Source organism: Cyclopterus lumpus, chromosome 20 (genome assembly GCF_009769545.1).
Source record: "Cyclopterus lumpus isolate fCycLum1 chromosome 20, fCycLum1.pri, whole genome shotgun sequence".
NCBI lineage: Eukaryota > Metazoa > Chordata > Actinopteri > Perciformes > Cyclopteridae > Cyclopterus > Cyclopterus lumpus.
Genome location: NC_046985.1, coordinates 1,781,230 through 1,851,277, shown reverse-complemented (window position 1 = coordinate 1,851,277; position 70,048 = coordinate 1,781,230). Strand labels below are relative to the sequence as shown.

At 44.8% G+C, this 70,048-nt stretch overlaps 4 protein-coding genes and 2 long non-coding RNA genes across 12 annotated transcripts; 4 read left to right on the top strand and 2 right to left on the bottom strand.

The window, feature by feature from the left end:
• The first annotated feature begins 2,634 nt into the window (after positions 1-2,634).
• LOC117749531 lies at positions 2,635-3,331 on the top strand. Its single transcript, XR_004611720.1, has 3 exons — positions 2,635-2,745; positions 2,823-2,869; positions 2,938-3,331. It is a non-coding gene; the product is annotated as an uncharacterized LOC117749531 (long non-coding RNA).
• A 9,835-nt stretch (positions 3,332-13,166) lies between these two features.
• On the top strand, positions 13,167-13,580 carry LOC117749533. Its single transcript, XR_004611722.1, has 3 exons — positions 13,167-13,303; positions 13,388-13,434; positions 13,503-13,580. It is a non-coding gene; the product is annotated as an uncharacterized LOC117749533 (long non-coding RNA).
• A 5,586-nt stretch (positions 13,581-19,166) lies between these two features.
• Positions 19,167-31,093, top strand: emc9 (ER membrane protein complex subunit 9). The gene is made up of 5 exons (XM_034560138.1): positions 19,167-19,620; positions 27,790-27,866; positions 27,942-28,011; positions 30,136-30,230; positions 30,352-31,093. The coding sequence occupies exons 1-5, from the start codon at positions 19,426-19,428 to the stop codon at positions 30,530-30,532; spliced, it is 618 nt and encodes a 205-aa protein (XP_034416029.1). The 5' UTR covers positions 19,167-19,425; the 3' UTR covers positions 30,533-31,093.
• irf9 (interferon regulatory factor 9) lies at positions 30,804-43,647 on the bottom strand. 6 transcript variants are annotated; one of them, XM_034560121.1, is made up of 10 exons: positions 43,496-43,647; positions 43,107-43,168; positions 42,196-42,318; positions 41,927-42,107; positions 37,179-37,333; positions 35,751-35,850; positions 35,461-35,517; positions 33,191-33,580; positions 32,848-32,963; positions 30,804-32,098 (listed from the first exon to the last, which is right to left on the bottom strand). In XM_034560121.1, exons 2-10 carry the CDS (start codon positions 43,161-43,163, stop codon positions 31,928-31,930), a joined length of 1,350 nt encoding a protein of 449 aa, XP_034416012.1. In that variant the 5' UTR covers positions 43,164-43,168; positions 43,496-43,647; the 3' UTR covers positions 30,804-31,927. The 6 variants fall into 6 exon arrangements, 4 of the variants coding, with proteins under 4 accessions (XP_034416012.1, XP_034416009.1, XP_034416011.1 ...); XM_034560118.1 differs by having other exon boundaries at positions 30,836-32,098; positions 32,842-32,963; positions 35,745-35,850; positions 43,496-43,643; XM_034560120.1 differs by having other exon boundaries at positions 30,836-32,098; positions 35,745-35,850; positions 43,496-43,643.
• Positions 43,648-45,386: 1,739 nt separating this feature from the next.
• On the bottom strand, positions 45,387-61,091 carry LOC117749502 (E3 ubiquitin-protein ligase RNF31-like). Of its 2 annotated transcripts, none has more exons than XM_034560092.1 (24): positions 61,017-61,091; positions 59,733-59,935; positions 58,728-58,874; positions 58,444-58,599; positions 58,296-58,352; positions 57,558-57,648; positions 56,942-57,094; positions 56,714-56,864; positions 55,893-56,038; positions 55,633-55,775; positions 54,747-54,974; positions 53,944-54,249; positions 52,833-53,018; positions 52,312-52,518; positions 51,352-51,525; positions 50,430-50,528; positions 49,669-49,758; positions 48,657-48,771; positions 47,993-48,105; positions 47,682-47,795; positions 47,527-47,575; positions 47,318-47,414; positions 45,933-46,101; positions 45,387-45,631 (listed from the first exon to the last, which is right to left on the bottom strand). In XM_034560092.1, the coding sequence occupies exons 2-24, from the start codon at positions 59,931-59,933 to the stop codon at positions 45,584-45,586; spliced, it is 3,240 nt and encodes a 1,079-aa protein (XP_034415983.1). In that variant the 5' UTR covers positions 59,934-59,935; positions 61,017-61,091; the 3' UTR covers positions 45,387-45,583. The 2 variants fall into 2 exon arrangements, with proteins under 2 accessions (XP_034415983.1, XP_034415980.1); XM_034560089.1 differs by having other exon boundaries at positions 45,405-45,631; positions 60,890-61,083.
• A 620-nt stretch (positions 61,092-61,711) lies between these two features.
• Positions 61,712-65,552, top strand: psme2 (proteasome activator subunit 2). The gene is made up of 11 exons (XM_034560137.1): positions 61,712-61,970; positions 62,127-62,159; positions 62,583-62,645; positions 62,758-62,844; positions 63,120-63,171; positions 63,254-63,351; positions 63,430-63,498; positions 63,572-63,639; positions 63,768-63,822; positions 65,107-65,193; positions 65,277-65,552. The coding sequence occupies exons 1-11, from the start codon at positions 61,923-61,925 to the stop codon at positions 65,355-65,357; spliced, it is 741 nt and encodes a 246-aa protein (XP_034416028.1). The 5' UTR covers positions 61,712-61,922; the 3' UTR covers positions 65,358-65,552.
• The last annotated feature ends 4,496 nt before the right edge of the window (positions 65,553-70,048 follow it).

Below are 70,048 nucleotides of genomic sequence, written 5' to 3'. Positions count from 1 at the left end.
GCAGTTTCCCCAGCAACTTGGCTATCCTGCTCAGCAGCAGTGGCAGTTTCCCCAGCAACTTGGCTATCCTGCCCAGCAGCAGCAGCAGCAGCAGCAGCAGCAGCAACTTGGCTATCCTGCCCAGCAGCAGCAGCAGCAGCAGCAGCTTCCCCGGCAACTTAGTTATCTTGCCCAGCAGCAGCAGCTTCCACAGCAACTTAGCAATCTTGCGCAGCAGCAGCCGCCGCCCAAGGTCCCCCAGCAGCCTAGCTATCCTGCCCAGCAGCAGCAGGTGCCCCAGCAGCCTAGCTATCCTGCCCAGCAGCAGCAGGTGCCCCAGCAGCAGCAGCAGGTGCCCCAGCAGCCTAGCTATCCTGCCCAGCAGCAGCAGGTGCCCCAGCAGCCTAGCTATCCTGCCAAGCAGCAGCAGGTGGCCCAGCAGCCTAGCTATCCTGCCAAGCAGCAGCAGGTGGCCCAGCAGCCTAGCTATCCTGCCCAGCAGCAGCAGGTGCCACAGCAGCCTAGCTATCCTGCCCAGCAGCAGCAGGTGCCCCAGCAGCAGCAGCAGGTGCCCCAGCAGCCTAGCTATCCTGCCCAGCAGCAGCAGGTGCCCCAGCAGCAGCAGCAGGTGCCCCAGCAGCCTAGCTATCCTGCCAAGCAGCAGCAGGTGGCCCAGCAGCCTAGCTATCCTGCCCAGCACCAGCAGGTGCCAAAGCAGCCTAGCTATCCTGCCCAGCAGCAGCAGGTGCCACAGCAGCCTAGCTATCCTGCCCAGCAGCAGCAGGTGCCACAGCAGCCTAGCTATCCTGCCCAGCAGCAGCAGGTGCCACAGCAGCCTAGCTATCCTGCCCAGCAGCAGCAGTTGCCTCAGCACAGAGCACAGAGAAAGCAGGTGCCACTCTATCCGCCAAAGCAGCCCCAATGGCCTTTCTACATGCCCCAGATGCCACGCAGGATTCCCCAGATGTCACGCTACCTGCCCAAGCAGCCCCAATGGCCTTCCTACATGCCCCAGATGCCACGCAGGATTCCCCAGATGCCACGCTACCTTTTCAAGCAACCTCATGTTTATCAGCAGCCATACTAAAGTAAATATCCAACTTTTGCCCCAGGCACTCCCCAAATGGATTCAAATAGGTAAGCTGTGATCATGTTGTAGTATTAGCAATATTTTCAGCATTGGTGAGTAATCTGGCTAAGTTAAAATTTCTTTCAGGTACTGCGCCACTGGCGGTCATGGTAACAACATTGGGTATGGATACGAACTTCAATCAAATCCAGCGCAGCAATGGGCAAGTTATACACAGCTAAGAGGCCCTGGTGTAGACGGAGAACAGATGTATCGTTTCTGGCCTGGGAAAGCCTCTGGTTTCCTCGGAAGAGCTGGAAAACGTTGCTGTGAAGATGGACGTCTGAAATACCGTCCTAAAATTGCTGCCCCCACGACCGCGGCCCTGGATAAGTGGAAAAGAATTGAGTGTCTGACGGCTTTAGCTACTACTTAGATGAGTTTTTCATTCCCTTCCTGTCCAGTGAAAACCAAGTATCTCAATATGTGTTCAATATTTATGATAAACTGAAGGATGAAGTGTTCCTTCGTGTGTTGACAACATCTTCCTACTTCAGCTAAATAAATCATTTCAAATGCCTCTTGGATCAGCTGGAAAATGCTTCGTCTTTTTACCGATGAGCAGTTCTCACAGGACAGTGATGTAAACATATTATGAAGTTATAGAATATATTCATTGCTGAACATTAAACTCAAAATGCTTTTTTCCACCTGTGTTTTTTTCAAATTTGTACAATTTACTCAGAACGCATCACAGGTAGCATCCTCCCCACTAGTGGGCACCGTGCTGGACATAATGAGCATTACACAACAGCTGATGAATTAAATTGACACCTTGTTGCCCCAATTTGATTGCAAAGATCAATGTCTTGGCCAATCAGATGAATACCAGAAGCTTTTTTCTTTTTATTAGCTGTGAAGTGAAACAGCTCTAGAGAAACTTTAAAAACGTTGAAGACTTAAATTATCCAATTTATTTGAAAGTATGTGTTTGAGTTCCCCTTAATAATTTGTATTATCGTTTACATTTTCAGGAAGTTTGTTTTAAATACATTTCACATTAATTATTTTCTAAACTTATAACAGTAATTGTTCATCCCTCCTCTGTTTGATTCCTCATATGTCCACCAAATATAACCAAGAATGTCTGTATGAATCCAATTTAAAGACATATTCCAAGTAATAAAAGCCAGACATGTAGTTGTCTGAATTATTACGCATGTGTGGAAAATACTTTAATTTAGTTGAGCAGAAAACCTTATTTTAGTGTTTGATCTAACTTTTTTCTGTCATTTTACTGAAACAAATGTTTTGACTCATGATGTATGGCTGAATTAATACAGCGATGAAGCTGACCAGATACTTTTACTCGTTCCTATCAAATATCTACTTTGGCTTTCATAATTTCATAGGAATTAAATGCAAAAAGCCTTTTAACCAGCATTTGCTAGTTAAAATAATGCATGGTTCCATCTTGTCAGGTAATTAGCCACACCTGCCTTCAACTGCTCTCACCTGTGTCCAGTTAATCAACGAAGTAAGATGGCTGAGCTTAAAAGTAGCTCCAGTGTGTCTTCCATCATTTTCTGTCTTCAGTCTGGTTCAGTCGTGTTGTTTGGTAGGAGCTGACAGAAGTGGCATAGTTTGCTGTTTCACTGGCCTGTGACTGTGGCTGAAGCCATGGGGTTTCTCTTGAGGTATGTTATAGATGTTATTCTGTTTACATCGTTCCACTCACTAGTAAAACACAATAACTCTGGGATGTTTTGTTTAGATGGTTTCTGTTGTCCTTGCTAGCTGTTGGAAGGCATCAAGCGAGTGGTAAGTTTAGTCAAGTTATGAAGCTACTGACTTGGTTGTGTTCATGCACTAACATGTCTGCTCTACAGGTTCTGGATCTGCTGAGAAGCATGAAGATAATGAAGTGCCAGTTGCAGTCTATCGACCATATTCAAGTGGCTTTAAAACTGGAGACGGGTCTTCATTGAGCACTAACCTTCTTGGTGGTGGTTCAACCTCAAAGGCAAAAGGCTACAACACACAACTAATTGCGGGTTACCAGTCTGAAGCTAAATCTCAGCAACCACATGATCAATCTGTGCCAGAAAACCAATATTCATCAAATGATCCTCAACAGCCACAGGTAGCAGAGTCTTGGTACCAGCGGCAGGTGCCCCAGGTTCCTCAAACGGCTAGAGATCCTCTCCAGCAGCCTCCGCAGACTAGCTATCTTCCCCAGCGGCTTGTGAAGGTTCCCCAGCGTGCCAGCCATCTTCCCCAGCAGCTTGCCATGGTTCCTCAGCGTGCCAGCCATCTTCCCCAGCAGCTTGCCATGGTTCCTCAGCGTGCCAGCCATCTTCCCCAGCGGCTTGCAAAGGTTCCCCAGCCTGCCAGCCATCTTCCCCAGCGTGCCAGCCATCTTCCCCAGCGGCTTGCGAAGGTTCCCCAGCGTGCCAGCCATCTTCCCCAGCGGCTTGCGAAGGTTCCCCAGCGTGCCAGCCATCTTCCCCAGCGGCTTGCGAAGGTTCCCCAGCGTGCCAGCCATCTTCCCCAGCAGCTTGTGAAGGTTCCCCAGCGTGCCAGCCATCTTCCCCAGCAGCTTGCGAAGGTTCCCCAGCGTGCCAGCCATCTTCCCCAGCAGCTTGCGAAGGTTCCCCAGCGTGCCAGCCATCTTCCCCAGCAGCTTGCGAAGGTTCCCCAGGGTGCCAGCCGTCTTCCCCAGCGTGCAAGCATTTTTACCCAGCGGGCTCCCCAGAAAACCAGCCATCTTCCCCAGTTGAAGGTGCTGCAGCCTTCGCCGACTATATCCCTGCATGCCAGCCATCTTCCCCAGACGACCAGCCATCTTCCCAAACAGAAGCTGCTGCAGCCTTCGTCGCCGATATCCCAGCGTGCCCAGATGGTTCCCCAGAAGACAAGCCATCTTCCCCAGCAGAAGCTGCTGCAGCCTTTGCTGCCGCCTCCGACGGTTCCCCAGGAGGCTAGCCAACTTCCCCAGCAGAACCTGCCACAGGTGCTTCCTCCAAAGGTTCAGCAGCAGGCTAGCTTTCCTCCCCAGCAACAGGTGCTGCCTTCAAAGGTCCAGCAGCAGGCTAGCTTTCCTCCCCAGCAACAGGTGCTGCCTCCAAAGGTCCAGCAGCAGGCTAGCTTTCCTTCCGAGCAACAGGCGCTGCCTCCAAAGGTCCAGCAGCAGGCTAGCTTTCCTCCCCAGCAACAGGTGCTGCCTCCAAAGGTCCAGCAGCAGGCTAGCTTTCCTCCCCAGCAACAGGTGCTGCCTCCAAAGGTCCAGCAGCAGGCTAGCTTTCCTCCCGAGCAACAGGCGCTGCCTCCAAAGGTCCAGCACCAGGCTAGCTTTCCTCCCCAGCAACAGGCGCTGCCTCCAAAAGTTCAGCAGCAGGTTCATTTTCCTTCCCAGCAACAGGCGCTGCCTCCAAAAGTTCAGCAGCAGGTTCATTTTCCTTCCCAGCAACAGGTGCTGCCTCTAAAAGTTCAGCCGCAGGCTAGCGTTCCTTCCCAGCAACAGGCGCTGCCTCCAAAGGTCCAGCAGCAGGCCAGCTCTCATCCCCAGCAACAGGTGCTGCCTCCAAAGGTTCAGCAGCAGGCTAGCTTTCCTTCCCAGCAGCAGGCTAACGTTCCTCCCCGCTTTCCTCTGCAGCAGCAGGCTAACGTTCCTCCCCGCTATCCTTTTCAGCAGCAGGCTAGCTTTCCTCCCCGCTATCCTTTTCAGCAGCAGGCTAGTATTCCTCCCCGCTATCCTTTTCAGCAGCAGGCTAGTATTCCTCCCCGCTATCCTTTTCAGCAGCAGGCTAGCTTTCCTCCCCGCTATCCTTTTCAGCAGCAGGCTAGCTTTCCTCCCCGCTATCCTCTGCTGCAGCAGCAGTCTAGCTTTCCTCCCCGCTATCCTCTTCAGCAGCAGGCTAGCTTTCCTCCCCGCTATCCTCTTCAGCAGCAGCAGCAGGCTAGCTTTCCTTCCCGCTATCCTCTTCAGCAGCAGCAGGCTAGCTTTCCTTCCCGCTATCCTCTTCAGCAGCAGGCTAGCTTTCCTCCCCACTATCTTCAGCAGCAGGCTAGCTTTCCTCCCCGCTATCCTCTTCAGCAGCAGGCTAGCTTTCCTTCCCGCTATCCTCTTCAGCAGCAGCAGGCTAGCTTTCCTCCCCGCTATCCTCTTCAGCAGCAGCAGGCTAGCTTTCCTCCCCGCTATCCTCTTCAGCAGCAGCAGGCTAGCTTTCCTTCCCGTTATCTTCTTCAGCAGCAGCATGCTAGCTTGCCTCCCCGTTATCCTCAGCAGCCGCAGGCTAGCTTTCCTCCCCCCTATCCTCTTCAGCAGCAGCAGCATGCTAGCTTGCCTCCCCGTTATCCTCAGCAGCCGCAGGCTAGCTTTCCTCCCCCCTATCCTCTTCAGCAGCAGCAGCATGCTAGCTTGCCTCCCCGTTATCCTCAGCAGCCGCAGGCTAGCTTTCCTCCCCCCTATCCTCTTCAGCAGCAGCAGCATGCTAGCTTGCCTCCCCGTTATCCTCAGCAGCCGCAGGCTAGCTTTCCTCCCCCCTATCATCTTCAGCAGCGGTCTAGCTTTCCTGCCCGCCATCTTCAGCGTGCAAGCTATACTCTCCACCAGCCGCTACACGAATGAGCCAACTTTTGCCCATGGAGCTCCCCAAATGCATTCCAATGGTATACTTCATAGTAATGTATAGTCTTCAATCAAATTCAGAGCAGCAATGGGCAAGGTATGTAAATTAACTTCACAATCTTATTTCAAATACTGAATATATTTTCCTTAAATCCACTTGTGTTTCAGGCATCGCAACACTGGAGGTTCTTCAAAGACTGCTTCACACTGAGCCATTGACTTGTCAAATTAAAATATACTGTTCTTTGAATCCTATAATCTCAATTAATCTTTCTTTTAGAAAATTGCGAAGTTTAGCATCAGTTAGTGACGTAACTGACCAGGGGTCCCATTAATGGACCGAATCCACACTAAATGTTTGCGAACGTTTAAGGCGACGTAATGTCCCCCAAATGGCAGTCAGTTTGCATGGGGTTTTATATCCAAATGGGATTATATTTTTTTCACCACAGGGACAATGTTTTTGCCGTTTCGCCGACATCACATTGGGACAAACTGCCGTTTGGGGACCGACCGTGCCGGAGTGGGAAATCCTGAGATGTGCGACATTAATTTGTTTTGTACCCTACACGCTAATTGGGGCATTTGCTGCCATTTGGGTAAAACATTCAATGAAGATGGGTCAGTTATCACCAGGTACCAGGGTCATCGAGCCATTAGGTCTTTGTGTGACCAATGTGAGAGCTGAGTTCATCAAACATGTTTCAAGTGAGTGTTGGCCTCTGCCAATGTGCTCCCTTGTCACCAATTATATTTGTGATTTTCTTGAATGGGATTTCAAGACTCATCCAGGGAGAGGAGTTCAGTTTGGGGACCTGCTTTTTGCTGTGTTTCTTTTTAGAGGCATGTGATTCTCAGAGGACAACAATGCAACAAACAATATTATGATCTTATAGAATATTTGTATCCCTGACACAGAACTCTTAAGGGTGACATCCTCCCTACAAGTGTGGACCCTACTGTGCATAATAAGCATTACACAACAGCTGAAGAAGGATTACAAAGATCAACGTCTCGACCAATCAAATTAATATATTGAGTTGCTATGGACAATACCAGGCGGTGGTTGAATAGTTAAATGACCTAATGTGGAAAAATGTATGTCTTCTTGTTACGGACTTGTCTCTAATTAAACTTTGTTACTACTTCTAATCTGACTGAGTGAGTCTCCACTGGAATTACTGCTGCACTTCAGCAATCGACTCCCACAGAACACGAAAGAGGCTGGTTCAATTCACTAGATTTTATTTGCAGAATATATGTGCAAACAAAAGGGTTGAGTCTCCGGCCCGTCGAGATGGAATGACGATACTTACAACAACTAAAAAAACTAAGTACACAACACACGTTGATATATCATCCTGGACAGATGATGCGGACACTGGTCCGCCTCTTTCTACCCCCACTTTCCTCAAAGCCCACCACTGGCGTGGTCAGGGTAACTAGACAGTTACGTCACATCTCCCCCCTCGGACCACAGTGGCTTGTTGACTTTTTCGCTGAGCAATGTAGTTATGATGCGACGGCAGGCGGATGTTATTGACCTCGGTCTGCAGCGTGAAACTACAATGTTCAGGAGATGGACTACAAAAAAGATCCTCTTAGAGACGTCATCCGTGTTCTTACAGCAGTTTGATCTCTTCACAGCAGTTTTCAGCAACAGCAATGTAACGTCCGTAGTTTGCCAGCAGGTTTAACAGATTATTGAAAGTGTTTCCAAGTTATGCTAACGTTTGTCTTCATGATCGCTTGTTCTCGTGAACGGGCTAATGATGCGTCACTTTAAATGTAGCCGCCGCAAGGAATTGTGGGGCGGAAATGATCTCCTTTCCTTTGCTAAAGGAGCTAAGTAAGGAAGCATTGAAGCTCCTTTCCTTTGCATTTAGAGAATCCGACCAGCGCTTATCATGGCGACCACTTCATTTCACTCCGCGAGAACCTTCCTGACCAACAATGAGTATTTGAACGCAGCCGTCATCTGGTAAAAGGTTGAGTGTTCGAGACTGTGGGATTAAAATTGTGTAAATAAAAATGGCCGACCACTTTGCTTAAACGTAAAAAAAATGATGTACAATTGTTGGTATTTAATACTTTTTACTCCCCGATTTGAACGTCTTCCAGGCTCTTCTTAAATAATTTGTCAAAACAGCTTCAATGACAAAATGAAATGTTTGAGAAATAAATGTGTGTAATATATTTACATATATATATATGTATACATATAAATAAACACAACATGGGTGTTTTACATTTACATTAAAGATTAAAGATGGTACATGAAATGTATTTATATGTATTTATTTATTTATTCATCAAATATTTCATTCAACATCAACTGCTGCAGCTCTTCAGAAACTTAAATGAACCAATATATTTGAAAGTTGTACCCATTTGTTTGTTGAGGTGCCCCATTAATAATAATATGTATTATTATTATAACTTCAATATTCATGAAGATTGTTTTTCTTACATTTCACATTCATACATTTCTAAATGTATAATAACAGTAATTGTTCATCCCTCTGTTGTTTGATTCATACATGTTTGTATGGCTGAATTAACAGATACCATCAGATACTTTTATTCCTTCCTACTTTTATCAAATATCTACTTTGGCTTTCAAAACAATCTTTATAAATCACATTCAGGAATTAAATGTAAAAAGCCTTTTAACCAGCATTTGCTAGTTAAAATAATGCATGGTTCCATCTTGTCAGGTAATTAGCCACACCTGCCTTCAACTGCTCTCACCTGTGTCCAGTTAATCAACGAAGTAAGATGGCTGAGCTTAAAAGTAGCTCCAGTGTGTCTTCCATCATTTTCTGTCTTCAGTCTGGTTCAGTCGTGTTGTTTGGTAGGAGCTGACAGAAGTGGCATAGTTTGCTGTTTCACTGGCCTGTGACTGTGGCTGAAGCCATGGGGTTTCTCTTGAGGTATGTTATAGATGTTATTCTGTTTACATTGTTCCACTCACTAGTAAAACACAATAACTCTGGGATGTTTTGTTTAGATGGTTTCTGTTGTCCTTGCTAGCTGTTGGAAGGCATCAAGCGAGTGGTAAGTTTAGTCAAGTTATGAAGCTACTGACTTGGTTGTGTTCATGCACTAACATGTCTGCTCTACAGGTTCTGGATCTGCTGAGAAGCATGAAGATAATGAAGTGCCAGTTGCAGGCTATCGAAAACATTCAAGTAGCTTTAAAACTGGAGACCAATCTTCATGGTGCACTTGGCCTCGTGGTGGTGATTCAACATCGAATGCAAATGAGGCAAGTAGCTACAACACACAATTACAGGGTACCAGACTGAAGCTAAATCTCAGCAACCACATGATCAGTCTGTGCCAGAAATCTAGTATTCATCAAATTATCCTCAACAGCCACAGGTAGCAGAGTCTGGGTATCGGTGGCAACCCCAGGTGTCCCAGCAGCCTAGCTATCCTCACCAGGTGTCCCAGCAGCCTAGCTATCCTCACCAGGTGTCCCAGCAGCCTAGCTATCCTCACCAGGTGTCCCAGCAGCCTAGCTATCCTCACCAGGTGTCCCAGCAGCCTAGCTATCCTCACCAGGTGTCCCAGCAGCCTAGCTATCCTCACCAGGTGTCCCAGCAGCCTAGCTATCCTCACCAGGTGTCCCAGCAGCCTAGCTATCCTCACCAGGTGTCCCAGCAGCCTAGCTATCCTCACCAGGTGTCCCAGCAGCCTAGCAATCCTCACCAGGTGTCCCAGCAGCCTAGCTATCCTCACCAGGTGTCCCAGCAGCCTAGCTATCCTCACCAAGTGTCCCAGCAGCCTAGCTATCCTCACCAGGTGTCCCAGCAGCTGCCACAGCCTGGCCATCAGCCCACTAGTCAGCAGCACCCCCGGCAGCAGCTTGGCTATCACCCCCGGCAGCAGCTTGGCTATCACCCCCGGCAGCAGCTTGGCTATCACCCCCGGCAGCAGCTTGGTTATCACCCCCAGCAGCAGCCTGGCCGTCAGCTCCTGCAGACTGTCAATCAGCCCCGTAGCCATCAACCCCAGGTTACCCAGCCGCTCCCTAGAAATCACCCGCGGCCGCAGCCTGGCCAGCAGCTACCCAGCCATCAGCCCCAGGTTACCCAGCCCAGCAGACATCAACCTCAGGTTCCCCAGCCCCCTGGCCAGCAACTCCCTAGCAATCACCGGCAGCAGCCTGGCCAGCAGCTCCCTAGCCGTCACCCGCAGCAGTCACCGCCGCAGCCTGGCCAGCAGCTCACTAGCCGTCACCCGCAGCAGCCACCGCCGCAGCCTGGCCAGCAGCTCACTAGCCGTCACCCACAGCAGCCGCAGCCTGGCCAGCAGCTCCCTAGCCGTCACCCGCAGCAGCCGCCGCAGCTCCCTAGCCATCACCTGCAGCAGCCACCGCTGCAGTCTGGCTATCAGCCCCGTAGCTATCAGCCGCAGCCTGGCCAGCAGCTCCCTAGCCATCACCCGCAGCAGCCACCGCAGCCTGGCCAGCAGCTCCCTAGCCGTCACCCGCAGCAGCCGCCGCAGCTCCCTAGCCGTCACCCGCAGCAGCCGCTGCAGCTCCCTAGCCATCACTCGCAGCAGCAGCCACCGCAGCCTGGCCAGCAGCTCCCTAGCCATCACTCGCAGCAGCCGCCACCACAGCCTGGCCAGCAGCTCCCTAGCCATCACTCGCAGCAGCCGCCACCGCAGCCTGACCAACAGCTCCCTAGCCGTCACCCGCAGCAGCCGCCGCAGCTCCCTAGCCATCACTCGCAGCAGCCGCCACCGCAGCCTGGCCAGCAGCTCCCTAGCCATCACTCGCAGCAGCCACCGCTGCAGCCTGACCAACAGCTCCCTAGCCGTCACCCGCAGCAGCTGCCACCGCAGCCTGGCCAGCAGCTCCCTAGCCATCACTCGCAGCAGCTGCCACCGCAGCCTGGCCAGCAGCTCCCTAGCCGTCACCCGCAGCAGCTGCCACCGCAGCCTGGCCAGCAGCTCCCTAGCAATCACTCGCAGCAGCCGCCACCACAGCCTGGCCAGCAGCTCCCTAGCCATCACTCGCAGCAGCCACCACCGCAGCCCCGTAGCTATCTGCCCCAGCAGCAGCCCCAATGGCCTTCTCATATGCCACGCAGGATTCCTCAACAGGCCCCTGAGCCACAGAGACAGCGGTTGCCAGACCAGCAACGCTATCTGCCCAAGCAGCCCCAATGGCCTTCCTACATGCCTCGCAGGATGCCCCAGCAGCCCCAATGGCCTTCCTACATGCCTCGCAGGATGCCCCAGCAGCCCCAATGGCCTTCCTACATGCCTCACAGGATGCCCCAGCAGCCACGCTACCTACCCAAGCAACAACAATGGCCTTCCTACATGCCGCACAGGATGCCCCAGCAGCCACGCTACCTGCCCAAGGAGCATCAATAGGGTAAGCTGTGATCATGTCTTGGTATTTGTAGTAGTTTCAGCATTGGTTAGTAATCTGGCCAATTTGTATTTCTTCCAGGTACAGCACCTTTTGGAGGTCATGGTACACACTAACTGAGCAATCTGAGATTTAGGCTTTGAAATGCTGACTTTCCTTTCAATCCGTTTCGTGTTTCAGGCATCGCAACAATGGGGATTGTTCAGAGACGGCTTCCAACTGAGCAATTGTTTTGACTTGTCAAATCGAAATAAACTCTCCTTTGTATCCTGTAATCTCGATGAATCTTTCTTCAAATAAAGTGTACCAAGTGGGGATCAAACGGACAAAGACTATTTTTTTTTTTTAATGGTTCTTACAGGAGTGGTGCTGCAAACAATCTTATAGACTGATTCATTACTATAGATTAAAATCTGAATACTACCACTGTTTATATTTTCATCCCTTACACAGAACTCATAAAGGTGACGTCCTCCCCACAAGTGGGCACCTTGCTGTACATAATTGCGCAACTGAAGAATTGGATAACAAAGAAGGTCTTGGCCAATCGGATGAATATTTTGGGTGGGGCAAGAAGTAACTAGACTTTTGAAATTGGCTACCCCAATCCAAATGTCCCTAAAGCCTTGAACCCCACCGTCCTTGTTGGTGTCTTCTACCGTCCTCGTTGACCTCCTTGGCGTCCACCTCACCATGTACCCTGGTAGCTTCTACCGCCCCGCCGACCTCCCCGGTGGCCTTAACCACCGCCGACCTCCCCTGCTGCCCCTGCCATTCCTTGGTGGCCTCTGGCGCAGACCTCCCCGGCATTCTCAAACGTGTGTATCAATCAAATCCAGAGCGGCAATTGGCAGTGTATGTACATTAACTCTGCAATCTCATTGTAGGCTTTCAAATACTGATTTTCCTAAAAAATCTGTCTGAGTCCTTGTATTGACTTGTCAATAAAATAAAAAATTTTTAATCATTTTATCTCGTCAAATCTTTCTTAGTTGAGGTTTTAGGCTTGTTCAGAACGCCACTGCTGCACACCCTACCAACACTCCAATTATTTTTGTGATCAAGGGTTAGTATTGATCCATAAACGGCCTTGCAGGGTGAATGTATATAAGACTGATGAAATACCTGTTGACAGAACACATCACAGGTGACGTCATCCTTACTAGTGGGTACCCTGCTGGACATAATGAGCATTACACAACCGCTGATGAAGGCCAAAGGTACTATTGACACCTTGTTTCCCCAATTGGATTACAAAGATCAACGTATCGGCCAATCGGATGAATACGTTGCGCTGCTTTGGGCGGGTCCAAAAGTATCTGAACTGACGCTATTTCTTTAATGAGCTGTAAAGTGAAACAGTTGGCCGCAACAGCTCTAGAGAAACTTAAAACAATGTTTAGAAGACTTGGATGAACCAACATAAATGAAAGTTGGAACGTATGTATTTGGTGTCCTTAAAATTATTTTAATGTTTACGAAGTTTGCTTTAAATGTTCACATTAATTATTTTCTAAATGTGTAACAGTAATTGTTGAGGTAATGTGCAAGAAATATAACCAAGATGGTCTTTGTAGATGGTCTTCCAATTTTAATTCATAATCAACGTTTTAGAAGCCCATGGCATTGGGGGAATGCCCTGCTGTCACCGGATCAAAGAGCTGATTGGCACTTAGATTTGACAACACTACATTTTTTGGAAAATCCTAATACTGTGTACTTATATTTAATGCTCAATTGTTGGCTATTATGTTATGCAATGAGGTTTTTTTTCAACACGCTCTGTTGCCGTCGGATCTCGTCCACTTTCGAAGGAGACTTTCTTACTGTTTATTCTGTCCTCTTCTGGATGTTTACTGAAAACAAGCTGAGCAGATACGTTGACTCTTTCCTCCTTCTTATAGAATATGTATGGCTTTCACCAACCTCTTTTAAAAATAAAAAAATCATGTTCATTAAAAAAAAAAAATTTAAAAAGCCTTTGAACCAGCCTTTCCTGGACTAAATAAAGCAGTGGTTCTTTCGTCAGATAATTAGCCACACCTGCCTTTAAATGCTCACTCCTGTGTCCAGTTGATCAATGAGGTAAGATTGGTGAGCTTAAAAATGTCTCTCTTCAGTTCCTTCCAGTTGTCAGCCTGGTTCAGTTGTGTTGTTTGGTAGGAGCTGACAGAAGTGATTGAGTTTACTGCTTCACTGGCCTACAACTAGCTGAAGCCATGGGGTTTCTCTTTAGGTATGTTTTAAACATGATTCTGTTTAATTGTTAAAATTGTTCCACTCACCAGTAAACACAGAGCCTCTTGGATGTCTTGTTTAGATGGTTTCTGTTGTCCTTGCTAGCTGTTGGAAGGCATCAAGCGAGTGGTAAGTTTAGTCAAGTTATGAAGCTACTGACTTGGTTGTGTTCATGCACTAACATGTCTGCTCTACAGGTTCTGGATCTGCTGAGAAGCATGAAGATAATGTGCCAGTTGCAGTCTATCGAACACATTCAAGTGGCATTAAAATTGGAGACGGGTCTTCATTGAGCACTAGGCTTCTTGGTGGTGGTGTTTCCACCTCAAATGCAAATGAGGCAAAAGGCTACAATACACAACTAATTGTGGGTTACCAGTCTGAAGCTAAATCTCAGCAACCACATGATCAGTCTGTGCCAAAAATCCAGTATTCATCAAATGATCCTCAACAGCCACAGGTAGCAGAGTCTGGGTACCAGCCCCAGCGGCAGGTGCCCCAGGTTAGCCAGCGGAGGCAGGCCCTGCCGCCCCAGAAGCCTCGCTATCTTCCACCGCAGCAGCAGCATCCCCAGGTGTCCAAGCAACCTAGCTACCCTGAGCAGCAGCAGCAGCAACGACGGGAGGAGCAGCAGCAACGACGGGAGCAGCAACGACGGGAGGAGCAGCAGCAACGACGGGAGCAGCAACGACAGGAGGAGCAGCAGCAGCAACGATGGGAGGAGCAGGAGCAGCAACGATGGGAGGAGCAGCAGCAGCAGCAACGATGGGAGGAGCAGCAGCAGCAACAATGGGAGGAGCAGCAGCAGGAGCAGCAAAGATGGGAGGAGCAGGAGCAGCAAAGATGGGAGGAGCAGGAGCAGCGACAGCAGGAGCAGCAGCAGCAACAACAACAACAACCACAACAACAACAACAGCAGCAGCAGCAACAACCACGACAACAGCAGCAACAGCAGCAGCAGCAACAACAACAACAGCAGCAGCAGCAGCAGCAACAACAACAACATCTTGGCTATCCCCAGGTTTACCAGCAACATCTTGGCTATCCTGTGCTGCAGCCCCTGGTGCACCAGCAACATCTTGGCTATCCTGCGCTGCAGCCCCAGGTGCCCCAGCAACATCTTGGCTATCCTGCGCTGCAGCCCCAGGTGCACGAGCAACATCTTGGCTATCCTGCGCTGCAGCCCCAGGTGCCCCAGCAACATCTTGGCTATCCTGCGCTGCAGCCCCAGGTGCCCCAGCAACATCTTGGCTATCCTGCGCTGCAGCCCCAGGTGCCCCAGCAACATCTTGGCTATCCTGCGCTGCAGCCCCAGGTGCCCCAGCAACATCTTGGCTATCCTGCCCAGTGGAAGCCCCAGCCGCGGCAGCGACTTCCCCAGCCACCTAGCTATTCTTCACAGCAGCCCCGAGTGCCCCTGCGTCCCAGCTATCATCGTCCCCAGCAGGAATTATCCAACGTCTGCCCAAATGGATTCAAATAGTAATATTAAATATGGTCTTAAATCAAAACTAGAGCTGCTATGGACAAGGTATATAAATTAACTTGGCAATCTGTATTCAGAATTTAAAATTCTGATTTTCCTTAAATTGAGGCATTGGTGATTCCAGCAGAGCCAATGCATTGACTTGTCGACTCACAATAAAATCCTTTTCTATCCTGTAATCTCTACTAATCGGTTTCTTTTTGACAACTTTAAAGTTCAGCATCCGAGTGATCTCACTGACCGAATACTTAGAATTTAAAGAGTGCCGGTCAGGGTTCGGGGTTGTTAATTGGTTGGTTGAGATTTCGCACACGAATGAATGGCACAGATTTTTACTTCAGGCCTGTGCAGAACTCTACTGCTGTACAAAAACATGCCAACTCTGTTTAACGCCTAGTATTTTATGTTTGGTAATACACATTGTTGCTCACAACAAGACTTGGGTTTGTTTGTGAGAAAGGTGTGAAAGGACCCGTCTGCTGGGCGCTTGGGGATTCTGTTGTGCTGCGATTTCTAATGCAGAAGGTTAACTTTGCTTCCTGTTCCAGAGTCTTTGTGCTTTCTCACCGGTTTACATGGATCCTGGTTTTTTTATCTGGACCCTGGTCCTGCCTGACAACTGCTAGCAATAACAATTGGTGTTTCCATAACCATTACTGCTTTTATTATTATTATTCTACTATATCCACCGTAGTTGTAAGTTCTTCATGCCTACCACACTCACTGTGTGTGTGTGGATCTTTTAGACTGTTGCTGTAACTTAAACTAGCAACAAGTTTGCTAGTCTGTACTGTCTTTCTAATTTGATCACTTTGAGCTGCGATTTGTTGCTTTTTTACACAAGTGTCTGAAAAGTCAACCAAACCAGCTAGGATTTCAGTATTAGCTCTGTAATCCAAATCTACTAGGGACTAAACTTTATTCTACTTTCTACCTTGAGGTAAACAGATCTTTGTCCTTAATCAGTTTGGCAAGAATTTCACATTCTAGCAAACTGAGACTTCACTGTTAGCAAGGATCCCCTGTTTACCAGTATCTGAGTGGGCAATTCCTTCAACGACCTGTGGGCGGGCTCGACACAGCTGTAACCAATTACCGCCAACTTGGGTGTATAACCAGGTTGGGGCCTGTAGCGTCAACTGAAGCGTCAGGAAGACTCCTCATATGAAGACTCGGAGGATAAAGACCTAGGAGTCTTTCGTTGGAGTCAAGACTCGGAGGATAAAGACCTAGGAGTCTTTCGTGGGAGTCAAGACTCGGAGGATAAAGACCTAGGAGTCTTTCGTTGGAGTCAAGACTCGGAGGATAAAGACCTAGGAGTCATTCGTGGGAGTCAAGACTCGGAGGATAAAGACCTAGGAGTCATTCGTGGGAGTCAAGACTCGGAGGATAAAGACCTAGGAGTCTTTCGTGGGAGTCAAGACTCGGAGGATAAAGACCTAGGAGTCTTTCGTTGGAGTCTTCGGTGGTGGCTGAGGGCGGCTGAGTATAAACATTTCCCTGTGATAATGTGTTTTCTCTTCATACCTGTGTGCACATCTACTCGTAGATACTATAGACCGCAGACTCGGTCACACATGCATCAAAATCCCTCCTCTCTAATTTATCCAACCTGCTCCACACAGACCCAGCGCCTCGTCACAGGGGGCCTCTGGAACTGCCAGTCAGCTAACCGCAAGGCGGACTTCATCTCTGGCTTCGCTATCAAGCAATCACTGGACTTCCTGGCTCTCACTGAGACTTGGATCACACCAGACAACACATCAACCCCTGCTGCTCTCTCCTCGGCCTTCTCCTTCAGCCACACACCCAGCCCCACTGGTCGGGGTGGGGGCACAGGTCTACTCATCTCACCCAAATGGAGTTTTGCTCTCTACCCGCTTCCATTTACCCCACTGTCTTTTGAGTTTCATGCAGTGACGGTTACTCATCCGGTTCATCTAACCATTGTCGTTCTCTACCGTCCTCCTGGTTCCTTTGGAGACTTCTTGGAAGAACTAGATGTCCTCCTATCAAACTTCCCAGAAAACGGCCCCCCGCTCATCCTTCTGGGTGACTTTAACATCCAGACTGATAAGTCATGTGACCTGCTACTCTTACTGTCTTCCTTTGCTCTCTCTCTCAGTCCTTCTCCTACTCACAAAGCTGGCAACCACCTTGACTATATTTTCACCAGAAACTGCTCTACAGCAAACCTCACTGTAACTCCACTTCATGTTTCTGACCATTTCTTCATCTCTTACTCTCTCCCACTCTTTGGAACTGACAACCCTCCAACAACGGACGCTGCACCTGTCCGTCGCAACATCCGCACCCTCTCACCCTCCTCTCTCCCTCCTCTGTTCTGTCAGCCCTCCCCTCAACCGATTCCTTCTCACTCATGCAGCCTAACTTCGCCACTGACACTCTTCTCTCTACGCTGTCGTCCTCTCTTGATTCTCTCTGTCCTCTTACGACTCGAAAGGTCCGCAAGTCCTCTCCGGCTCCGTGGCTGTCCGAACCGGTGCGCGCCGAGAGAGCCACAATGCGAGCAGCGGAAAGGAAATGGCGAAAATCCAAACACGCCAGCGACCTGCTTGCCTATCAATCTCTTCTCTCCTCCTTCTCTGCGTCCATCTCTGCAGCCAAAAGTCTGTTCTATCAATCCAGAATCGAATCCTCTTTATCTAACCCTAAAAAGCTCTTCTCAATTTTTTCCAACCTCCTTGACCCTTCACCTTCTTCCCCCTTGTTTTCCTCTTTCACCGACCGCTCTTACCGGGTAACCTGGAGAGGATCTGTGTCTGAGCCTTGTCCTCTGACTACTGGGGTCCCTCAGGGTTCAGTCCTTGGTCCTCTTCTCTTCTCTCTGTACACCAACTCTCTTGGCTCTGTCATTCGCTCGCATGGCTTCACCTACCACAGCTATGCTGACGACACCCAACTGATCCTCTCGTTTCCCCAATCTGAAACACGGGTAGCAGCACGAATCTCTGCCTGTCTGACCGACATCTCTCAGTGGATGTCCGCACACCACCTGAAAATTAACCCGGACAAGACTGAACTTCTCCTCCTTCCAGGAAAAGGCTCTCCCACCCACGACCTGACTATTAACTTCAACAACTCAGTGCTGGTTCCGACTCCGACTGCCAGGAACCTCGGTGTGACGCTCGACAGTCAACTCTCCCTGACTGCCAACATCACCACAACAACACGCTCCTGTAGGTACATGCTGTACAACATCAGGAGAATACGACCCCTTCTCACTCAGAAGGCGGCACAGGTTCTGGTCCAGGCTCTGGTCATCTCACGGCTGGACTACTGTAACTCCCTCCTTCAGGTCTACCTGCTAATGCCATTCGACCTCTACAGCTCATCCAGAATGCAGCTGCTCGACTGGTCTTCAACCTCCCGAAATGTACCCACACTACTCCGCTCCTCCGCGACCTTCACTGGTTACCGGTGGCCGCCCGCATCCGCTTCAAAACATTGGTACTTGCGTACCGTGCTGCGAACAGATCGGGTCCGGTCTACACCCAGGACATGGTCTAACCTCACACCCCAGCCCGTCCACTTCGCTTGGCTTCTGCCAATCTGCTTGTAGCTCCTTCACTTCGAGCTAAACACTCAACAAAATCACGACGGCTCCTCATTGGTGGAACGAGCTCCCCATTGACATCAGGACAGCAGAAAGTCTCTACATCTTCCGTCGCAAACTAAAAACACATCTTTTTCGACTATACCTTGAATAGGTAGCACTTAAATGCCGTAGTAGCACTTAAATGTCCCTTACCAATAGCACTTTGTTGTTTAGCACTTTAGTAGCACTTAAATGTCTCTTACGGATAGTACTTTGTAGTTTAACTTTATTGAAGAAATTGTACTTGCTTGATTCTTGTTGTTCTGAGTTTGGACTCATGGTTTAATGCACTTATTGTAAGTCGCTTTGGATAAAATCGTCAGCTAAATGACATGAAATGTAATGTAATATAATGAGGCGTTCAAGTTCAAAAGTGATATTAATCCAGAAACATTAGATATGATAAAACAAATATTTATAATTAAAATACATTTAGCTGATAATGCATACATTTATTTGTGTTGGAGTATTTTCATTGAGTTGTGGAAGTACTTTTATTGAAGTGTCTAAATGACTTGCTCTTAATTTATTGTAATTTAATTGTAATCCCTTTTGAAAGAAACTCACACTCTCAGGCGACATCCTGTCCACGAGGGGGCGCTCTGTCGCAGAGCACAACCATGACGACGCATCTGAAGAAGGTTGAAAATAAAATGATTGACACCTCGTTGCTCCAAAGAGAACCCAGAGAGAGACCTCTCGGCCAATCAGATGAACACATTTACCTAGTGTGGGCGGGACCGGAAGTACCCGTTCAGACGCCTTTTTAAAATTCGCTGTTGACAGAACCAGTCAGCCGGTTCCGCTCTCCAGAAACCTTAAAACACGGTTGGAAACATTCAATCAACCGACACGTCAATTCTATTTAATTGTATTTATGTTGTTGTGTTTGTGAAGACGCCGCTTGTCGTTCACGCGTGACTCGTGACGCGTGCTCAGCCGCTGCTTCCTGCGCGTCGGAAGCTCGTTTCCAACGCGTTCGCGTCCCCCCCCGCACGGTTCCGGTACCGCCATCATGGGCGAGGTGGAGCTCTCCTGCCGGGCCTACGTGAAGATGTACCTGCACGCGTGTCTCTTTCCGCGGTGCGGCATCAACGGGCTGCTGCTGTCCTCCGGCTCGGCAGGGGGCGCTGTCTGCGTGACGGACTGCGTGCCGCTGCTGCACTCCCACCTGCCTCTGGCCCCCATCAGCCAGCTGGCCCTCACACAGGTAGGACAGGTGTGCTGGAGGAAGTATTTATGTCCTTTACTGAAGTAAAGTACTACTGGAGCAAGTATTTATGTCCTTTACTGAAGTAAAGTACTACTGGAGGAAGTATTTATGTCCTTTATTGAAGTAAAGTACTGCTGGAGGAAGTATTTATGTCCTTTATTGAAGTAAAGTACTGCTGGAGGAAGTATTTATGTCCTTTACTGAAGTAAAGTACTACTGGAGCAAGTATTTATGTCCTTTACTGAAGTAGAAGTACTGCTGGAGCAAGTATTTATGTCCTTTACTGAAGTAAAGTACTACTGGAGCAAGTATTTATGTCCTTTACTGAAGTAGAAATACTGCTGGAGGAAGTATTTATGTCCTTTACTGAAGTAAAGTACTACTGGAGGAAGTATTTATGTCCTTTACTGAAGTAGAAGTACTGCTGGAGGAAGTATTTATGTCCTTTACTGAAGTAGAAATACTGCTGGAGGAAGTATTTATGTCCTTTACTGAAGTAGAAATACTGCTGGAGGAAGTATTTATGTCCTTTACTGAAGTAAAGTACTGCTGGAGGAAGTATTTATGTCCTTTACTGAAGTAGAAATACTGCTGGAGGAAGTATTTATGTCCTTTACTGAAGTAGAAATACTGCTGGAGGAAGTATTTATGTCCTTTACTGAAGTAGAAATACTGCTGGAGGAAGTATTTATGTCCTTTACTGAAGTAGAAGTACTGCTGGAGGAAGTATGTATGTCCTTTACTGAAGTAAAGTACTGCTGGAGGAAGTATTTATGTCCTTTACTGAAGTAGAAGTACTGCTGGAGCAAGTATTTATGTCCTTTACTGAAGTAGAAGTACTGCTGGAGCAAGTATGTATGTCCTTTACTGAAGTAAAGTACTGCTGGAGGAAGTATTTATGTCCTTTACTGAAGTAAAGTACTGCTGGAGCAAGTATTTATGTCCTTTACTGAAGTAGAAGTACTGCTGGAGGAAGTATTTATGTCCTTTACTGAAGTAGAAGTACTGCTAGAGGAAGTATTTATGTCCTTTACTGAAGTAGAAGTACTGCTGGAGGAAGTATTTATGTCCTTTATTGAAGTAGAAGTACTGCTGGAGCAAATATTTATGTCCTTTACTGAAGTAGAAGTACTGCTGGAGGAAGTATTTATGTCCTTTACTGAAGTAGAAATACTGCTGGAGGAAGTATTTATGTCCTTTACTGAAGTAGAAGTACTGCTGGAGGAAGTATTTATGTCCTTTACTGAAGTAGAAGTACTGCTGGAGGAAGTATTTATGTCCTTTATTGAAGTAGAAGTACTGCTGGAGCAAGTATGTATGTCCTTTACTGAAGTAAAGTACTGCTGGAGCAAGTATTTATGTCCTTTACTGAAGTAAAGTACTGCTGGAGCAAGTATTTATGTCCTTTACTGAAGTAGAAGTACTGCTGGAGGAAGTATTTATGTCCTTTACTGAAGTAGAAGTACTGCTAGAGGAAGTATTTATGTCCTTTACTGAAGTAAAGTACTGCTGGAGCAAGTATTTATGTCCTTTACTGAAGTAGAAGTACTGCTGGAGCAAGTATTTATGTCCTTTACTGAAGTAGAAGTACTGCTAGAGGAAGTATTTATGTCCTTTACTGAAGTAAAGTACTGCTGGAGCAAGTATTTATGTCCTTTACTGAAGTAGAAGTACTGCTGGAGGAAGTATTTATGTCCTTTACTGAAGTAGAAGTACTGCTGGAGGAAGTATTTATGTCCTTTATTGAAGTAGAAGTACTGCTGGAGCAAGTATTTATGTCCTTTACTGAAGTAAAGTACTGCTGGAGGAAGTATTTATGTCCTTTACTGAAGTAGAAGTACTACTGGAGGAAGTATTTATGTCCTTTACTGAAGTAGAAGTACTGCTGGAGCAAGTATTTATGTCCTTTACTGAAGTAGAAGTACTGCTGGAGCAAGTATTTATGTCCTTTACTGAAGTAGAAATACTGCTGGAGGAAGTATTTATGTCCTTTACTGAAGTAGAAATACTGCTAGAGGAAGTATTTATGTCCTTTACTGAAGTAGAAGTACTGCTGGAGCAAGTATTTATGTCCTTTACTGAAGTAGAAGTACTACTGGAGCAAGTATTTATGTCCTTTACTGAAGTAGAAGTACTGCTGGAGCAAGTATTTATGTCCTTTACTGAAGTAAAGTACTGCTGGAGCAAGTATTTATGTCCTTTACTGAAGTAAAGTACTGCTGGAGCAAGTATTTATGTCCTTTACTGAAGTAGAAGTACTGCTGGAGCAAGTATTTATGTCCTTTACTGAAGTAAAGTACTGCTGGAGGAAGTATTTATGTCCTTTACTGAAGTAGAAGTACTGCTGGAGGAAGTATTTATGTCCTTTACTGAAGTAAAGTACTGCTGGAGGAAGTATTTATGTCCTTTACTGAAGTAGAAGTACTGCTGGAGCAAGTATTTATGTCCTTTACTGAAGTAAAGTACTGCTGGAGCAAGTATTTATGTCCTTTACTGAAGTAAAGTACTACTGGAGCAAGTATTTATGTCCTTTACTGAAGTAGAAGTACTGCTAGAGGAAGTATTTATGTCCTTTACTGAAGTAGAAGTACTGCTGGAGCAAGTATTTATGTCCTTTACTGAAGTCGAAGTATTTATGTCCTTTACTGAAGTAAAGTACTACTGGAGCAAGTATTTATGTCCTTTACTGAAGTAGAAGTACTGCTAGAGGAAGTATTTATGTCCTTTACTGAAGTAAAGTACTGCTGGAGCAAGTATTTATGTCCTTTACTGAAGTAAAGTACTGCTGGAGCAAGTATTTATGTCCTTTACTGAAGTAGAAGTACTGCTGGAGCAAGTATTTATGTCCTTTACTGAAGTAAAATACTGCTAGAGGAAGTATTTATGTCCTTTACTGAAGTAAAGTACTGCTGGAGCAAGTATTTATGTCCTTTACTGAAGTAAAGTACTGCTGGAGCAAGTATGTATGTCCTTTACTGAAGTAGAAGTACTGCTGGAGGAAGTATTTATGTCCTTTACTGAAGTAAAGTACTGCTGGAGGAAGTATTTATGTCCTTTACTGAAGTAGAAGTACTGCTGGAGGAAGTATTTATGTCCTTTACTGAAGTAGAAGTACTTATGTCCTTTACTGAAGTAGAAGTATTTATGTCCTTTACTGAAGTAAAGTACTGCTGGAGGAAGTATTTATGTCCTTTACTGAAGTAAAGTACTGCTGGAGCAAGTATTTATGTCCTTTACTGAAGTAAAGTACTACTGGAGCAAGTATTTATGTCCTTTACTGAAGTCGAAGTATTTATGTCCTTTACTGAAGTAAAGTACTACTGGAGCAAGTATTTATGTCCTTTACTGAAGTAGAAGTACTGCTAGAGGAAGTATTTATGTCCTTTACTGAAGTAAAGTACTACTGGAGCAAGTATTTATGTCCTTTACTGAAGTAGAAGTACTTATGTCCTTTACTGAAGTAGAAGTACTTATGTCCTTTACTGAAGTCAAAGTATTTATGTCCTTTACTGAAGTAAAGTACTGCTGGAGGAAGTATTTATGTCCTTTACTGAAGTAGAAGTACTTATGTCCTTTACTGAAGTAGAAGTATTTATGTCCTTTACTGAAGTAGAAGTATTTATGTCCTTTACTGAAGTAGAAGTATTTATGTCCTTTACTGAAGTAGAAGTACTGCTAGAGGAAGTATTTATGTCCTTTACTGAAGTAAAGTACTGCTGGAGGAAGTATTTATGTTCTTTATTGAAGTAGAAGTACTGCTAGAGGAAGTATTTATGTTCTTTATTGAAGTAGAAGTACTGCTAGAGGAAGTATTTATGTCCTTTACTGAAGTAAAGTACTGCTGGAGCAAGTATTTATGTCCTTTACTGAAGTAGAAGTACTGCTGGAGCAAGTATTTATGTCCTTTACTGAAGTCGAAGTATTTATGTCCTTTACTGAAGTAAAGTACTACTGGAGCAAGTATTTATGTCCTTTACTGAAGTAGAAGTACTGCTAGAGGAAGTATTTATGTCCTTTACTGAAGTAAAGTACTGCTGGAGCAAGTATTTATGTCCTTTACTGAAGTAAAGTACTGCTGGAGCAAGTATTTATGTCCTTTACTGAAGTAGAAGTACTGCTGGAGCAAGTATTTATGTCCTTTACTGAAGTAAAATACTGCTAGAGGAAGTATTTATGTCCTTTACTGAAGTAAAGTACTGCTGGAGCAAGTATTTATGTCCTTTACTGAAGTAAAGTACTGCTGGAGCAAGTATTTATGTCCTTTACTGAAGTAGAAGTACTGCTGGAGGAAGTATTTATGTCCTTTACTGAAGTAAAGTACTGCTGGAGGAAGTATGTATGTCCTTTACTGAAGTAGAAGTACTGCTGGAGGAAGTATTTATGTCCTTTACTGAAGTAAAGTACTGCTGGAGGAAGTATTTATGTCCTTTACTGAAGTAGAAGTACTGCTGGAGGAAGTATTTATGTCCTTTACTGAAGTAGAAGTACTTATGTCCTTTACTGAAGTAGAAGTATTTATGTCCTTTACTGAAGTAAAGTACTGCTGGAGGAAGTATTTATGTCCTTTACTGAAGTAAAGTACTGCTGGAGCAAGTATTTATGTCCTTTACTGAAGTAAAGTACTACTGGAGCAAGTATTTATGTCCTTTACTGAAGTCGAAGTATTTATGTCCTTTACTGAAGTAAAGTACTACTGGAGCAAGTATTTATGTCCTTTACTGAAGTAGAAGTACTGCTAGAGGAAGTATTTATGTCCTTTACTGAAGTAAAGTACTACTGGAGCAAGTATTTATGTCCTTTACTGAAGTAGAAGTACTTATGTCCTTTACTGAAGTAGAAGTACTTATGTCCTTTACTGAAGTCAAAGTATTTATGTCCTTTACTGAAGTAAAGTACTGCTGGAGGAAGTATTTATGTCCTTTACTGAAGTAGAAGTACTTATGTCCTTTACTGAAGTAGAAGTATTTATGTCCTTTACTGAAGTAGAAGTATTTATGTCCTTTACTGAAGTAGAAGTATTTATGTCCTTTACTGAAGTAGAAGTACTGCTAGAGGAAGTATTTATGTCCTTTACTGAAGTAAAGTACTGCTGGAGGAAGTATTTATGTTCTTTATTGAAGTAGAAGTACTGCTAGAGGAAGTATTTATGTTCTTTATTGAAGTAGAAGTACTGCTAGAGGAAGTATTTATGTCCTTTACTGAAGTAGAAATACTGCTGGAGGAAGTATTTATGTCCTTTACTGAAGTAAAGTACTACTGGAGCAAGTATTTATGTCCTTTACTGAAGTAGAAGTACTGCTGGAGGAAGTATTTATGTCCTTTACTGAAGTAGAAGTACTTATGTCCTTTACTGAAGTAGAAGTATTTATGTCCTTTACTGAAGTAGAAGTATTTATGTCCTTTACTGAAGTAGAAGTACTGCTAGAGGAAGTATTTATGTTCTTTACTGAAGTAAAGTACTGCTGGAGGAAGTATTTATGTTCTTTATTGAAGTAGAAGTACTGCTAGAGGAAGTATTTATGTTCTTTATTGAAGTAGAAGTACTGCTAGAGGAAGTATTTATGTCCTTTATTGAAGTAGAAGTACTGCTAGAGGAAGTATTTATGTTCTTTATTGAAGTAGAAGTACTGCTAGAGGAAGTATTTATGTTCTTTATTGAAGTAGAAGTACTGCTAGAGGAAGTATTTATGTTCTTTATTGAAGTAGAAGTACTGCTAGAGGAAGTATTTATGTTCTTTACTGAAGTAAAGTACTGCTGGAGGAAGTATTTATGTTCTTTATTGAAGTAGAAGTACTGCTAGAGGAAGTATTTATGTTCTTTATTGAAGTAGAAGTACTGCTAGAGGAAGTATTTATGTTCTTTATTGAAGTAGAAGTACTGCTAGAGGAAGTATTTATGTTCTTTATTGAAGTAGAAGTACTGCTAGAGGAAGTATTTATGTTCTTTACTGAAGTAAAGTACTGCTGGAGGAAGTATTTATGTTCTTTATTGAAGTAGAAGTACTGCTAGAGGAAGTATTTATGTTCTTTATTGAAGTAGAAGTACTGCTAGAGGAAGTATTTATGTTCTTTATTGAAGTAGAAGTACTGCTAGAGGAAGTATTTATGTCCTTTATTGAAGTAGAAGTACTGCTAGAGGAAGTATTTATGTTCTTTATTGAAGTAGAAGTACTGCTAGAGGAAGTATTTATGTTCTTTACTGAAGTAAAGTACTACTGGAGCAAGTATTTATGTCCTTTACTGAAGTAGAAGTACTGCTAGAGGAAGTATTTATGTCCTTTACTGAAGTAAAGTACTACTGGAGGAAGTATTTATGTCCTTTACTGAAGTAGAAGTACTTATGTCCTTTACTGAAGTAGAAGTACTTATGTCCTTTACTGAAGTCAAAGTATTTATGTCCTTTACTGAAGTAAAGTACTACTGGAGCAAGTATTTATGTCCTTTACTGAAGTAGAAGTACTGCTGGAGGAAGTATTTATGTCCTTTACTGAAGTAGAAGTACTTATGTCCTTTACTGAAGTAGAAGTACTTATGTCCTTTACTGAAGTCAAAGTATTTATGTCCTTTACTGAAGTAAAGTACTGCTGGAGGAAGTATTTATGTCCTTTACTGAAGTAGAAGTACTTATGTCCTTTACTGAAGTAGAAGTATTTATGTCCTTTACTGAAGTAGAAGTACTGCTAGAGGAAGTATTTATGTCCTTTACTGAAGTAGAAGTACTGCTAGAGGAAGTATTTATGTCCTTTACTGAAGTAAAGTACTGCTGGAGGAAGTATTTATGTTCTTTATTGAAGTAGAAGTACTGCTAGAGGAAGTATTTATGTTCTTTATTGAAGTAGAAGTACTGCTAGAGGAAGTATTTATGTCCTTTACTGAAGTAGAAATACTGCTGGAGGAAGTATTTATGTCCTTTACTGAAGTAAAGTACTACTGGAGCAAGTATTTATGTCCTTTACTGAAGTAGAAGTACTGCTGGAGGAAGTATTTATGTCCTTTACTGAAGTAGAAGTACTTATGTCCTTTACTGAAGTAGAAGTACTTATGTCCTTTACTGAAGTCAAAGTATTTATGTCCTTTACTGAAGTAAAGTACTGCTGGAGGAAGTATTTATGTCCTTTACTGAAGTAGAAGTACTTATGTCCTTTACTGAAGTAGAAGTATTTATGTCCTTTACTGAAGTAGAAGTATTTATGTCCTTTACTGAAGTAGAAGTATTTATGTCCTTTACTGAAGTAAAGTACTGCTGGAGGAAGTATTTATGTTCTTTACTGAAGTAAAGTACTGCTGGAGGAAGTATTTATGTTCTTTATTGAAGTAGAAGTACTGCTAGAGGAAGTATTTATGTTCTTTATTGAAGTAGAAGTACTGCTAGAGGAAGTATTTATGTTCTTTATTGAAGTAGAAGTACTGCTAGAGGAAGTATTTATGTTCTTTATTGAAGTAGAAGTACTGCTAGAGGAAGTATTTATGTTCTTTACTGAAGTAAAGTACTGCTGGAGGAAGTATTTATGTTCTTTATTGAAGTAGAAGTACTGCTAGAGGAAGTATTTATGTTCTTTATTGAAGTAGAAGTACTGCTAGAGGAAGTATTTATGTTCTTTATTGAAGTAGAAGTACTGCTAGAGGAAGTATTTATGTTCTTTATTGAAGTAGAAGTACTGCTAGAGGAAGTATTTATGTTCTTTATTGAAGTAGAAGTACTGCTAGAGGAAGTATTTATGTTCTTTATTGAAGTAGAAGTACTGCTAGAGGAAGTATTTATGTTCTTTACTGAAGTAAAGTACTGCTGGAGGAAGTATTTATGTTCTTTATTGAAGTAGAAGTACTGCTAGAGGAAGTATTTATGTTCTTTATTGAAGTAGAAGTACTGCTAGAGGAAGTATTTATGTTCTTTATTGAAGTAGAAGTACTGCTAGAGGAAGTATTTATGTCCTTTATTGAAGTAGAAGTACTGCTAGAGGAAGTATTTATGTTCTTTATTGAAGTAGAAGTACTGCTAGAGGAAGTATTTATGTTCTTTATTGAAGTAGAAGTACTGCTAGAGGAAGTATTTATGTTCTTTATTGAAGTAGAAGTACTGCTAGAGGAAGTATTTATGTTCTTTATTGAAGTAGAAGTACTGCTAGAGGAAGTATTTATGTCTTTACTTCATCTCGCCGGCCTCAGGTGGACGTGTGGTGTTCACAGACGCAGCAAAGGATTGTGGGATACTACCAAGCCAACGCCTGCGTGTCAGACAGCAGGTGAGTCCCTCGTCGTCCTCAGGTGTTCGGTCCCGTTTCCTCTTCGGTAAAGATCGTTCTCTCTCCGTCCCGCAGCCCGACTCCGTGTGCGCTGAAGATCGCCGACAAGATCTCAGAGCAGTTCGACAACGCGGTCCTGTTGATGGTGAGCGACTCCCCGTCGGCTCGCCGGGCGACTTCCCGCCGGGCGACTTCCCGACGCCTCGACTTCCCGACGGCTCGCCGGGCGACTTCCCGACGGGCGACTTCCCGACGGCTCGACGGGCGACTTCCCGTCGGCTCGCCGGGCGACTTCCCGACGGCTCGCCGGGCGACTTCCCGACTTCCCGCCGGGCGACTTCCCGACGCCTCGACTTCCCGACGCCTCGACGGGCGACTTCCCGACGCCTCGACTTCCCGACGCCTCGACTTCCCGACGGCTCGCCGGGCGACTTCCCGACGCCTCGACGGGCGACTTCCCGACGCCTCGACGGGCGACTTCCCGACGGCTCGATGGGCGACTTCCCGTCGGCTCGCCGGGCGACTTCCCGTCGGCTCGCCGGGCGACTTCCCGACGGCTCGCCGGGCGACTTCCCGACACCTCGACGGGCGACACCTCGACGGGCGACTTCTCGAAGGGCGACTTCTCGAAGGGCGACGTCCCGTCAGGGCGACTTCCCGACACCTTGACGGGCGACTTCCCGACACCTTGACGGGCGACTTCCCGTCGGCTCGCCGGGCGACTTCCCGACGGCTCGCCGGGCGACTTCCCGACACCTCGACGGGCGACTTCTCGAAGGGCGACTTCTCGAAGGGCGACTTCTTGATGGGCGACTTCCCGTCAGGGCGACTTCCCGACGGGGCGACTTCCCGACACCTCGACGGGCGACTTCTCGAAGGGCGACTTCTCGAAGGGCGACTTTTTGATGGGCGACTTCCCGACGGCTCGCCGGGCGACTTCCCGACGCCTCGACGGGCGACTTCCCGACGCCTCGACGGGCGACTTCCCGACGCCTCGACTTCCCGACGGCTCGCCGGGCGACTTCCCGACGCCTCGACGGGCGACTTCCCGACGCCTCGACGGGCGACTTCCCGACGCCTCGACGGGCGACTTCCCGACGCCTCGACGGGCGACTTCCCGACGCCTCGACGGGCGACTTCCCGACGGCTCGATGGGCGACTTCCCGTCGGCTTGCCGGGCGACTTCCCGTCGGCTCGCCGGGCGACTTCCCGACGGCTCGCCGGGCGACTTCCCGACACCTCGACGGGCGACACCTCGACGGGCGACTTCTCGAAGGGCGACTTCTCGAAGGGCGACTTCCCGTCAGGGCGACTTCCCGACACCTTGACGGGCGACTTCCCGACACCTTGACGGGCGACTTCCCGTCGGCTCGCCGGGCGACTTCCCGACGGCTCGCCGGGCGACTTCCCGACACCTCGACGGGCGACTTCTCGAAGGGCGACTTCTCGAAGGGCGACTTCTTGATGGGCGACTTCCCGTCAGGGCGACTTCCCGACGGGGCGACTTCCCGACACCTCGACGGGCGACTTCTCGAAGGGCGACTTCTCGAAGGGCGACTTTTTGATGGGCGACTTCCCGACGGCTCGCCGGGCGACTTCCCGACGCCTCGACGGGCGACTTCCCGACGCCTCGACGGGCGACTTCCCGACGGCTCGCCGGGCGACTTCCCGACGCCTCGACGGGCGACTTCCCGTCGGCTCGACGGGCGACTTCCCGTCGGCTCGCCGGGCGACTTCCCGACGGCTCGCCGGGCGACTTCCCGACTTCTCGAAGGGCGACTTCTCGAAGGGCGACTTCTTGACGGGCGACTTCCCGTCAGGGCGACTTCCCGACACCTTGACGGGCGACTTCCCGTCGGCTCGCCGGGCGACTTCCCGACGGCTCGCCGGGCGACTTCCCGACACCTCGACGGGCGACTTCTCGAAGGGCGACTTCTCGAAGGGCGACTTCTCGAAGGGCGACTTCTTGACGGGCGACTTCCCGACGGGCGACTTCTCGAAGGGCGACTTCTTGACGGGCGACTTCTTGACGGGCGACTTCTTGACGGGCGACTTCCCGACGGGGCGACGGGCGACTTCCCAACAGCTTGACGGGCGACTTCCCGACACCTCGACGGGCGACTTCCCAACAGCTTGACGGGCGACTTCTCGACGGGCGACTTCCCGACAGCGCGACTTCCCAACGGGCGACAGCGCGACTTCCCAACGGGCGACAGCACGACTTCCCGACAGAAACAACAGCCAACGTTTCTTCTGCTTCGCTCCACAGCTGGACGGCGGCAAGATGACCGCTGACTATCGGCTTCCGCCCATCGTCGTGTACGAGCGCAGAGATTCAAGATGGCTGCTCAAAGACAAGCACACGTGAGCGGGTTTTTAAAAAAATGGGTTACAATTCAACTGTTGATGTTGTGATCTGAAGCCACTCTGCTTTCCAATAATTGAGTGAATGTGACCCTTGACCCCCCCCCCCCCCCCCCCCCAGCATCATGCTGCGGCACTGGGAGGAGACTCAGGCCATCGCCGGCCAGATGCTGGAGTCCGGCGATCAGGCGCTTTTGGTGGATTTCGACAGCCACTTGGACGACATCACGAAGGACTGGACCAATCAGAAGCTCAACAGCAAGATCGCCGAGCTCGCCTCGCCGGCCAACGGCAACATCTAGAGGAGGAGGAGGAGGAGGAGGAGGAGGAGGAGGAGGAGGAGGAGGAGGAGGAGGAGGAGGAGGAGGCCCAGATGCCCGCCGACCCCTCAACGTGCGCTTTTTACGACACGTACACAAGTTTCTGTTTAATCTTTTAATGCATAATACAGAACATGCATGAATAACATATTTACAGCCTGGTAGCCCCCCCCCCTCCCCCCCAAGTGTGCCTTGTGCTCCAACAGCCCTCTGATTTAAAGGAAAAAATCACCGTAACATCTTTTTTTAATACTTATTAATATTATAATGCACTTGTGTTGTTTGTTTTTTTTTGTTACGTTATTATTATTATTCCTACATATTTCTTAAGCTCCAGGAGGTGGACAAAATAACAGAAACGCCGTACAATACAAAACGTTCTGCAGTAAAAACAAAGGTTTTTAATCGCGCTTCATGTCCGGTCCCCGTTTCAGTGTCGCGCTAATCAAATAAAATATTTGGGTAACTCTGACTGCCTCTATTTGGCTTCATAGAATTTGTAAATAGTAAATGATTAATAAAGTGCAACAGCACTGAACTGTTGTTGTTGACTCCTTGTTGCTTACTTTACTCTTCCGTACCAACGATGGCAAAAACATTGCAACTGTAAAAACACTGAACCCCAAATCCTCACATGACAATAATAAAATGCAGATGAGTGAAGGTTGGATTCTTCCTTTAAAGTCATAAAAGACTAAATAAATGTTCCGACTACAAAGGAATGAAGCGTGAAGAATACAACGATCGTCGGTTACTTCAAAGAAACGTGAACATTAGTGCATATTTTCTACTCTACTGAGCCGCGTTATGATGCGGTTCCCTTTATTTCACCGTAACACGAATATTTTGGCGAGTGACAGAGTTAAAGCCAAAGGACGAGGTTTATATATATATATATATATTATAATGTGCAGTAGTATAAACACAACGTCATCAGCTAAGCGCAGTGGTTCCCAACCTTCTTTAGCCCTAAAACTATCCAGTAATTCACAGGAATAAAAGCTCAATCTTCCCGGTCCTCGTCCTCTTGACCCCGCAGCCGATTAGTCTGGAATGTCCCAAAAAGAAAACCCGAATGTGACATAAAAAGATTGATTGATTATCAAAACGGCTGCCGCTCCTCAGTGTTGGCCGGCTTGTAGTGCTTCCAGTGCACCAGCTAATCTACCTTCATTAAAAAAGTGTTTTTCATAAGTGCATACGAGCTGTCAGGGCCGGGCGATAAAAGACGAAGAAAACATAATTAACACACACGCCAGAGGCTCTTATTTTGAAATCTTTTTTTTTTTAAAGGGACGATGATGCCTTCAAGGCGATAAGTATGTCGACGTATCGCTCGGCCCCGTATGCTCTTACTTTGAAAGAATGGCTCGTCTCTTATTTTGTAAGGGTCAAAGTGGTCGCGGTCTCCGAGTCCGTCGGCACGGCGACCAGGTTGAGCGTTATCTCTCCCAGTGGAGACTCGCTGGCCAGAGACTGGAGGATGTTGATGGAGTCGAGGAGCGACTGGGCGTCCTGGAGCTGCTGCTCGGCCCACGGGAAGCCGATCTGAGGAGGGGAGGCCTTCGTTACTGTTGTTGTTGTTGTTGTTGTTGTTTACCGGCACCAAACTGGGTCACGCGCACCTTTTTGTTGACGTCAAAGTTTAGTTTCTGTGTTGCTTTAATTTGGTAATATTCTTAAAATGATTTAAACCAATTGATATTTGTTCTTCTTATAAAAGAATAAATAAATTATTAAACTTTTCCTTGAAATTAAAATAGGTTTGACAATAGTTTTAAATAATTAAATACAAGTGTAAGTAATTAACTATTTTTTAAAGTAAATAATCATTTAAGTAAGTAATGATTAATGAATAGTTTTTGAGTATTAATAACAAACGTTTTGAGTATTAATAACAAACGTTTTGAGTATTTAATAATAGTTTTAAGTTGGTAATGATTAATTAACACTAGCTTTGAGTAATTAATAATTAACACATTTTAAGTAATTAATAATAGTTTAAAGTATTTAATAATAGTTGGTAATGATTCATTAAGAACAGTTTTAAGAAATTAATATTTTCAAGTTAATGATTAACAATATTTTCAAGTAATTCATCATTAATTCATAATAGTTCTTGAGTATAGATTAATTAACAATAGTACTAATAGTAACAGTTGTAATTCATTAATAATAATTACCTAAATTATTAGGTAGTTAGTTATAAATAATAAAAAGGTTTTCTTTCTTTTCAACCTCCGAAAGTAGAATTTTAGTGTAATTATAGCGATTAATTATTAATAACGTACATTTACCTGAACTATGATGAGTTTGATTGACGGGTCCTCGGCGTCGTTGAGTTCTTCTCCGAAACAAAGCGTGACGCCGCACTGCGGAGGCTCGCCGCCATTCAGCCGGTACAGGTCGAGTTCTGAAGATAATAATAATAATAATAATAAAGAGTTAAATGCATCATTCACTGTGCTGAGGTCAGACGAGATATCACCTGAAATCTATTGAATGATGAATCTGAGAATGTTTTGACATTCTTAAATTAACAGTTTGCACTAGATATGTGTATTAAATTGTAAATAAATAGTAAAGTCGGACGTTTAAAATAAAAAGATCCATGAAATAAACGTCTTCTAACAAGCTCACGCTGCTTGAAGGCGTCTTTGCTGAAGAGCATCGCCGGCTCCTTGTTCCTCTCCATCTTGTGCGGCCCGGCCGTGGCGCCGTGCGGCCCCGTCCAGAACACCCGGCCCCGGCAGAAGCGCTTGCCGTACACGCCGTGCCGCGTGGCGGTCAGCACCACCCCCTTCTCCATGAAGGGCAGCAGCGTGAGCAGCGCCTGGCTCTCCGGGCCGGCCGGCAGCGAGGAGGGCGGCTCCGGCAGCGGGATGCGCGGGAACCGCCCCTCGAGGACGGCCGGCGTGGGCGGAGCTGCAGTGATTGGCAGGTACGCTATCCGGACGTCGCTGCTCTGGATCTGACGTTGTAGAACCTCGTGGCCTAAATAATGAACCACCACGTTGAAGGAGTCCTGAACTGGAGAGACACAGAGATTGGGGGAGGGGGGAAGTCAAGAAACCTTTCAAAATAAAAGGTCAAATAATGTAGTTCAGATACAGACTAAATATTTCTTTTGTCAGGCATTGCACTCAAACCTAACCCTTCTTTAAACAGTTGTTGTCCAACAGTCGTTCATCACAGCCAGAAGCTGTAAAGAACGTCATTATCCTCAGACTTTCATCTTCCCAACGGTCCTTGAACACAACATGTGCAACGAACGCTTCAGTCAGGAAAATGAGCCAAAACAAATCTTAAAACTTCTTCGGCTGAGACCAAAAACTGTATGTTGGTCTGAACGTCAGGCGGCTAAACTCAGAGAGGAGGGGCAGTTAAAATGTGCATGTCAATGTGCATGTTTCAATGTGCATAGGTTAATGTGCATGGTTCAATGTGCATGGTTCAATGTGCATAGGTCAATGTGCATGGTTCAATGTGCATGTTTCAATGTGCATAGGTCAATGTGCATGGTTCAATGTGCATAGGTCAATGTGCATGGTTCAATGTGCATAGGTCAATGTGCATGGTTCAATGTGCATGGTTCAATGGGCATAGGTCAATGTGCATGGTTCAATGTGCATGGTTCAATGTGCATGTTTCAATGTGCATGTTTCAATGTGCATAGGTCAATGTGCATGGTTCCAATGTGCATGGTTCAATGTGCATATGTCAATGTGCATGGTTCAATGTGCATGTTTCAATGTGCATAGGTCAATGTGCATGGTTCAATGTGCATGGTTACAATGTGCATGGTTCAATGTGCATGGTTCAATGTGCATAGGTCAATGTGCATATGTCAATGTGCATATGTCAATGTGCATGGTTCAATGTGCATGTCAATGTGCATGTTTCAATGTGCATATGTCAATGTGCATGGTTCAATGTGCATAGGTCAATGTGCATGGTTCAATGTGCATGGTTCAATGTGCATATGTCAATGTGCATGGTTAAATATGCATGGTTCAATGTGCATATGTCAATGTACATGGTTCAATGTGCATGTTTCAATGTGCATAGGTCAATGTGCATGTTTCAATGTGCATAGGTCAATATGCATGGTTCAATGTGCATGGTTCAATGTGCATAGGTCAATGTGCATGTTTCAATGTGCATAGGTCAATGTGCATGGTTCAATGTGCATGGTTCAATGTGCATGGTTCAATGTGCATAGGTCAATGTACATGGTTCAATGTGCATGGTTCAATGTGCATGGTTCAATGTGCATAGGTCAATGTACATGGCTCAATGTGCATATGTCAATGTGCATGGTTCAATGTGCATGGTTCAATGTGCATATGTCAATGTGCATGGTTCAATGTGCATAGGTCAATGTACATGGTTCAATGTGCATGGTTCAATGTGCATAGGTCAATGTACATGGCTCAATGTGCATATGTCAATGTGCATATGTCAATGTGCATGGTTCAATGTGCATGGTTCAAGGTTCAATGTACATGGTTCAATGTACATGGTTCAATGTGCATGGTTCAATGTACATGGTTCAATGTACAAGGTTCAATGTACATGGTTCAATGTACATGGTTCAATGTGCATGGTTCAATGTGCATAGGTCAATGTACATGGCTTAATGTGCATATGTCAATGTGCATATGTCAATGTACATGGTTCAATGTGCATGGTTCAAGGTTCAATGTACATGGTTCAATGTACATGGTTCAATGTGCATAGTTCAATGTGCATGGTTCAATGTACATGGTTCAATGTACATGGTTCAATGTCCACTAAAGACGTGTTCTAGTTCTCTCTCCTTCTCGTCGTCATGGTTCTGTTTCCATAGAGGAGCAGGACTTTTATTTTGAAGGGAAAGACGAGAGCACCAAGATAATAAAGTTTCTCACCTCCAGCCGGAGCGTCGAAGCTCTCCTCGATCCGAACGTCCAACCGGATCTCATCGACTGCAGGCAGAGACGGTTCTTCACTATAGATTCATTAACAATACTAATAGTAACAGTTGTAATTCATTAATAATAATTACCTAAAGTATTAGGTAGTTTAAGTTAGTATTGATTAACAATAAATAATAAAAAGGTTTTCTTTCAAATAAATGTAGTTACACAACTTGAATCTCCGAAAGTCGAATTTTAGTGTAATTATAGCGACTCATTAATTATTAATAACGTACATTTACCTGAACTATGGTCCATGCCAACGTGTGCTTTGTGGGCGGGTTCAGGAGCACGGCGGTCCAACTCACCGGGTTCTGTCTGCACGCCGCTCCACCACAGAGGCTTAAAATAAGACACTTAATGTTTATCATGAGCATGTCATTCAGAAAATACATCAATTCTGAAATAAATAAATGAGGCAATTAATGTAGTATTTTTTTTTATTTCTTTTTTATCTCGGGGGATTTTCATTTAATAATTACACATGTAATAATTTATTTATTCTTTTATTTATTAAGTCTACATTTATTTATTTATATATACGGGGACTTTAACGTAATAACTCCACATTTATTCACTTATTATTTCAGGGGTATTTTATTTATTTATTTATCTCAGGCGGCTTTTATTTAATAATACCACATGTAATCATTTATTTATTCTTTTATTTAATAAGTACATGTATTTATTTATATATACGGGGACTTTAACGTAATAACTCCACGTTTATTCACTTATTATTTCAGGGGTATTTTATTTATTTATTTATCTCAGGGGGCTTTTATTTAATAATACCACATGTAATAATTTATTTATTCTTTTATTTAATAAGTACATGTATTTATTTATACACGGGGACTTTAACGTAATAACTCCACATTTATTCACTTATTATTTCAGGGGTATTTTATTTATTTATTTATCTCAGGGAGCTTTTATTTAATAATACCACATGTAATAATTTATTTATTCTTTTATTTATTAAGTCTACATTTATTTATTTATATACGGGGACTTTAACGTAATAACTCCACATTTATTCACTTATTATTTCAGGGGTATTTTATTTATTTATTTATCTCAGGGGGCTTTTATTTAATAATACCACATGTAATAATTTATTTATTCTTTTATTTATTAAGTCTACATTTATTTATTTATATATACAGGGACTTTAACGTAATAATTCCACATTTATTCACTTATTATTTCAGGGGTATTTTATTTATTTATTTATCTCAGGGAGCTTTTATTTAATAATACCACATGTAATAATTTATTTATTCTTTTATTTATTAAGTCTACATTTATTTATTTATATATACAGGGACTTTAACGTAATAATTCCACATTTATTCACTTATTATTTCAGGGGTATTTTATTTATTTATTTATCTCAGGGGGCTTTTATTTAATAATACCACATGTAATAATTTATTTATTCTTTTATTTGTTAAGTCTACATTTATTTATTTATATATACGGGGACTTTAACGTAATAATTCCACATTTATTTCCCGGCTTATATTCAAATATAACATATTCAGACTGACGTGTACGTATTGCCTCATTTATTTATTTCTGGATTCACTTCACAGGTATTTATGTGTTTCATGTAGTCGATGCAGCTGCATGTGGTCAATATGAAGTATCATAAGAACAGAACTCACCAGCTGAGAGCCGACCTCCTCCATCTTGATCTGCTTCGGCCGGTCGACGTCGCTGCTCTCCGATTGGCTGCTGCTGCTGCTGCTCCTCCTCCTCCTCCTCGCCTTCGGCCTCTTGGCGGCCTTCGCTCTGGGCTTCTTCTCAGCGACCGCCACGCCTGTGCAGAGGAACCGTCACTGGTTTTCTCCCAGTAGAACCCGCCGGTCCCAGCCTCGACTGGTGCACATACGCTGTCTCTAATCTCTCCAGCAGGATATTTAATAAATGATCAAACGGCGTCTGTACTTTGACCTTTTCTCACCGGGGTCAGCGAGTGTTACGCAAGACCTGGCGGAGGACTGAACAGTTATAAGAGGACAGTAATTAATGATCGATAACGAGTTCTGACTTTGATTGTTTTTGTTGTTTTCACATCTGGAAGAGGAAGTTACCGTCGACCTCTTTTCTTATCGTTTAGTGTCATTATTTAAGTAGTAGTAAAATCCCACTTTTCTCAGGGCTTCAAACGTCTCGTTTTGATCCTAAAAACACGAAAATGTATAATTAATAATGTTTTAAAACTGAGCTCGTATCTCAGCCGTATGGAGGAGGTGCTCGTATCTCAGCCGTGTGGAGGAGGTGCTCGTATCTCAGCCGTGTGGAGGAGGTGCTCGTATCTCAGCCGTGTGGAGGAGGTGCTCGTATCTCAGCCGTGTGGAGGAGGTGCTCGTATCTCAGCCGTGTGGAGGAGGTGCTCGTATCTCAGCCGTGTGGAGGAGGTGCTCGTATCTCAGCCGTGTGGAGGAGGTGCTCGTATCTCAGCCGTGTGGAGGAGGTGCTCGTATCTCAGCCGTATGGAGGAGGTGCTCGTATCTCAGCCGTATGGAGGAGGTGCTCGTATCTCAGCCGTGTGGAGGAGGTGCTCGTATCTCAGCCGTGTGGAGGAGGTGCTCGTATCTCAGCCGTATGGAGGAGGTGCTCGTATCTCAGCCGTGTGGAGGAGGTGCTCGTATCTCAGCCGTGTGGAGGAGGTGCTCGTATCTCAGCCGTGTGGAGGAGGTGCTCGTATCTCAGCCGTATGGAGGAGGTGCTCGTATGTCAGCCGTATGGAGGAGGTGCTCGTATGTCAGCCGTATGGAGGAGGTGCTCATATCTCAGCCGTGTGGAGGAGGTGCTCGTATCTCAGCGGTATGGAGGAGGTGCTCGTATCTCAGTCGTATGGAGGAGGTGGTCGTATGAAGGAGGTGGTCGTATGTCAGCCGTGTGGAGGAGGTGGTCGTATCTCAGCCGTGTGGAGGAGGTGCTCGTATCTCAGCCGTGTGGAGGAGGTGCTCGTATCTCAGCCGTATGGAGGAGGTGCTCGTATCTCAGCCGTGTGGAGGAGGTGCTCGTATCTCAGCCGTGTGGAGGAGGTGCTCGTATCTCAGCCGTATGGAGGAGGTGCTCGTATGTCAGCCGTATGGAGGAGGTGCTCGTATGTCAGCCGTATGGAGGAGGTGCTCATATCTCAGCCGTGTGGAGGAGGTGCTCGTATCTCAGCCGTGTGGAGGAGGTGCTCGTATCTCAGCCGTATGGAGGAGGTGCTCGTATCTCAGCCGTGTGGAGGAGGTGCTCGTATCTCAGCCGTATGGAGGAGGTGCTCGTATGTCAGCCGTATGGAGGAGGTGCTCGTATGTCAGCCGTATGGAGGAGGTGCTCATATCTCAGCCGTATGGAGGAGGTGCTCGTATCTCAGCCGTGTGGAGGAGGTGCTCGTATCTCAGCCGTATGGAGGAGGTGCTCGTATGTCAGCCGTATGGAGGAGGTGCTCGTATGTCAGCCGTATGGAGGAGGTGCTCATATCTCAGCCGTGTGGAGGAGGTGCTCGTATCTCAGCCGTGTGGAGGAGGTGCTCGTATCTCAGCCGTGTGGAGGAGGTGCTCGTATCTCAGCCGTGTGGAGGAGGTGCTCGTATCTCAGCCGTGTGGAGGAGGTGCTCGTATCTCAGCCGTATGGAGGAGGTGCTCGTATCTCAGCCGTGTGGAGGAGGTGCTCGTATCTCAGCCGTGTGGAGGAGGTGCTCGTATCTCAGCCGTGTGGAGGAGGTGCTCGTATCTCAGCCGTGTGGAGGAGGTGCTCGTATCTCAGCCGTGTGGAGGAGGTGCTCGTATCTCAGCCGTGTGGAGGAGGTGCTCGTATCTCAGCCGTGTGGAGGAGGTGCTCGTATCTCAGCCGTATGGAGGAGGTGCTCGTATCTCAGCCGTATGGAGGAGGTGCTCGTATCTCAGCCGTGTGGAGGAGGTGCTCGTATCTCAGCCGTGTGGAGGAGGTGCTCGTATCTCAGCCGTGTGGAGGAGGTGCTCGTATCTCAGCCGTGTGGAGGAGGTGCTCGTATCTCAGCCGTGTGGAGGAGGTGCTCGTATCTCAGCCGTGTGGAGGAGGTGCTCGTATGTCAGCCGTATGGAGGAGGTGCTCGTATGTCAGCCGTATGGAGGAGGTGCTCGTATGTCAGCCGTATGGAGGAGGTGCTCATATCTCAGCCGTGTGGAGGAGGTGCTCGTATCTCAGCGGTATGGAGGAGGTGCTCGTATCTCAGTCGTATGGAGGAGGTGGTCGTATGAAGGAGGTGGTCGTATGTCAGCCGTGTGGAGGAGGTGGTCGTATCTCAGCCGTGTGGAGGAGGTGCTCGTATCTCAGCCGTGTGGAGGAGGTGCTCGTATCTCAGCCGTATGGAGGAGGTGCTCGTATCTCAGCCGTGTGGAGGAGGTGCTCGTATCTCAGCCGTGTGGAGGAGGTGCTCGTATCTCAGCCGTATGGAGGAGGTGCTCGTATGTCAGCCGTATGGAGGAGGTGCTCGTATGTCAGCCGTATGGAGGAGGTGCTCGTATCTCAGCCGTGTGGAGGAGGTGCTCGTATCTCAGCCGTGTGGAGGAGGTGCTCGTATCTCAGCCGTATGGAGGAGGTGCTCGTATCTCAGCCGTGTGGAGGAGGTGCTCGTATCTCAGCCGTATGGAGGAGGTGCTCGTATGTCAGCCGTATGGAGGAGGTGCTCGTATGTCAGCCGTATGGAGGAGGTGCTCATATCTCAGCCGTATGGAGGAGGTGCTCGTATCTCAGCCGTGTGGAGGAGGTGCTCGTATCTCAGCCGTATGGAGGAGGTGCTCGTATGTCAGCCGTATGGAGGAGGTGCTCGTATGTCAGCCGTATGGAGGAGGTGCTCATATCTCAGCCGTGTGGAGGAGGTGCTCGTATCTCAGCCGTGTGGAGGAGGTGCTCGTATCTCAGCCGTGTGGAGGAGGTGCTCGTATCTCAGCCGTGTGGAGGAGGTGCTCGTATCTCAGCCGTATGGAGGAGGTGCTCGTATGTCAGCCGTATGGAGGAGGTGCTCGTATGTCAGCCGTATGGAGGAGGTGCTCATATCTCAGCCGTATGGAGGAGGTGCTCGTATCTCAGTCGTATGGAGGAGGTGGTCGTATGAAGGAGGTGGTCGTATGTCAGCCGTGTGGAGGAGGTGGTCGTATCTCAGCCGTGTGGAGGAGGTGCTCGTATCTCAGCCGTGTGGAGGAGGTGCTCGTATCTCAGCCGTGTGGAGGAGGTGCTCGTATCTCAGCCGTATGGAGGAGGTGCTCGTATCTCAGCCGTGTGGAGGAGGTGCTCGTATCTCAGCCGTGTGGAGGAGGTGCTCGTATCTCAGCCGTGTGGAGGAGGTGCTCGTATCTCAGCCGTATGGAGGAGGTGCTCGTATCTCAGCCGTGTGGAGGAGGTGCTCGTATGTCAGCCGTGTGGAGGAGGTGCTCGTATCTCAGCCGTATGGAGGAGGTGCTCGTATCTCAGCCGTGTGGAGGAGGTGCTCGTATCTCAGCCGTGTGGAGGAGGTGCTCGTATCTCAGCCGTGTGGAGGAGGTGCTCGTATGTCAGCCGTGTGGAGGAGGTGCTCGTATCTCAGCCGTGTGGAGGAGGTGCTCGTATCTCAGCCGTGTGGAGGAGGTGCTCGTATCTCAGCCGTGTGGAGGAGGTGCTCGTATCTCAGCCGTGTGGAGGAGGTGCTCGTATCTCAGCCGTGTGGAGGAGGTGCTCGTATCTCAGCCGTATGGAGGAGGTGCTCGTATCTCAGCCGTGTGGAGGAGGTGCTCGTATGTCAGCCGTGTGGAGGAGGTGCTCGTATCTCAGCCGTATGGAGGAGGTGCTCGTATCTCAGCCGTGTGGAGGAGGTGCTCGTATCTCAGCCGTGTGGAGGAGGTGCTCGTATCTCAGCCGTGTGGAGGAGGTGCTCGTATGTCAGCCGTGTGGAGGAGGTGCTCGTATCTCAGCCGTGTGGAGGAGGTGCTCGTATCTCAGCCGTGTGGAGGAGGTGCTCGTATCTCAGCGGTATGGAGGAGGTGCTCGTATCTCAGTCGTATGGAGGAGGTGGTCGTATGAAGGAGGTGGTCGTATCTCAGCCGTGTGGAGGAGGTGCTCGTATCTCAGCCGTGTGGAGGAGGTGCTCGTATCTCAGCGGTATGGAGGAGGTGCTCGTATCTCAGTCGTATGGAGGAGGTGGTCGTATGAAGGAGGTGGTCGTATCTCAGCCGTGTGGAGGAGGTGCTCGTATCTCAGCCGTGTGGAGGAGGTGCTCGTATGTCAGCCGTGTGGAGGAGGTGCTCGTATGTCAGCCGTGTGGAGGAGGTGCTCGTATCTCAGCCGTGTGGAGGTGGTGCTCGTATCTCAGCCGTGTGGAGGAGTGAAATGCACTGAAGGATGAGTGAAGCCCTGATAGCCCCGCCCCCTGACCCCTGACCCCCGGGGGGCTCACCTTGCTCGCTGACGGGGACCAGCCGGTACACCTTGTAGGGCTCCGAGATGTCCAGCTGCGCCCGCTCCATCACCTCCGTGAACTCGGGGCTCTTGTTGAGGGCGCAGCGCAGCCGGGTCTTCCAGGTGGCCGCGCTGTCATGGCCGCCGCCCGTCGGCTTGCCCTTGAACTCGGCCCACGCCTGAGAGAGAGAGAGAGAGGGGTCACGGAGGGGTCACGGTTCAAACCATCTTCTCAAGGGACTCTTTGGGGAACTAGAAATCCCGAACCTTGAAGATGGCGGCGTCCTCGTCCTGGCGGAAGTCCTGCTTCCCCGCGTGCTTCCACGGGATGCGGAACATTGTCTTGGAGTCGTCGTCCCACACGACTCCGGCGTACTTCCCCCCGCTCACCTGCAACCAGGTCAACTTCTCTGAGCCACGATGTATATATAATACATTCATACATTTAAATATATATATATATACATTGTTTTAAAGATATTTATTTATATATATAACAAAAATATATTTATATAATAAAAATAGATATAAATATATTTATACATATATAAAATTATGTTTTTTATATATACAGTATATATATATACAAATATATATTTATATATATATATTTAAAAGATATTTATTTATATAAAGAATATATATATTTATATTTTTAAAAATATATAATATATATTTAAAAAATATATACATATATATATAAAATATATATATAATCTATGAATATATTCAATAATAAATATCAGACCTCCAACCTCTAACCAATTAATTGATTGATCACAGTTCAATACTTTAACTAAAATGATACTGAGATACTTTTATTGAAGGAACATTGTACTGTTACAGAGTATTTGTACTGTGGTATTAGTACTAAAGTATTTGTACTGTGGTATTAGTACTAAAGTATTTGTACTGTGGTATTAGTACTAAAGTATTTGTACTGTGGTATTAGTACTAAAGTATTTGTACTGTGGTATTAGTACTAAAGTATTTGTACTGTGGTATTAGTACTAAATACTTTCACTACCTTTGAAGAATATTGTTGTTTGGTGTCACTAGAGAACATTTGGTATCTCTTTTCCTTTCCTTCCCCCCCTCACTCGGACTCTCTGCACGTGCACACACAACGGACACACACACACACACACACACACACACACACACACTCACACACTCACCTGTTCGACGATCCACGAGCGCAGTTTGCGGGTGGACCGGATCCTCCCCGCTGCCATGACTCCTTTCGGAGTAAACAGGAAACAACAGTAAACAACCCGCGCGTCGTTACGCACGTATTACGCACGTCACGACGCGTTAATAACACGTTAATAACACTTTATTCACGACACCGACAATCATAATAGTGCAGAATATTACTTTGAAAAGTGTAATTCACTCGTGTTGGTGTGAATGCGGATGTTTCGCCTCGTGTGTGGGGAGGGGGGTGGGGGGGGGGGTGCAGTTTCAGCTCGAGACCAACACAAAGAAACAATAAACAAACAACAACAACAATAAACCGCTCCGGTTCTAAAAGCGGTGCCTTCTGGGAACGTGAATGTCTTCTCACCGGTTAAACACAGCCAGCTGGATGAGGAAGTCGGCTGAGTTTCGGTCCCCTGGTTTCCTGCGCGGCTCTGCGGACTGAAGCGGCCCCTCTCCGGCTGCTCTCCGGCTGCTCTCCGCTCTGCGGTCCGGACCCGCTGCCGAGCAGGCGCTCCTTTTCCCAGAAGTCACGTGACTTTAGAGAAACGCTCTGCGGGCCGGCCGCCAGGGGGCGACAACGCTCACAGATATATATCAATATTTATGTATATATTTAAATATATATATATAAATATTTATATATATATTTAAATATATATATATATTTAAATATATATATATATAAATATTTATATATATATTTAAATATATATATATATTTAAATATATATATTTAAATATATATATATATAAATAAATATTTATATATATAAATATATATTTAAATATATATATAAATATTTATATATATATATATAAATATTTATATTATAATATATATATATATATATATATAATATATTTTATATATATAGTATATATATAGACACATTATCCAGTAATAGAATAACTATTCAGATACTAATACCACACTGAGAAAATACCCAATACAAATAAAAGGCCTGCAATAATGTACGTAATCAGCAAAATGTAGTTAAAGTTAAAGTATTGATTAATCAGTAAAAAGTGGTAAGAGGTAGATATTGTATTTTTTACTGTACTACATGTTTCCGAGAGCTTTGAAAGATTTAACAATACATAAATCTAATAAATGTTGATGTACTATTTTAGGTTAAACTACAAGCAGTATTTAAAGTCATTACAATTACATTTAAGTTTTTCATGTGTTAAGGTCCTTAAATACTTTGTTTATGCTTTTATATTAATAACCATAATACCTATAATACACCGTAAAATGCTTTGGTCGCAGGACGTATCGTTATGTACCCCGAAAACACGAAAAACTGATTAAGGCACGATCGTATTAAATGAATCAAAAACAAAAATCAGAAATGTATTAATGAAAGTTGGTGAAGCTCGTTTTAACATTTAAAGTAAATAACATTTAAATCTGAATGGTAGTAAAGTTGGAGTATAAATTACAGAGTAGAAAATAGAAATACAGCACCACCCAATGTAGGATTACAAAGTACAGTAAGTTTAGAAAGAAATGTGAATAAACTGATGTTAGACGGGTTAAAGTCAATAAATCCACACTTCAAAATAATCATTTATTTATTTATATTAAACAAAAATGACAAAACAGAACACATGAATATTCGTACACTTTAGATTTTTTTGTGCTATTATTTCTGTTTGTATTTGTTTCAGTTTTATTCATAAAATTTTGCCCATAAATCTTCAAACATACATTTCCAACAAGATAAAATCAACAAACGGTCATATTTGTAAAAATATCCAACTCCATATCTCAAATAAAGTCCTTTAATATTTTTTGAAAGATCTTCATGATCAGTTAATCACAATGATCAACGAGGAAAAGACAACAAATCAGCTTCCACTGTGTTAATGTTCCTTATTGTTGTTTAATGTTCTTTATTGTTGTTTAATGTTCCTTATTGTTGTTTAATGTTCTTTATTGTTGTTTTAATGTTCCTTATTGTTGTGTTAATGTTCCTTATTGTTGTTTAATGTTCCTTATTGTTGTTTAATGTTCTTTATTGTTGTTTAATGTTCCTTATTGTTGTTTAATGTTCTTTATTGTTGTTTTAATGTTCCTTATTGTTGTGTTAATGTTCCTTATTGTTGTTTAATGTTCCTTATTGTTGTTTAATGTTCTTTATTGTTGTGTTAATGTTCCTTATTGTTGTTTAATGTTCTTTATTGTTGTTTTAATGTTCCTTATTGTTGTGTTAATGTTCCTTATTGTTGTTTAATGTTCCTTATTGTTGTTTAATGTTCTTTATTGTTGTGTTAATGTTCCTTATTGTTGTTTTAATGTTCCTTATTGTTGTTTTAATGATGTTTAATGTTCTTTATTGTTGTTTTAATGTTCCTTGTTGTTGTTTTGGGTCCGACGTGCTCGTCAAAAGCACGTTTGCATAACATTTTTTAAAGGACCAAAGCAGCGCTGAGGTTCAGGAGAACCGTTCTATTTGTTCCGAGGAACCGTTTCTCCGAGAGGAACCTCCATCAGTTTCTGTGGGTTGAAGAAAAACAAGTCTTTCATCAGAAACATTACAGAAAACAACAACAACAACATACATGGATCTATTTAGAGCTACAATCTACATACATAGTAAGCAATAGTTATTCTGTCTTTATTTATAAATGTCCTAATCCTAATAAAAAGATCATCTCATCTCATCTCAGGACAAACTATTAAAAACTAATTAGTTTTTGGTTTAAAACCAATAAATAAAAGCTAATCACGCTGCAGATGAATAATAATTCACTGCATTGTGCATGAAACCTTTCGGCCACGTCGTGAAGTCTCTGACCTTGAGGAGTCGAGCGTGGTAAAGGTCGTCGTCCTCGCCGTCAGCTCCTCTCTGCGTGTCCACCAGGTACCTCTCACAGGCCCGGGTCAGCTCGCTGGGCTCAAAGAGGGGGGCGGGGTCTAGAGAGTGGGCGTTGACCAGGCTCACCAGGTACTCCTTGTAGTGCTTCCTGCAGGAACACACCTGTTGTTAGAGACTTGAGACAACACGGTCTGTCTGTGGTTAAAGACAACACAGTCTGTCTGTGGTTAAAGACAACACAGTCTGTCTGTGGTTAAAGACAACACAGTCTGTCTGTGGTTAAAGACAACACAGTCTGTCTGTGGTTAAAGACTAGAGACAACACAGTCTGTCTGTGGTTAAAGACTAGAGACAACACAGTCTGTCTGTGGTTAAAGACTAGAGACAACACAGTCTGTCTGTGGTTAAAGACAACACAGTCTGTCTGTGGTTAAAGACCAGAGACAAAACGGTCTGTCTGTTGTTAAAGACTAGAGACAACACAGTCTGTATGTGGTTAGACAACACAGTCTGTCTGTGGTTAAAGACCAGAGACAACACAGTCTGTCTGTTGTTAAAGACTAGAGACAACACAGTCTATCTGTGGTTAGACAACACAGTCTGTCTGTGGTTAAAGACCAGAGACAACACAGTCTGTCTGTTGTTAAAGACTAGAGACAACACAGTCTGTATGTGGTTAAAGACTAGAGACAAGACGGTCTGTCTGTTGTTAAAGACCAGAGACAACACAGTCCGTCTGTGGTTAAAGACTAGAGACAACACAGTCCGTCTGTGGTTAAATACTAGAGACAAGACAGTCTGTCTGTGGTTAAAGACTAGAGACAACACAGTCTGTCTGTGGTTAAAGACCAGTGACAACACAGTCTGTCTGTTGTTAAAGACTAGAGACAACACAGTCCGTCTGTGGTTAAAGACCAGTGACAACACAGTCTGTCTGTTGTTAAAGACTAGAGACAAGACGGTCTGTCTGTTGTTAAAGACCAGAGACAACACAGTCCGTCTGTGGTTAAATACTAGAGACAAGACGGTCTGTCTGTGGTTAAATACTAGAGACAAGACGGTCTGTCTGTGGTTAAATACTAGAGACAACACAGTCTGTCTGTTGTTAAAGACTAGAGACAACACAGTCTGTTTGTCTGTATATATATATATATATATATATATATATATATATATATATATATATATAAATAAAATTAACTATGAACATGTGTCAGCAATATCACTGTTACCTTTAAATTAAAGTGTGCATTTTATTATTATATTATTATATAATATAATAATCTATATATTATAGCAAAGAAAGAGCCCTTTTCTTTGGGGGCACTGGTTGTCAGGACGATGGTGAACTTCTTCCAACTCACTCGCAGAGCCCGGCTTGTCCCGGCTCGGCCTGGAGGCCACACGGGGAATCGATCTGATGACCGGCTTCATCCTTCTGCTCCATCACACAGCAGGCGTCTGATTGGACGGAGGAGAGATTAGTCACATGACTCGACCCACGGGAGCTCTTCAAAGCCCGTCTCAAGTGAACCCGAACGCGGCGAAGACAAAAGTGGAGACGGGTTTTTACCAGCCTGCGCTGCATCGGAGGGATCCACGTTGAAGTCCACTCTGTTCCTCTGGGGAGACGAGAGGAACATCAAGAAACACTCGTTAACGTTCGTCAACACGTCTAATTACAAAAGGTATTTATATATATATCTCATCTGAAACCAGAAGCTCCACCTGCAGCAGAGCCTGCAGCCTGGGCAGCTCCCAGTCTCTGAGGTAGAAGAGACAGTCCCGCGGGTGGTGAGCATGGAGGCCGGGGTAACTGCACTGAGCCGCCTTACAGACCGTCTGCAGGGCAGAGAGAACACACAAGAGAACACAGCTAGTTGTAACAATCAAGATACACACATCACTAATGTCTGATCTCCATTAATGCCTTCAAAATACTGCAAATATGAGATCAAACCGATGACTTTACATACATCGTTTTGTATGTTGTAAACAAGCTCATATTTCAAATGCGTGATAATTCCCGAGTCCCTCACCTTGTGGTACGGGTTGTTGCAGCCGCTGCAGAACTGGTATCGGCACTGGGAGCAGCTGAAGTGCATGCAGCCGCCTTTGGTGAGAGCGTACTGGAACCTGCAGGATGGGCAGGCTGCAAGAGGACAGGTCATATATATAATATATATATATAATATAAATATTTTATATATATAAAAATATATATATATATATATATATATATATATTATATATATATATAAAATATATATATAATATAAATATTTTATATATATAAAAAAAATAATATATATATATATTTTTTTTTTATATATATAAAATATTTATATTATATATATTTTTTTTTTTTTATATATATATAAAATATTTATATTATATATATATATATATATATATAACATATTTATATTTTATATATATATATAACATATTTATATTTTATATATATAATATACATATATATATATATATATATATATATATAATATAAATATTTTATATATATATATTTAAAAAAAAAAATATATATATATATATATATATATATAAATAATATAAAATATACATATATATACAATTTACAGTAGTTGAGTAAAGTTTTTTTTCTTTGTTCGGGTCGATAACGTAATAACTGAAGTACTTTAATGAGGAAAAGGACCCAAATGAAACTCAAGTCTTCCTCACTGATGCCGTTGTCTTTCAGGAAGCCGGCCAGGCCCTGCCTCTGGTAGTCCGGATCGTTGTCCCTCTTCCACTGCTGGAACTGCTCACAGGACAGATCCTGGTGCTGGGGCTCCCACTGGGAGGGAGGGAGGGAGGGAGGGAGGGAGGGAGTCAGAGAGGGAGTCAGGGAGGGAGTCAGGGAGGGAGTCAGAGAGGGAGTCAGGGAGGGAGTCAGAGAGGGAGTCAGGGAGGGAGTCAGAGAGGGAGTCAGGGAGGGAGTCAGAGAGGGAGTCAGGGAGGGAGTCAGGGAGGGAGTCAGAGAGGGAGTCAGAGAGGGAGTCAGAGAGGGAGTCAGGGAGGGAGTCAGAGAGGGAGTCAGGGAGGGAGTCAGAGAGGGAGTCAGGGAGGGAGTCAGAGAGGGAGTCAGAGAGGGAGTCAGAGAGGGAGTCAGAGAGGGAGTCAGGGAGGGAGTCAGAGAGGAAGTCAGAGAGGAAGTCAGAGAGGAAGTCAGGGAGGGAGTCAGAGAGGGAGTCAGAGAGGGAGTCAGGGAGGGAGTCAGAGAGGGAGTCAGAGAGGGAGTCAGGGAGGGAGTCAGAGAGGGAGTCAGGGAGGGAGTCAGAGAGGGAGTCAGAGAGGGAGTCAGGGAGGGAGTCAGGGAGGGAGTCAGAGAGGGAGTCAGAGAGGGAGTCAGAGAGGGAGTCAGAGAGGGAGTCAGGGAGGGAGTCAGAGAGGGAGTCAGAGAGGGAGTCAGGGAGGGAGTCAGGGAGGGAGTCAGAGAGGGAGTCAGAGAGGGAGTCAGGGAGGGAGTCAGAGAGGGAGTCAGGGAGGGAGTCAGAGAGGGAGTCAGAGAGGGAGTCAGAGAGGGAGTCAGAGAGGGAGTCAGAGAGGGAGTCAGGGAGGGAGTCAGAGAGGGAGTCAGAGAGGGAGTCAGAGAGGGAGTCAGAGAGCGCCTCCTCAGCTTCAAGGACACATTCCTGAGCGGCGTGAGGCGTTTCAGTGTCTGGTACTAAGCGTGGGAGACCTCGGTACTCACAGGCTTCTTGCACTGAGCGCAGAAACTCCTGCAGCATGACGGACATGTGACCTTCAGCTGGTCTCCGTCGTTGATGAAGCCGGAGGTGCACTGAGGAAGAGGAGAAGGTCATTGAGGTCTCAGCCTTCACGCCATGTTTAGTCTTCTGTTGATTCCATTGTGCTCAGAGGAGGCATGTCAACAGGACAATAAGAATGATATTTAATCATTATTATAATAAGAATGATATTTAATCATTATTAGAATAAGAATTATATTTAATCATTATTATTATTATAATGATAATAATAATAGTGATATTTAATAATAATAATAATAATGATATATAATCATTATAATAATAAAAATAATACTGATAAGAACCATAATAAGGGTAATAAATTACAATAATAACAATAAAATAGTATGGGTAATAACAATTATTATTATAATAATAAAAGTGATAACCATAATAAGGGTAATAACACTCATAATAATAATGGTGATAATAATAATAATAGATTTTACAAGATGTATTAGTACAGTAGAAGTACTTTAGACTCCTAAAATAATCAAATTTCACCTCTTCCTTATTATATGAAAAAAGAAGAAAATAAACACTATAATGTATTACAACAAAAGTAAAAGTACAACATTTAGTGCTTTTGATGTTTTACTGCCGGTGACATTTAAACCAAAGTCTGGATCGCCGTCATCAAAACAACGAAAGGGATCTGAACCGTGAACGTTTGGAGTCTCGTTGAAGACGCTGAAGGACTCACGTGGCAGCACCACAGGAACTTTGGGTCTTTCATGAGCGCGTGCTCAGTCAGCTTCTTGTGGAACAGCCCGTACACGTCCGGCTCCAGACAGTTACGCAGCTGCAACAGAACCGTTCATGCTCATCAACGCGACGCGTTTTAATGTTTCAGCTGCATTGAGAAACAAAAAGGCTTTCAAAGTAAATGTGGCAAGTTAAAAAAAAAAGTTATTTTATAATAATATTTTAGTAATTATGTACTTTGTGGAATCATAACTTGTAATTATTTCCCAAAGTTAGAGTCTTATCTTCTGCAGCGGAGCGTTTGAGTTCTCCAGAGAAAAAGAGAACATTTGAGCTCCAGTTAGATTTAAATCCAATCCTGTGCATTTGATTGGGCCTCTAAAAAGAGGGCGTGGCCTGTGGCTCCTCTCACACACGTCATATTTTGTAAAGAAAAGAAAAGATTATTGGATCCAAGTTGTTGTTGTTTCTTTGTGTTCTCGTTTTTCCTCTTCAAAATAAAAGTCCTGCTCCTCTCTGGAAACAGAACCGCCACAATTAGAGAAAACTCAGTTATTAGAAATCATAAAAGCAAAAGAAAATAAAAAGTTACAATTTCTTTAAGAATTTCTTTTACAAAATCTACGCTCAACATGTTTCCCAGTGTCACCGATGTTTACCTTTAAAAAAAAAAAAAAGATATTAAAATTGAACCATTCACATGTTTCTCCGTTCAGTCAAAGCTTCTCTGATTTGTGGTCACGTGACTGTCGGTCTCAGGTGAGTCGATCAGAATTTAATGGGTTTTTTTACAGAAAATTATTAAAGTAAACTGATATATTTGTGGAGATATTTTAAATGAGATGCGTAGAAAAAATTCAAAAAATTTAAATTCCCAAATTGAAGCTGGACCTCTTGTTATAAACAATGCCCCCCCACACCTGTATGTCCAGCGTGGAGAAGTAGCTGTCCAGCTGCTCCGAGTCGTTGATGTCCGGCTCGCCGCAGACCGGGCACACCATGTCCCGGATGTGTTTGTCTCTCACGGCGACGGTGAAGTGCTGCCCGAAGCACTCGTGGCACACGGAGCACTGGCAGGAAGTCAGGGACTGCATCTGCAACGAGAGAAGAAGAAGAAACGGCGTTACCATGGCGACCTCATGCGTTCTTTAAACATTTTGAACCGTTTTAAATATTCTTTAAAATCAGGCTGCAGCAGGGTCATAGATATCTGTGACTAAATTATTCAATAAAACATTTAAAAACATTTTCTTTTTTACATAAACACAAGAATTAATAAATATGAATTGTTCATCATTAATATACGTATTAATTATATTTGTATAATAAAAAAAAGCAAATTAACTACACATATGTATTTAATTAATACATGGAATATTTATTTTGTTTAAAAATATAATTACTGCAAAGCAAAATAAAGTTATTTGTTACCATTTATTTATTATTAATACATGTATTATTTATTTAGTTTAATTAAAAAATATAATTACTGCAAAGCAAATTAAACAGTTATTTGTTACCATTTATTTATTATTAATACATGTATTATTTATTTAGTTTAATTAAAAAATATAATTACTGCAAAGCAAATTAAAGTGTTATTTTTTTACCATTTATTTATTATTAATACATGTATTATTTATTTAGTTTAATTAAAAAATATAATTACTGCAAAGCAAATTAAAGTGTTATTTTTTTACCATTTATTTATTATTAATGCATGCATTATTTATTTAGTCCAACAAAGAAATATAATTTATGCAAAGCAAATGAAGTACACATTAATTAATAAATGAATCAACGTCTTTGTTTCTCTGTATTTCTGTTTTCCATCGCAGGAGGTGACGCGTCTCAGAAGGGAACCGGCGAGCTGAGCCCACCTTGCTGCGGGGGAAGATGCTCAGGCAGCAGGGGCACTCGTTGATGAGGAGGCGGCGGATGAAGTCCTTGTCCTGGGACTCCTTCACGGCTTGCACCACGTCCTCCAGCGAGGAGGTGATGTCCGGCTCCTGCAGCAGCGCCAGGACGAGCTCGCAGCGCCCCCAGCTGGGCAGGTCGTACAGCGCCAGCAGGCGCCGGCACATCCGCTGAGGAGAGAGCGAAGCCGGACACGCGAGGAGTTCAAAGGCTGGAAATTATTATTATTATTCCCCCACGACGAGGAGTGCAGCCTGAAGCCTGAAGCGTGTGGTCGTGACCACCAGGGGGCGTACAAACTAAATAACTGAAGAATCAAAATGTCTAACTGGAGGAGGAACCGGCAAAAAGCCACTAAAGAGAGGACGGGTTATAAATATCTTGATAAACTACTTTATTACCTTTGTACAAACCCCGTAAAGAAAGAAGTAAAGTATTAAGTGTGTTATAGGATAAATATAAATGAACATAAACTAAGCTGTACCTGTTTGTCCGGGTGTTTGGGGTCAATCGGCGGCTCGGGCTGGTCGGCCCAGATGCGCTGGTGGAAGGGCTCCAGGAGGGGGCGCTGCAGCAGAGACAGAGCCCCCTTCACATCCCCCCCGCTCAGCCGGAGAGCCTCCTCGGAGCGGAGCGCGTCCCTGAAGCCAAGAGAGTGCAGCTCCTTCATCTGTAGAGAGAATGCAGCTTTAACACATGAAGCATAGACTTCTATACAACCAGAGGAGTCGCCCCCTGGTGGTCAGGAGAGAGAATGCAGCTTTAACACATGAAGCATAGACTTCTATACAATCAGAGGAGTCGCCCCCTGGTGGTCAGGAGAGAGAATGCAGCTTTAACACATGAAGCATAGACTTCTATACAACCAGAGGAGTCGCCCCCTGGTGGTCAGGGGAGAGAATGCAGCTTTAACACATGAAGCATAGACTTCTATACAACCAGAGGAGTCGCCCCCTGGTGGTCAGGAGAGAGAATGCAGCTTTAACACATGAAGCAGACTTCTATACAACCAGAGGAGTCGCCCCCTGGTGGTCATGAGAGAGAATGCAGCTTTAACACATGAAGCATAGACTTCTATACAACCAGAGGAGTCGCCCCCTGGTGGTCAGGGGAGATAATGCAGCTTTAACACATGAAGCATAGACTTCTATACAACCAGAGGAGTCGCCCCCTGGTGGTCAGTAGAGAGAATGCAGCTTTAACACATGAAGCATAGACTTCTATACAACCAGAGGAGTCGCCCCCTGGTGGTCAGTAGAGAGAATGCAGCTTTAACACATGAAGCATAGACTTCTATACAACCAGAGGAGTCGCCCCCTGGTGGTCAGGAGAGAGAATGCAGCTTTAACACATGAAGCATAGACTTCTATACAACCAGAGGAGTCTCCCCCTGGTGGTCATGAGAGAGAATGCAGCTTTAACACATGAAGCATAGACTTCTATACAACCAGAGGAGTCGCCCCCTGGTGGTCAGGGGAGATAATGCAGCTTTAACACATGAAGCATAGACTTCTATACAACCAGAGGAGTTGCCCCCTGGTGGTCAGGGGAGATAATGCAGCTTTAACACATGAAGCCGGTTTTGATTGTCCTACCTTGACCTGTCTGTCTCTCAGCAGCTGTCTCACGGCTCTGTCGGTGTCTCCTCTCGCCGACAGCCAGGCCAGCTTGGCCTCGGCTCTCGACAGCTTCACGCCTTCGTCCGGGACGCCGGGTTCGCTCGGCTCCGCCTCCTCGCCGTCTCTCTCCACCTGGACGGAAGCCGCCATGGCGCAGATCTCGTCCAGCAGGTGAGGCAGCTCCGACGTCAGCCAATCACAGGGGTTCGTGTTGCTGCCGCCGCCGCACATGCAGATGGCGGCGTACACCTCCTCGGCGCTGACGCCGCGGCGTTCTGCTTCCTAACGAAGGAGAAACAGGGCGAACCGCCATGTTTGTTTACTTTGAACCCGTCAATACGGAGATGCTGTTACTTCAGCTGCTGATTCCTTCTGTCGTAATTTAAATGTAATATTTTAGTTGAATGTTTCCGCTGCATTAATTGACCCTCTTATTGCCACACTATGCTATTTTGCCCTGGTGTTATTTTTTGTTCATGTATGTTTATATTTTTATTCTATTGTTATCTTTAAATAAAATTCTGACATGAGAGTTTCCTTCGGTTTTTTAAAATAAAATTCGTATTTGATCTTAATCTGCAATTAATTATATACCAGATCTCACACACACACACACACACACACACACACACACACACACACACACACACACACACACACACACACACACACACACACACACACACACACACACACACACACACACACACACACACACACACACACACACACACACACACACACACACACACACACACACACACACACACACGACCTACTCTGATCTGCTGGACGAGATGGAGGCCGTCCTCCCTCATCGTCTTCTGCCGCTTGGCCTCCAGGTCGCCTCGGGGCCCCGGTTGGGGGGGTTGGTCTTTGGCGCTGGACGCCGTCTGCTGGAGAGACTGAGGCAGAGAAGCTCCAGCGGAGTCTCTGGACGACAGGTTGCACATCTCGCACGCCACGGTGGGACTGTTGTTCACGTAGGTGCAGTACTGGCACATCCACTAGGGGGCAGAACAGCTCTTAATGTCACTCAACCCCCCGAAAACAAAAAAAAAAATCGCCAGAACTACACTGATTATCATAAATAGAAGCTTTAAAAAAAACATATTTGTCGTCGGATTTGTTAACACATCGTGTGTAATAAACACAAAGCAGATGAAACTTAAAATAGTGACATTTCATCAATATTCTTTTTATTCTGCGCATCTCATTTAAAATCTCTCCGCAAATAATCAGTTTAATCAGATTGTGTTAAAGACATAAAATTCTGAGCTCCTCAGTGAAACTATGACGTCATGATTTATTCATCTGAGACCGACAGTCATGTGACCACAAATCTGAGAAACTTTGACTGAACACAGAGGTTGTAGGTGGAGGTTGTAAAAATGGTTCAATAGTAAAAAGACATTATCAAAGAAATTCAATTCTTCAATTCTTTTTCTAAAGACGTCTCCTTCTAGTTCTCTCTACTTTCAGCCATCATGGGTCTTTTTCCAGAGAGGAGCAGGGCTTTTATTTTGAAGGTCATAACACAGACCACAGAGAGCGAAGTCCAAAGAATAATAATAATAATAATAATTAAATCAGATGGTAAAAATAATACATCGCTCACGTGAACCACTTCAACTAGTGGACCGCGAGCCGCTCGGAGTGACAAACCTTCGCTCCGGACTCAGACGGGGGTCCCGGTCCGGACGGCACCGGAGCGACCGGCGGCCGGGTGGCCAGACGGGGGCGCTCGCACACCTCGCACAGGATGCTGCTGCCTTGGTTGGCGACCGTGCAGCTCTTGCAGCGCCACTCTGGAGGAGCCGAGCACACGCACGTTTACCGGTCAGTCGAGATGCAGTGTGCGCGTTCTACTGGTTAAAAAAAAAAAAAAAAAAAAAAAAGGTGCACGGTGGCGCGGTCGGCCTCACCTGCGCTGGGAGACGTGGGGACGGACGCCAAGTTCTCCTGGACGGCGGACGCGGCGAGCCGAGGACGCTCGCAGGTCGCGCAGAGGACGGCGCGCGTCTCGTTCACCGTCGTGCAGTGAGCGCACTCCCACGGCGACAAGGAAGGGCTGCAAACAATCAGAGCATGTTTACAGTACTGGGCCCTGGCTCCTATGATACCGGGCCCTGGCTCCTTTGATACCGGGCCCTGGCTCCTTTAATACCGGGCCCTGGCTCCTTTGATACAGGGCCCTGGCTCCTTTGATACAGGGCCCTGGCTCTTTTGATACCGGGCCCTGGCTCCTTTGATACCGGGCCCTGGCTCTTTTGATACCGGGCCCTGGCTCTTTTGATACCGGGCCCTGGCTCTTTTGATACCGGGCCCTGGCTCTTTTGATACTGGGCCCTGGATCCTTTGATACCGGGCCCTGGCTCCTTTGATACCGGGCCCTGGCTCCTTTGATACCGGGCCCTGGCTCCTTTGGTACAGCACAGAAAGTGATGAAAGAAAAAAATATAGGATTGCTTATGGGAGATCTGAAAGATGTTTTATTTTGAAAAATGAACGGTTAAATCCGTCTCGGTCAAGAAGAAGAAGAAGAAGAAGAAGCCTACTCTTGCCAAGGCAATTAGACAAAAGAATAAAAGTTACTATGAAGAAATGTCTTCATCTGATCAGTGAATTATTTAATACATCTGTAAACAGAGTTTCTCCAGAATAACAGAAATAAATTCTTATGAGATTTTAAATTGATCTCTTCGGATGACGAGCATAACAAGGTGGACTTCCTGTTGGCGCTCACCTGGACGTCTTGGTGACCACGGCTCTGCTGTGTGCTCTGCGGTCCGGGTGCGAGTGGAAAAGCTTGTCGCAGTTCTCACAGAGCCTCTGGGCGCAGGTGGAGCACTGAGCGTGCACAGCAGAGATCCCACAGATGGTGCAAATCCCCACAACTACAACAACAACAACAACAAGTTGACAAACGAGCGTCGAAGCCAACGACCGTATTCCCGTCTTAAAGCCCGCCTACCGGGCTGGGCTTTCTGCGTCTTGTCTCTCCTGTGATTGGCTCTGGAGGGGAGGCGGTGGAAGAGGTCGTCACAGGCGTCGCAGAAGGTCTGACCGTCACACGACGGGCAGACCAGAGACGAGGCGGCGGCGCCGCACAGGCTGCAGTCGCTCGCTGCAGGAGAGGAGGAACAAGGAGCTTCATGTCGGCGGTATCGAACCCACGGAGCGGACGTCCAAAGTCACCGTTTGCAGCTCTGAGGACGGCGCTTATTTTGTCCTGCACAACTATTGTGACGTTCACACAGAAACGGTAAAGGAACTAAAAGCATAAACGCTCTCCAGTGAGACACCGGGGGGGGAACCACTCTCTAAACTTTGACTTTTAAAGTTAATTTGATGAAGACCTGCAGGGTTGTAACCAAGTTTAAAATTGAACGTTTTCCACTAAATTAGATAAGATTTTATATACTTTATTCTTTTATTATTAAATATCATTATTTATTACCTTTTATTATGAAAGATCACTATGATGCTCCAATCTACTTCCTGTTCACGCCGGCGCGCACATGCCCAGTGTACGCGAACGGTCACGTGACATTCGTTTCCAGGTGGGGGAGGCGTGGTTTGCAGCTCACCTGTTGGTGTTTTCAGAGGTTGTCCTCCGGGGTCCAGAGCCGGTTTATCTGCCGGCTGCTCCTCGACCACAACGTCGGTCTCCGGCTTGTCCTGGAAAATAACCGGCATCACATCATGAAGGCTAGATTCACGACTGGCACCAAAATGTGTAATTGTAATATTTAACATTAGATTATTGGCTTTTAGTCGCATGTTGCGCAATGAAGGTTTAATCTGGGAACATATCTTGTGTGGTTGTTATGAATAATAAAACTTATTTATATAACAAAGTGTTTTTTTCAAGGCAGAAGAATAAAGAATCAAGTAAAATGCCAGATACACACATTTATTTACAGACAAATATAAACGTTTAAATAATAGTTAATAAAAGTCAGTAAGCAAGTCACTGCACTGTCCTGCAATATATTTCACAATAAAGGTTGTTCACAAATGTTTCTGTCCACAGAAAGACACAAGAGGGCTTTTATTTTGAAACAGAAACAGGAAATGTTGAGATAAACATAAAACCGGTGGTTCATGTTGCTGGTATGAGGTCAGTATGCTGTAAAAGATGATATTTTACTGTCTTTTCTTACAGTAGAGAGAAAACAAACTGAATGAAGACTTATTGTTCCTCATATTTAAGGATTTGTTTCACGTAGTTGTTCTACTGTTCGTTTATTAACATTTTCACCTGCATTTGTAGGGAAATTGTGCTATTTTTCTCTACCATTTGGACGTGGGATGCCGGTACAGACCTGCTGGATGATGAATGGGATGATGTCTCTGAAGTTATCTGGGTGAGGATGGGTGCCCTGAACGAACGGGAGACATGGAACACAGGCAGCGTTTTACACCCGACGCCGGCTGACGTTTGAAAAAACCTCTTTTCAGACGCTCCCGAACCTTAATGAGCATGTCCACCTCCGTGCGCAAGGTCATGACCTCCAGCGTCACCGCGGCGACTTTTCCGACGTCCGGTTTGGTGACGTCGTCGGGGAAACTGAGGCCGTCGAGCTGCTGACTGGTGTAACCGTACAGAAACAAGACCGTGCGGCCTCCCTGTGGAACAACGTGGAGACTTTAAATAACAAAGTTCAATCTGCGTTGTTTACTCAAAGAAGCTTCTAAACGGGTTTTAAAAGTCCCCGTTTGCGTTGAAAGAGCCTAACGACAGCACTGAATCTCACCTTAATGGCGTCCACGGTGGTTCTGAAGACGGGGTTGTTGTGCTTGACGCTCCTCCAGTACCGGGGCCTGGCGGGACTCGTCAGGTTACAGCCGTACTTCTCCAGGATGCTCAAGGCCTTGACCAGTCGACTCAAAGACTCCAGAACCTGAGGTGGGATCAAGTTCAATGTGAGCGTTCAGTCGGTGGCTGTTTCTCAGAGTCACCGGACGCATCCTTGACAGGACGCATCCTTGACAGGACGCATCCTTGACAGGACGCATCCTTGAAAGGACGCATCCTTGAAGCATCCTTGACAGGACGCATCCTTGAAAGGACGCATCCTTGAAGCATCCTTGACAGGACGCATCCTTGACAGGACGCATCCTTGAAGCATCCTTGACAGGACGCATCCTTGAAGCATCCTTGACAGGACGCATCCTTGACGCATCCTTGACAGGACGCATCCTTGAAAGGACGCATCCTTGAAGCATCCTTGACAGGACGCATCCTTGACAGGACGCATCCTTGAAGCATCCTTGACAGGACGCATCCTTGAAAGGACGCATCCTTGAAGCATCCTTGACAGGACGCATCCTTGACAGGACGCATCCTTGAAGCATCCTTGACAGGACGCATCCTTGAAGCATCCTTGACAGGACGCATCCTTGACAGGACGCATCCTTGACAGGACGCATCCTTGACAGGACGCATCCTTGATGCATCCTTGATGCATCCTTGACAGGACGCATCCTTGATGCATCCTTGATGCATCCTTGACAGGACGCATCCTTGATGCATCCTTGACAGGACGCATCCTTGACGCATCCTTGACAGGACGCATCCTTGACGCATCCTTGACAGGACGCATCCTTCCCAGTCGGGACCTACAGAAGCCAGACTGCTCCTTAGGAATATTGATTTTGTGTTCCTCAAAACAACATAACACAATTGTTAAAATTAATAATAATGTAGCCGTGTCAGGAAATATCTTTCCGAGTCGCACCAGAGAAATGAGAAACTGTACCTCCTGTGTGTTGCGGCAGGTGGTGTTATCCGCCAACATGGCCTCCACCCCCAGGTGACGGTACTTCTCCGACAGAGGCAGGAGGAGGGCGGCCATGGTCTGGACCTCCACCTTCACATCCTGGGCTGAACCCGAGGAGGAGAGGAGCGACTGGGATCTCCTCCTGACCTCCTCCATCTGGACAGATTCAGGGCTGCTCATTGCTGTAAAAAACAACAATATATATATATATATATATATATATATATATATATATATATATATATATATATATATATATATAAAAACTTTATACACACACACACCATAATACTTTATAATAATTTTTTTTTATGTGTGAGAATTTGCTGTTTTTCTCTTGTGTGCTTCGTTGTAAATTTAAGAATGAAGTTTACGACTTTCGGTTGGAAAACAATAGGAAAATATTTTTTACTTTAATTAATTAATAAAAATAAAGAATACATATTTTTCCTGAGAGTCGGTTGCATTTTAGAGCATTTGCACAAAAATGGACAATTCTGGGAAAAATGTGAAATTGAAAATAATAACAGTATTTTTTACTGAATTTTTAATTAAATTACCACGCAGACTTCTGAAAACAATACGAAAAACACTTTCCACTACCCAAGAAAATGTTTCATATTTCATAAGTCTGCGTGGTAATTTAATTAAAAATTTAGTAATAAAGGATAAAGTAGGAAAGAATCCACAATAACTGCAATATTTTATATATAATTTTTTTCTTCTAAATATATATTTATTAATAATATATATATAATTATTATTAATAATAATAATAAATATATACATACACACATAAGTTACATATAAAACATATATATATATATAAATAATATATATATATAATTATTATTAATAATAATAATAAATATATACATACACACATAAGTTACACATACATATATATAAATAAATAAAATGACTAACTATACTATGTTGGATAATTGTGAGGTATTTTTGGGGCAACCAACGCTTCAGTAACGCTTCCTCGCGACATTGAAGTCACTTTACGGGACTTCCGGCTGAAACGTTGAAGCTTCAGCCCGCAAACAAAACCCCCGAAAACAACAATTCGTGACAGTTGAAACCGAAAGTTTAAGTTAAAGTGTAAAAGCAGCGCAGCGGCTCCACGTCACCTGCTCAACGGACGACCGGGCGTCACGCGCCGCGACGGTTACTCGTGCTTCGACGGGAAAGTCAACCGTGTTTACGTCAACAGAAATAAACTGTTTTTAAAAGGCATTTCAGTGGAGGACGTGTTACCTAAAGTAGTTCCGTGCTGGAGCTAACCCGCGTAGCTTTTTATGCGGAACTACTGTTTGGCGTTTTTGGTTCCGGCTCTACTTCCGCTAGCGCTTTTACACTTTCAAAATAAAAGCGGATTTCCCAACTTATCTTTTTTGACAAGTAAAATAAATAAAATACATCAATTACATTTAATAAAATTATTTATATATATATATATATATATATTAAAAAAACACAGACATTCATGTTTTCAATGCAATTAAACAGATAAACACAACATGTTCACATTTGATGTCCTTTATTTCACATAGAAAAAAATGCATAGTAAAAATGTGGAATTTATTTGTGTGTTATTATAAAAGTGTATTGAAGCCACAACAGAATATTGTTGTTTTTCTGGGAAAATAAATTAAATATATAATATTATGCCACATGGTATTATTGTCTCAATCCTGCATTATGTGGAGGATTGTGGACACATATAAAACAACAACAATAATATTTATCATTTTAAAAATACTGACCATAATAATAATAATAAAAAATAATATTACATATTATTTGAATATACAATACTGACCATAATAATAATAAAAATAATATTACATGATATTTCAATTGATCTACGTATTAATCTATGTATGTACTCATTTACTTGTAAAACTAAAACACCTCTAATGTTAACGGCCCGTTCAGGACGCGGTCTACTTTCAGGGGCGGAGGGAGACAGTGGGAGGCGCCAACTGCAATCGCGAGACAATGAAATAGAAAGCAAACTTGACGAGGAAATAATAAAACAAACAAAAGAATCCTCTCCCTCGCGAGCCGTGCCGTCCTGTCGCGCGCCACCAACACCCCCCGGCTTCATTTCCACGACGTTTATTTGGGTTTTTCCTGAAGACTCGCCGAGGCTGCGCAGTCATGTCGAAGATGTGCAACCTGAAAATAAGCCGAGCGAATGCAGGAAAGGTAAGTTTGGACGAACGCGTGCACGCGTAACCTTTGTAACGCGTGCACTCCGGAGCAGGAGAGTCCGCTCGTGGGGGAGGAAACGAAAGTAAAGCCCTCAACACCTTTTCTCTTAAACGTTTCCTTCACTGGGTCCTGTTTCCTTTCCTTCAACAGGTGGACAACTTCCGCCAGACCCTGTATCACGAGGTGTGTTCATCTTGAGTGGTTTATTATAAAGGATTATGGTGTGTATATATATTAAGTATTTATAAATGAGCAATAAAGACAGTGATAAAGAAAATTAAGTAAGTAAAGAAGTTTTATAATGTATATACAAAAATCTATATTTGTAAATTATTTGCTTTCTTACCTTGTGTGAATATATATTTAAATATATATATATAAATATATATATATATATAAATATATTTAAATATATATATATATTTAAATATATTTATATATATATATATATATATTTAAATATATATATATATATTTAAATATATTTATATATATATATATATATATATATTTAAATATATATATATATATATATATATATATATTTATATACATACACACACGGACAGAATAACTATTCTAACTATGTTTTAAAATGTTTTTCAGGCAGAGAATCTGTTCTCCAGCTTCATCCCCAAGAGGATTGAACAGCTGGATGCTCTGCTGAAGGTCGGTGTCATCACACCAGCTCAAGAGCCCCTCGCCTGTAAACTGTCTTCATCCTGTGTGTGTGTGTGTGTGTGTGTGTGTGTGTGCGTGTGTGTGTGTGTGGGGTTTTTAGGACGGTGCCTTCAGTGTGACGGACATGTCCTCGCTCAAGGCTCCCCTGGACATCCCCATACCAGACCCCCCCTCCCCCGAGGATGAGGTGAGTTCTACAGTTGAATTGAACGTCAGTATGTCGTCAACAACTGATTATCAAAGAAAGAAAGTCCAGATGAATAATATCTCAACAATATTAATAGCCAGTAAAATAAAAAAAATGCATGACATGAAACAGAAAGTACTTGATGTGGGTCAGTTAGTCCCTGAAGAGCAGAACCCGTTCTGCCGCAATGCATTCTGGGCCGTTAACCATCGTCGACGCCCTGTCGTTTAAATTAAACGCTGAAGATATTTGACCGTTTAAAATTGATCTCGCAGGAAATGGAGACGGACAAGAGTGAAGATGAGAAGAAGAAGACGAAGAAGAAAGGTTGTTTTTTGTTGTGTCTGCACACAATGTACACAACTGGTAACAACAACAACAACAACGTAATCTCCTTGCTGTCCTGCAGCTCCTCAATGTGTCTACATCGAGGGGAACGAGAAGATCATGGCGCTCCTGGTGAAGGTGAAGCCAGAGATCGTCGCCCTCAGAGAAACCATCATCACTGTAAGTTCACCGCTTGTCTCTGAAACACTGAATTCAGTCGCCGTGAAAGCTGCTTGAGTCTCTGCTGCGTCGCTCAAGGTCTCCTGCTGGATCCAGCACCTCATCCCCAAGATAGAAGATGGAAACGACTTCGGGGTCGCCGTCCAGGTACACGTCCTCCGTGCACGTCGACGCGGTTCGGTCGAACGTTATTGTTGATTGTTTCGTGTTTTCACCACAGGAGAAGATCTTGGAGAGAATCGGTGCAGTGAGGACCAAAGTTGACGGTTTTCAGACCAACATCAACAAGTGGGTTGGATATAAAAGTATTTTGTGTTGTAAAGTATCATGAAAATACTGCAAGTTTGTGGGTTTTTTTATGCACAGATTTGCGGGTACGTTTCCTAACTTTTGCCTTTTTCTGTTGAATTATTGAGGTACTTCTCCGAGAGGGGAGATGCTGTCGGAAAAGCTTCCAAAGAGACCCACGTGGTGAGTGTTCACGATGTCCTCCTCAAAGGCCACAGAGCTCCATTCAGGGGGCGACTCCTCTGGTTGTATAGAAGTCTATGCTTCATGTGCTAAAGCTGCATTCTCTCTCCTGACCACCAGGGGGCGACTCCTCTGGTTGTATAGAAGTCTATGCTTCATGTGCTAAAGCTGCATTCTCTCTCCTGACCAACAGGGGGCGACTCCTCTGGTTGTATAGAAGTCTATGCTTCATGTGTTAAAGCTGCATTCTCTCTACTGACCACCAGGGGGCGACTCCTCTGGTTGTATAGAAGTCTATGCTTCATGTGTTAAAGCTGCATTCTCTCTACTGACCACCAGGGGGCGACTCCTCTGGTTGTATAGAAGTCTATGCTTCATGTTTTAAAGCTGCATTCTCTCTCCTGACCACCAGGGGGCGACTCCTCTGGTTGTATAAAAGTCCATGCTTCATGTGTTAAAGCTGTATTCTCTCTACTGACCACCAGGGGGTGACTCCTCTGGTTGTATAGAAGTCTATGCTTCATGTGTTAAAGCTGCATTCTCTCTACTGACCACCAGGGGGCGACTCCTCTGGTTGTATAGAAGTCTATGCTTCATGTTTTAAAGCTGCATTCTCTCTCCTGACCACCAGGGGGCGACTCCTCTGGTTGTATAAAAGTCCATGCTTCATGTGTTAAAGCTGTATTCTCTCTACTGACCACCAGGGGGTGACTCCTCTGGTTGTATAGAAGTCTATGCTTCATGTGTTAAAGCTGCATTCTCTCTACTGACCACCAGGGGGCGACTCCTCTGGTTGTATAGAAGTCTATGCTTCATGTGTTAAAGCTGTATTCTTTCTACTGACCACCAGGGGGCGACTCCTCTGGTTGTATAGAAGTCTATGCTTCATGTGTTAAAGCTGTATTCTCTCTACTGACCACCAGGGGGTGACTCCTCTGGTTGTATAGAAGTCTATGCTTCATGTGTTAAAGCTGCATTCTCTCTCCTGACCACCGCGGGAGACTCCTCTGGTTGTATAGAAGTCTATGCTTCATGTGTTAAAGCTGCATTCTCTCTCCTGACCACCAGGGGGCGACTCCTCTGGTTGTATAGAAGTCTATGCTTCATGTGTTAAAGCTGCATTCTCTCTGCTGACCACCAGGGGGCGACTCCTCTGGTTGTATAGAAGTCTATGCTTCATGTGTTAAAGCTGCATTCTCTCTCCTGACCACCAGGGGGCGACTCCTCTGGTTGTATAGAAGTCTATGCTTCATGTGTTAAAGCTGCATTCTCTCTCCTCCCCAGATGGACTACCGCTCGCTGGTCCACGAGAAGGACCAGGCCATCTTCTCGGAGATCAGAATCATCGTCCTCGACATTCGCGGCTTCTACGTAAGTCAGACGGCTCTGTGGTCGTTTCCCAGCCTGAGAAGAAGAAGAAGAATTAATCAGCGCTTTCCTCCCGTTTCCTGCAGGCCGAGCTTTATGACATCATCAGCAAGAACCTGGAAAAGGTGACCAATCCAAAAGGAGAGGAGAAGCCTTCCATGTACTGAAGCTGTGGGGGGGGGGCATCACTCCCCCGGCTCAGTAACGCTGCAATTCTGCTTTTTCTTCTCAGCAATAACTGGATGAAAGTTATTAGTCTGTTTATGACGACACTTTGGTTACTAAATGCACTAAATTTAAGTTGTACAACTCTTGAGTTTTTAAAAAAAAATTAATAAAGAAAAGCTTTTTTCTGCCAGCTTGTCCGTCTCCACTAGTCAGATTTTTATGTATTTATATTTATATACATTCTCTTTTGGTAGAGTTTCAATAAATATATACAATGTCCAGTAGATGGAGAAATTTGACCAGTTATAAGATATTAACGGAAGGAAAATACAAAGTTATGAGGTGAGAAACATTTAGGATTTTAAACAAATACTGACTGTCAACAATTGCCTGTTAATTCATTTTGTATTAATGAATTAATATATATATATATATATATATATATATATATATATATATATATATATATATATATATATGTTGGAAGGCCTGTGATTTTAATGTGAATTTATACTAAGACATAGGCGATTAATACAATATCCAAATCCCTGTGACCCGAACATCTTCGGGCCTTAACGTTAACGGGGAGATTTGGTCCAGTTCCACGTAGGAAAGGGTCTTCTGTTAATTATGGGTTTTAACGAATGTACCCTCCTAATGACGGCCAGCAGACACATTCAGTAGCAGCAGAACAAGGAAGTGACTCTAACCCGACTGGTCTCTGATTATCCATCTCTGGAACAGATGTTATATTTCTTATATTGAGAGTTTAAGGTGTTTTTACGCTGCAGACGGGAGCAGCTGACTGGTGGTAGAGTCTCTATATATATATATATATAATCTATGTGGTGTATGTATTTGATATACCAGCTCGAGTTTCACTTATTTGTTGTTGCGAACTATTTGACAGTTAATCCTTTTTTACTTTTGTGTTAAATAAATACACACTGCATCACAGTTGAATTAATTAAGTCGTTTCTGAGCCATCACTTCATCAGTTTCCTGATCGTACCCACACACACTGATACAGGACACACTGGTTACCTACACACACTGGTTACCTACACACACTGGTTACCTACACACACCGATACAGGACACACTGGTTACCTACACACACTGGTTACCTACACACACTGGTTACCTACACACACCGATACAGGACACACTGGTTACCTACACACACTGGTTACCTACACACACTGGTTACCTACACACACTGGTTACCTACACACACTGGTTACCTACACACACCGATACAGGACACACTGGTTACCTACACACACTGGTTACCTACACACACTGGTTACCTACACACACCGATACAGGACACACTGGTTACCTACACACACTGGTTACCTACACACACTGGTTACCTACACACACTGGTTACCCACACACACTGGTTACCCACACACACTGGTTACCTACACACACTGGTTACCTACACACACTGGTTACCCACACACACTGGTTACCCACACACACTGGTTACCTACACACACTGGTTACCTACACACACTGGTTACCCACACACACTGGTTACCTACACACACTGGTTACCCACACACACTGGTTACCTACACACACCGATACAAGACACACTGGTTACCTACACACACTGATACAGGACACACTGGTTACCTACACACACTGGTTACCTACACACACTGGTTACCTACACACACTGGTTACCTACACACACTGGTTACCTACACACACTGGTTACCTACACACACCGATACAAGACACACTGGTTACCTACACACACTGGTTACCTACACACACTGATACAGGACACACTGGTTACCTACACACACTGGTTACCTACACACACTGGTTACCTACACACACTGGTTACCTACACACACTGATACAAGACACACTGGTTACCCACACACACTGGTTACCTACACACACTGATACAGGACACACTGGTTACCTACGCACACTGATACAAGACACACTGGTTACCTACACACACTGGTTACCTACACACACTGATACAAGACACACTGGTTACCCACACACACTGATACAAGACACACTGGTTACCCACACACACTGATACAGGACACACTGGTTACCCACACACACTGGTTACCTACACACACTGGTTACCTACACACACCGATACAAGACACACTGGTTACCTACACACACTGATACAAGACACACTGGTTACCCACACACACTGATACAGGACACACTGGTTACCCACACACACACTGGTTACCTACGCACACTGGTTACCTACACACACTGATACAAGACACACTGGTTACCCACACACACTGATACAGGACACACTGGTTACCTACACACACTGATACAAGACACACTGGTTACCCACACACACTGATACAAGACACACTGGTTACCCACACACACACTGGTTACCTACGCACACTGGTTACCTACACACACTGATACAAGACACACTGGTTACCCACACACACTGATACAGGACACACTGGTTACCTACACACACTGATACAGGACACACTGGTTACCTACACACACTGATACAAGACACACTGGTTACCTACACACACTGATACAGGACACACTGGTTACCTACACACACTGATACAGGACACACTGGTTACCCACACACACTGATACAAGACACACTGGTTACCCACACACACACTGGTTACCTACGCACACTGGTTACCTACACACACTGATACAAGACACACTGGTTACCTACACACACTGATACAGGACACACTGGTTACCCACACACACTGATACAGGACACACTGGTTACCCACACACACTGATACAAGACACACTGGTTACCCACACACACTGATACAGGACACACTGGTTACCTACACACACTGATACAGGACACACTGGTTACCCACACACACTGATACAGGACACACTGGTTACCTACACACACTGATACAGGACACACTGGTTACCCACACACACTGATACAAGACACACTGGTTACCCACACACACACTGGTTACCCACACACACTGATACAGGACACACTGGTTACCTACACACACTGATACAGGACACACTGGTTACCTACACACACTGATACAAGACACACTGGTTACCCACACACACACTGGTTACCTACGCACACTGGTTACCTACACACACTGATACAAGACACACTGGTTACCTACACACACTGATACAAGACACACTGGTTACCTACACACACTGATACAGGACACACTGGTTACCTACACACACACACTGGTTACCTACACACACTGATACAGGACACACTGGTTACCTACACACACTGATACAAGACACACTGGTTACCTACACACACTGATACAGGACACACTGGTTACCTACACACACTGATACAGGACACACTGGTTACCCACACACACTGATACAAGACACACTGGTTACCTACACACACTGCTACAAGACACACTGGTTACCTACACACACTGATACAGGACACACTGGTTACCTACACACACTGATACAAGACACACTGGTTACCTACACACACACTGGTTACCTACACACACTGATACAAGACACACTGGTTACCTACGCACACTGGTTACCCACACACACTGATACAAGACACACTGGTTACCCACACACACTGATACAAGACACACTGGTTACCCACACACACTGATACAAGACACACTGGTTACCTACGCACACTGATACAAGACACACTGGTTACCTGGACACATGTGGCTTTGATAAAAAGCGATATAATTACTTTACCGGGGGACCCCTGACTCTAGCCGGACTTCTTGTCGTCTACAGGCCGGGAGAGAGATCCATAAAATATGATCTTTCAGGACTGGATGTGATCGATCTATAAACAAAACACCATTGGTGCATTATTTTAGGCATTTTATTGATGTTATTCTAATGCATGTATTTGTAAGTCAGTTTTCATCTCAGAAATCAGCCTGAAATCAAACAAAGACAAAACCATGGCAACGAGAACAAAGGCAGAATTCTACCCAGAATTCCTTTGTGAAGCCATAAGCTCCGCCCATTGTGTCGTGATGTCATCAATTATGTCAGTGATGACATTCCATCCATCTGTGCCTTTGATGCTGAGCTCATATATATGTGTGCAGACACAATTCAACACGCAGGAAAACTTACTGGAAGGAGAAAAACTCACAGAAGACACTGATTTTTAACGAAAGAGGACATTTTAACTTTTTTATTAGTTTTTAATCGTTCACCGGAAGAAATGTTGAAATTGAATGAGGCTCAGGCTCAACACGCCGTCGCCAGCACGTCCACACAGGAACTGATGGAGAAATCAAGCGAGGTGAAGCCGCATCCTGGTTTTGCAGCTCGGATTTATGAGGTGGCCGGCAGCCTCTTTGTGGGGAACACCGACCAGCTGAAGATGCAGCTTAAGGAGAATTCCATGGCCAAGTTAGAGGCTCTCTCCAAAGCTGAGCGTTTGGAGAAGGAGCTAACCTTCAAGGAAGCTGAGACTCTGGAGCTGCGAGAGAAAGTCAGCCAGATGGAGGGCGCTCTTCTGACCCAGAGAGAGGAGGCTAAGGTGACTGCTGTACAATGCCGGGCTGCATATCAAGACCGGCTGTGGGACTACCAGGTTGAGCTCACCAAAATACTGGGGGGGACTGCCGAGTCCTTCGAGGCTAAACTGGACCAGGAGAAGAATGTAAATGAAAAGCTCCAGTCTGATCTGGAGGAG

Coding starts and splice junctions, on each gene's coding strand:
- psme2 (XM_034560137.1), top strand. CDS start 61,923: ATGTCGAAGATGTGCAACCTGAAAATAAGCCGAGCGAATGCAGGAAAG. Junction 63,352..63,429: donor TCAGAGAAACCATCATCACT/GTAAGTTCACCG, acceptor GCGTCGCTCAAG/GTCTCCTGCTGGATCCAGCA. Junction 63,499..63,571: donor ACTTCGGGGTCGCCGTCCAG/GTACACGTCCTC, acceptor TTTTCACCACAG/GAGAAGATCTTGGAGAGAAT.
- irf9 (XM_034560118.1), bottom strand. CDS start 43,163: ATGGCAGCGGGGAGGATCCGGTCCACCCGCAAACTGCGCTCGTGGATC. Junction 42,108..42,195: donor AGGACGCCGCCATCTTCAAG/GTTCGGGATTTC, acceptor TCTCTCTCTCAG/GCGTGGGCCGAGTTCAAGGG. Junction 32,099..32,841: donor TCATCATAGTTCAGGTAAAT/GTACGTTATTAA, acceptor TCCCCTCCTCAG/ATCGGCTTCCCGTGGGCCGA.
- LOC117749502 (XM_034560092.1), bottom strand. CDS start 59,933: ATGAGCAGCCCTGAATCTGTCCAGATGGAGGAGGTCAGGAGGAGATCC. Junction 49,759..50,429: donor AGTTCCTGTGGTGCTGCCAC/GTGAGTCCTTCA, acceptor CCTCTTCCTCAG/TGCACCTCCGGCTTCATCAA. Junction 47,576..47,681: donor GGCTGCAGGCTCTGCTGCAG/GTGGAGCTTCTG, acceptor TCGTCTCCCCAG/AGGAACAGAGTGGACTTCAA.
- emc9 (XM_034560138.1), top strand. CDS start 19,426: ATGGGCGAGGTGGAGCTCTCCTGCCGGGCCTACGTGAAGATGTACCTG. Junction 19,621..27,789: donor GCCAGCTGGCCCTCACACAG/GTAGGACAGGTG, acceptor CGCCGGCCTCAG/GTGGACGTGTGGTGTTCACA. Junction 27,867..27,941: donor GCCTGCGTGTCAGACAGCAG/GTGAGTCCCTCG, acceptor TCCGTCCCGCAG/CCCGACTCCGTGTGCGCTGA.